General features: G+C 44.4%; 2 protein-coding genes across 4 annotated transcripts; one reads left to right on the top strand and one right to left on the bottom strand.

Annotated features, from left to right (window-relative positions):
• Window positions 1-12,876: 12,876 nt before the first annotated feature.
• Window positions 12,877-13,396, bottom strand: LOC139049273 (uncharacterized). Its single transcript, XM_070524643.1, has 2 exons — window positions 13,278-13,396; window positions 12,877-13,165 (listed from the first exon to the last, which is right to left on the bottom strand). The coding sequence occupies exons 1-2, from the start codon at window positions 13,394-13,396 to the stop codon at window positions 12,877-12,879; spliced, it is 408 nt and encodes a 135-aa protein (XP_070380744.1).
• A 13,079-nt stretch (window positions 13,397-26,475) lies between these two features.
• Window positions 26,476-63,838, top strand: LOC135914280 (uncharacterized). Of its 3 annotated transcripts, none has more exons than XR_010568263.1 (4): window positions 26,485-26,589; window positions 53,696-53,821; window positions 56,680-56,791; window positions 62,985-63,838. XR_010568263.1 is itself a non-coding variant. In XM_065447063.1 (2 exons), exon 2 carries the CDS (start codon window positions 42,244-42,246, stop codon window positions 42,865-42,867), a length of 624 nt encoding a protein of 207 aa, XP_065303135.1. In that variant the 5' UTR covers window positions 26,476-26,589; window positions 42,118-42,243; the 3' UTR covers window positions 42,868-42,900. The 3 variants fall into 3 exon arrangements, 1 of the variants encoding a protein (XP_065303135.1); XR_010568264.1 differs by lacking the exon at window positions 26,485-26,589 and adding an exon at window positions 48,621-48,743; XM_065447063.1 differs by lacking the exons at window positions 53,696-53,821; window positions 56,680-56,791; window positions 62,985-63,838 and adding an exon at window positions 42,118-42,900 and having other exon boundaries at window positions 26,476-26,589.
• Window positions 63,839-72,089: the final 8,251 nt, after the last annotated feature.

Here is a 72,089-nt window from a genome sequence, read left to right as displayed (position 1 = left end):
CTTCATTACATATATATATATATATATATATATATATATATATATATATATATAGTCATATAATGAGAAGCCAACAAACACTGACACCAAGTACAACATAGGGGAAATTGCATGCGCTTAATAAATGAAATAAAGTAATGATTAATTAATGGAAAATAAAGTGGATGAAAAAACAACTTGCCGCAGGTGGGAACCGAACCCACAACCTTCGCATGTCGCGTGCGATGCTCTACCAATTGAGCTACCGCGGCGGCGTTTCCCCATCCACTTTCTTGGGTATTTATGTGTACTAGTAGAACCCTGGGAGTGTTAGCCAGCGCCCCCACTCACAGACCTTGGCGGCGGACGTGGAACGTCTTTTTTGCCGCAGGCGTCACGAGAACGTGATCTTTTCGGGTGAAGGCAACTGGTCAATAAACCCACATATGCTACCTAAAGGCATCAATGTTGCCGGATTCGAGACCCTCGTAATGTAATAAACGAGAAGAAAGGGGGTTAACCGAGGGACCCGATATTTATTAGTCATATAATGAGAAGCCAACAAACACTGACACCAAGTACAACATAGGGGAAATTGCATGCGCTTAATAAATGAAATAAAGTAATGATTAATTAATGGAAAATAAAGTGGATGAAAAAACAACTTGCCGCAGGTGGGAACCGAACCCACAACCTTCGCATGTCGCGTGCGATGCTCTACCGACGCCGCCTCGGTAGCTCAATTGGTAGAGCATCGCACGCGACATGCGAAGGTTGTGGGTTCGGTTCCCACCTGCGGCAAGTTGTTTTTTCATCCACTTTATTTTCCATTAATTAATCATTACTTTATTTCATTTATTAAGCGCATGCAATTTCCCCTATGTTGTACTTGGTGTCAGTGTTTGTTGGCTTCTCATTATATGACTAATAAATATCGGGTCCCTCGGTTAACCCCCTTTCTTCTCGTTTATTACATTACGAGGGTCTCGAATCCGGCAACATTGATGCCTTTAGGTAGCATATGTGGGTTTATTGACCAGTTGCCTTCACCCGAAAAGATCACGTTCTCGTGACGCCTGCGGCAAAAAAGACGTTCCACGTCCGCCGCCAAGGTCTGTGAGTGGGGGCGCTGGCTAACACTCCCAGGGTTCTACTAGTACACATAAATACCCAAGAAAGTGGATGGGGAAACGCCGCCGCGGTAGCTCAATTGGTAGAGCATCGCACGCGACATGCGAAGGTTGTGGGTTCGGTTCCCACCTGCGGCAAGTTGTTTTTTTCATCCACTTTATTTTCCATTAATTAATCATTACTTTATTTCATTTATTAAGCGCATGCAATTTCCCCTATGTTGTACTTGGTGTCAGTGTTTGTTGGCTTCTCATTATATGACTAATAAGTATCGGGTCCCTCGGTTAACCCCCTTTCTTCTCGTTTATATATATATATATATATATATATATATATATATATATGTGTGTGTGTGTGTGTGTGTGTGTGTGTGTGTGTGTGTGTGTGTGTGTGTGTGTGTTTGTGTGTGTGTGTGTTGTCACGACACGAGCTCTGTCATGAACCACGGCTGCCGCGCAGACAACCAGGTTGGAGAACGAAGAAAGACGGTAGGTGGCAGTTCTGCGTTGATTATCGTAGCCTAAACGCCGGTACTAAGAAAGATGTATATCCACTCCCACGAATTGACGACGCCATCGACTGTCTCTTTGCGGCATCTTACTTTTCTTCTATTGATTTACGGTCAGGTTACTGGCAAATTCCTATATACAAGGACGACAGAGAAAGGACAGCATTTGTAACACCCGACGGACTATTCGAGTTTAATGTGATGCCTTTCGGGTTGTGTAACGTGCCCGCAACGTTCGAAAGGTTCATGGACACGATATTACACCGCCTAATATGGGAAGTTTGCATGTGCTTCTTAAACGACGTTGTGATCTTCGGGCGAACGTTTAGTGAGCAAAACAAACGTTTGACTTGGTCTTAAACTGCTTGGAGGAAGCGGGTCTTGTGCTCAATTTAAAAAATGTCGTTTTGGGGAATGACAAACTCTTGTGCTTGGACATCTTGTCGCTAAAGAAGGCAGCTCACCAGATCCACAAAATACTGCATCCGTAGAAGCATTTTGAGGTACCCAACTCTGTCAAGCAGTTAAAATGTTTCTTGGGCTTGTGCTCCTACCTTCGCCGATTCATTCCCCGGTTTGCTGACATGGCTCATTCCCCTACACACCTTCTCCAAAAAGGCGTTCCCTTTGAGTGGACTGCAGATTGCGACTCATAGTTTCGCCAGCTCAAGTTCCTACTGATGTCCCAATCAATTCTTCGCCACTTTGATGCTTCATCACCAACTGAGATACACACCGTTGCCAGTGGCGTGGGCATCGATGCTGTGCTAGTTCAGCGTGTTGGCGACAGTGAGCAAGTGATCTCGTACGCTGGCCGGTCCTTGAGCCGCTCCGAGCGCAACTACACAGTCACTGAACAAGAGTGCAAGGCGGTCATCTTCACAGTGCAACGTTTTTGTTCGTATCTCTTCACTGTGATAACAGATCAACATTCGCTATGCTGGCTTGTGAATCTGCGGGATCCCTCAGGAAGACAAGCGCGCTGGGCCCTCCGTATAGAGCAATACGATTTCGTTATTTGCTACAAAAGTGGCCGGTGACATGCTGACGCTGATTGTCTTTCTCGGATGCCACTTCAAACAACTGAATGTGATGCGGACAACTTTGATGAATACATCGCTTTTCTGACCCCGGAATTTCCGGATATGCGTATTGTCATATCCGAGCAGCAGAAGGACGAGAGCTTACAATCGCTCTTCGCGGCAGCATAGGAGTCACCTGCAGGCAGTCGCTTCCACCTACGTTATAGTGGCGCGCTGTATAAGAAAAGCTAGTCGACCACCGGTGCACGCTACCTTTCAGTTGTCCCCAAGAACCTTCGCCACCATAAGTATTATGCGCCATGCACGATGACCCAACTTCCGGTGATCTTGGTTCCGCATGTACGCTCTTCCGGGATCAAGAACGTTTTTACTGGCCTAAGATGCGGAAGGATATCGAACGGCACGTCGCCAGCTGCTCTCGATGCCAGTGCTACAAGCGTCCGCTACAAGCGGCGCTTGTGCCGGGCGTTCCCTCTTCTAGCGTCCCCTGTGAGCAAGTCCGTATAGACCTTCTGGGCCCTTTCCCGCGATCCTCTAAGGGCGATCGCTGGATTACCGTTTGCCTAGATAACCTTCCCGCTATTGTGAGACCGCCGCGTTGCCGTCGGTCACAGCTACAGAAATTTCTGTCTTCTTGCTGGCTCACGTTATTGGTATGTCGCATAGTAATCAGCGATCGTGGGCGACAGTTTACCACTGGCGTGGTTGAAGAAACCCTGCTTCTGTGTTTATGTAGCTTACGTCATTCTATGCCCTACCATCTACAAGCTAATGGTCTGGTCGAGCGCACAAACACAGCGCTTGCCAACAAGCTGTCCATGTACGTCGATTCAGAACACAATAATTGGGACTTATTTTGCGTTTCATTACCTATGCCTTCAATACCGCGAGACATGATACTGGTTACTCGCCATTTTTCCTTCTTTATGCTCGACCGCCACGCTACACCCTCTACACTGTATTTCCCTACTTTGCTCATGACAACGAATCGATTGATGAGATCCTCTGTCGAGCAGAAGTAGCGCGACGCCTCGCTAGGCTACGCACCCTGGCATCGCAGGACAGGTCCAAGATACGCTATGACGGGCGTCACCGCCAGGTTTACTGCGATCCTGGTAACCTTGTGTGGCTCTGGACGCCGTTGCGGAAGCGTGGCTTGCGCCAGAAGTTTCTCGCCCTCTACGTCAGCCTCTACGTTATTCTGGAGTGCCTCAGTGAAGTGAACTATCGCATTGCGTGTCTCACGAGCAGTGGACGGCGCTCAGCCAAGGCTGAAGTGATACACATCGCGCATCTGAGGCCTTACAACCTGCGAGATGACTGACTCGCCTGGCGGGCTTCGTCTGCCAGCTGGGAAATGTCACGAGCTCTGCCGTAGCGCGCTGAGTCGCGTACCTCAGGACCTTATTAAAGTTTCGCATCCATCCATCCATGTCAGGAACCACGGCTGCCACACAGACAACCAGATGGGAGAAAGAAGAAAACGACGATAGCGAAGCTGCCGCGGGACCGCTCTCTACAACGCGCCTATCACGCAGGTTCATCTGCTGCTGCATTAAACGACTCGTGTGTAAGAATATATATATATATATATATATATATATATATATATATATATATATATATATATATATATATATATATATATACTGGATAGTTTATATATACAGTTGCTAGCGTGAACTCGGCCTCCAGCGTGTGTGTAAACTCAAGCGTGGCGAATTCATCATTCCTGGGGAAATATTTTGGTAAGTCTACACCTAACAGCTGAATGCCACATTTTTCATCACATTGTTTTTCGCTGCCCTGCTCAATTGCATTTCTCTTCTCTTGCGACCTATTCGTCACATATAAAAAATCACCAGTAATCTGGCCTACACCTTACATAACCTGCCAAGGTACATTTACTGCGAGTAGTACTTTACACTAATTCAGCCCTTTTAACCCTATCTGTCTGTCTATTTAACTGTCTATTTATCTACTGATCTGATAGCACATGTACTTGTGGTACTTCTTTCTGGGGACTGCATTCCACTTGATAAAAACTTGAACTTAATTCCGAGCGCAAGATGCCCCTGCATGGATTCTAACTTATTCGAATGTTAACTTTGATTTTTCTTTTGTGCATGCTCTCGCTGAACCTTGTCCAATCAGACGATATTCGTGATGCGAACAGCGCTCTACGTCCTGGAAAGTATGCGAGCACCAGCGTTTAGGTTAGAACCTTCAATCGGTCATCTAACAAAACCACCGCGTTGTTCCCGCAGATCAGATTTCGGATGATAAACGAGTCCGCCCGCCGTTGTGTTTTTGCATGTTGTTTTCCTGGGTTCACGTTCGTGAAATACACAGATAATCTCGTGACTTGCGCTGTACTACTGTGGTTCCTCGCCGCTACTGAAGCGTCACATCTGGTGGAGCTACGCCATTGTTAATGTTCGGGACCCCTCCTGAAATCCGCGCCACCATGTTCAAAGGTGGAGACAACGCCATCGTCAAACCAGACCATCGGGCTAGCTGCAAACTACAATACCTGGGCCAGAGCACAGACTGCAACCCGAGACCACCAAACGAATCTAGGCCTAATCAGACGCCACGATACCGGACGCAGTATCCCCCGCAGCCATCGTCCTCCAGCAACCAGTGGAGCCACTTCTTTTCTGTGCACCCTCGGCGCACGACGCTGAAACCTGGCTTGACACTTTTGAAATGATATCGCCATTCAACAGTTTGAATGCTCAGGAGAAGTTGCGCCATGTATACTGCTACTTGGAACATGCCACGATGCAGTAGTTTCAAAACACAGAATTGATCCTAACAATGTGCGACATGTTTCGCAGTGGCTTCCTACAGACCTTAACAAGCGCCCTGCACAAAGAACGAGCTAAATGTCTCCTGCAAGCCCGAATGCAGCTACCGAATGAGAACGTCACGGTTTTCACCGAGGAAAACACTCGACTGTTCCGTCTCGCTTACCCCTACATGTCTCAAGAAAAGCTGATTCGTTTCTTACGCACAGTACAGATCAAGGGCTCTTTGCCCGACTGATGCGCAACCCACCGATGAGCATAGCCGAATTTCAGGCAGCGGCGTCGTCCAATGGAACAGCGCTAAAACCTCTCCACATTTAATTCAAGCGCCGCTCGATGCCATACTGCGCCGAAACCCACATTCTGTCCTCCATCACCTAAGCGAAATGATAAAGAGCATCGTCCGTGAATAACTACGGATGATGTTTCTGTCGTCGCAGCCTGAAGTGACATCAGTTGTCGACATCTTAGGTAAAGAAATTCAGCAGTTACTAAGACTTCCTGAAATAGTTAAGGTTCAGCTGGAAACCATGACTACGCCCATGTCACCTACGGCGATGTTCCTCCTCCGCCGCAACCAGCCATACCACCCGTGGGCCCGCCCAATGTCTCGAGTATGACCGACATATCGAGCGTACCCGGCAAGCACCCGTGGTTTTATCACTGCGAAGATGTGGGCCTTGTCTACCGCAGGTGTATGTACTGTTAGATGGGACTATGAGAGTTTAACGTGAGCGCGCCGTGCCCGTGACAAGGGAAACGACCACGGGACCCGTCAGCAACTAAAGAGCGACAACAATGATCTTCCCACTCATCATCGCCTGGACGCTACCTTTCGAAGCAGCGTCGACCGTACACTGGCCCTAGCCATGGTTGGCCAGTTAGCTCATGCCTGAAAACTGAAAGATGCAACCGATGAAGATGTGGTTGCTGTTTGCCGAAAAGGCGAACATGCTCCGCCGTCGAAGACGGTGCTTCAAAATCCAACTCGACAACGAACATAGACAAGCAGTCATTATGGCGAAGCCTCAAAACCAAGAATGTGCCGCCTGCGTGACACCTGACTGCGATACGTAACAACAGAAGGAGAATTGTACGAAGCCGTGGCCCGACGTCGCGAACTAAGTGGAGTGCAAGACGGAGAACCAACGATCTCCACGTGCTTCTCGCCTCCTACGAAGTCACAGCTCTTGTAGACGTAGGAGCTCATTACTTCATAAGCACCGGTTCATCTGCTGCGAAGTTGAAGAGAGTAAAGACTGCATGTCATGGCCCTCTAATGTGGACAACTGGAGGACGCCTGGTAGTGCCGACTGAAATCTGCGTGGCCAGAATTTCCATTTACAATTGGACGTACCCTACGACTTTCGTATTTATCTGAGACTGCTCTCAAGGAGTTATTCTCGGCTTGAACTTTGAAAGTCACTAACGCTACTCGAAGACCAAGCAATACTTCGAGAGAGCTATTTGACTCATTTTGCCTAGAGCATGCTCAAAGAGCAAGTCAGCATTCGACATCCCTCCAGTATCATCACTTCTTCGGCACCAACACACCGGCCAACGCAAAAAGCGCTACCGAGGGCGAACAACCTCTACTGCTCGACCACGAGATTTGCTTCGCAAGTGGGATCGCTGGCCTATACGGAAGTAAAGCGATGGCGATGCTGTCAAACTTCACCGAGAAATACAAACACTTCAACAAGGAACTGATGATCGCATAATAACCGAAGTATGCACCCGGCCACTTCAATAGAGCCCGTGTCGATGTTCGACGCGAGCTCTAGAAGACACAAAGAAAGAAATCGGTAAAATTACTACGCGACGAAATCATCCAGCTTTTGAAGAGCCCATAGGCTTCTCTTGTAGTAATGGTGAAGGAAAAAGGACAGTACCCTGCTGCCACGACTCAGTGTCGATGCATTAGCTCTTCCTGAGGCAGTGGCATCATGCAGAGGAGTCAGGTGCCTGTTGCCCCCCCCCCCCTGTAGTTGCGAATGAGGCAAACGCGTCATAAAAACGCACAAAGAAACGTAATTCAACGTTACATCTCAACAACAAGGCAAATTGGCTTTATTTAGTGGTACCTGTGAACTTGGTGTAGACGCAAAGTGTATGAGAGAGGAAGAGAGAGAGAAAGCTTTTATTGTCAATGTTGAGTGGAGTTTTCTTTCCCAGCGGTGTGGGCTAGCGTGTCGTATGCTTCACCGCGACGCTATCAGCCCATTAACCGTATCTGGTCCTGCGGCTTCGAAGTTTTCATCTCCTACTCTTCTTGTGAAGGAGCTCGCCTAAAGATTTCTCTCGGATGAGGGTAATTTCGGCATCCCCACAAGATGTGATCTTGGTCCGCCAGGGGGCAGTTACAATGTTTGCAGTTTGGTGGATATTCACCACCGGTCATTGCAGCCAGCCTTTTCGGACAAAGTACAGGTCTAGACTGTACTCTCCTGAGGTTAGTGGCCTGTATTCTTGACATTGTCTCGTGCGGGGATGGATATATTCGCCTGGATTCACGGCAATAAACGGTCGTTTCGTTAAAGGTGTGGATACCTTCATGTCGGTCAACCCTGTAGGGCAAGCCCACCTCCCGGTTACTAGCTGCTCGAACGGCTAGGTGGGAGGCATCATTGCCAGGGTTGCCCGCATGAGCGGGTACCCATACTAACTGCAATTGATTGAGGTTTTTGTTGATGATTCGGAATGCTCGAGGGGAAATAATTCTGAATGCTCGAGGGGAAATGAAACCTGAGGTGAAGTTACGAATCGCTGTTTTCGAGTCGGATATAATAATCTTGGTGCCCGGGATGGAGGTTCCCATAGCGATGGCGGCCTCTTCCACCTCCACAATGGAAGATGTGTTTACAATCACAGATCTCCGTCGATGGTGTGTCTGTCGCCAGTATTGACGGCTATGGTGGTGTCGACCATCACTGGTGCGAGCAGCATCCACGTATATGGCGGGTTGGTTTTTGTTTGGTGGGACATAATTTTGGTAAACATTTTACATAATACTGGGCGTAAGCTAATAGGCCTATCATTTTTCAGTTCTTTAACGTCTCCCTTCTTGTGAATTCGTATAACGTTCGCATTCTTCCAGTTTTCTGGGACCGTTGCAGTCGATACACACTTCGTATAGAGAGCCGCCAGGTTTCCTAGCATTATGTCTTTTCCATCTTTGATTAAATAGACTGTTATTCCATCCTCTCCTGCCGATTTTCCCCGTTTCATGCCTTGCAAGGCATTTCTGACCTTATCTCTAGTTCTGGGAGGAATTTCTGTATACTGTTCATTATTGTTTCAAATAGCGTACTCGTGAGTCCTCTGGGTACTGTACAGGTCAGTATAGAATTCTTCCGCTGCTGTTATTATACCTTAGAGATTGCTGATTATATTACCCTGCTTATTTTTCAGAGCATACATTTTTGTTTGTCCTATGACAAGTTTCCTTCTCACCCATTTCAGGCTGTGTCTATTTTTACGGCTTCTTTACTCTTTATCACGTTATAACTTCTAATATCACTTATTTTCGTTTTGTTGATCACTTTTGACATTTCTGCGAATACTATTTTATCTCTTCAGTTGGACACTTTCATTTGTCATTTCTTTATTAGGTCATTTGTTACTTGGGAGAGCTTGCCTACTGGTAGCCTTGGTTCCTTGCCTCCCACTTTAATTGCTGCCTCTGAAGCCTGCCTCGTTGCGGTTTCATTTATTACCTCTATGTCGTCATCTCTTCGTTCTAATGCTGTATATTTGTTTGCAAGTACCAGGCTAAATTTGTGAACTATTATCCTTACTTTCTCTAAGTTGACCTATTTTCGTTGACCAATTTTACTGTTCCTCTGTTTAAACTGAGGTGAATCCTAGCCCACACTAAACTATGGTAACTGCTATTTACCCTATTTATCACTTCCACAACCTGCACTGTGCTGGGATCAGCGCAAAGTACGAAATCAATTTCATTTCATGTTTACACATTAGGGCTTTTTCAGGTCTACTTTCTGTTGCTGCGCTTCCAGAAAAAGGTATTCAATATTTGAAGCTTATTCCTTTCTGCAGTATTTACCAGCATCTCTCCTCTAGCGTTCGTAGAATGGACACCGTAGTTGCTAATTGGCTATTCAACCACCTGCTTTTTCCGCACATTAGCATTGAAGTCACCCATTACTACTCCATACCTAGTTTGCACTTTGTGATCGCTAATTAAACATCATCATAAAACTGATCTACTTCCTCATTTTCCTTAGTGGATGTTGAAACGTAGGCTTGTACTACCTTTAATCTATACCTCTTATTAAGCATGATTACGAGTGTTGCTACCCTCTAGTTAATGCTGTAGGATTCGTCAATGTACCGGCTGTGTCCTTATGGATTATTAATGCTACACCATATTGCTTCTTATCAGGAAGACCTCTATAGCAGAGCACATGGCCGTTATTTAGCAGTATCCAAGGCTCACCAGTTCTTCCATCTCTCTAAGGCTGACAATATACCTAACAATGTCTGATAGTTCCTCAAAAAGTCCTGCTCAGCTAGCCTCAATCGAGAGGGTTCAAGTGGTAATGGTTGCAGTGGTCAATTTCCATTGGCGGCCTGTCCGTACTCCGATATTCTAAGCACTTTCTGCTGCGTTACAGGTCAGGCCGCCGCCTTTGTCAGTGCTCCACAGCTGCTGCGGACTGACGGCATTGCTTAACTGTAGATATCATCAGAGAGGCTGTGGCCAAATACTGCACCAGACAGGCCGATTCCTGTTCTGGTGAGGAAGTGTCGTTGTGAAGGGCCTTCCTAACTTGGTTGTACCTGGATTAGTATAGCTCCACTCGCTCTCAGCATCTTTCGCCGGTGTCAGGCGTCACTCCAAGCCTGCAGATGTCGAGAGTGAATTCACTTTTCGACATCTAATGCTAGTACAACGCCTATTCTCGGTGTAGTGGTACTAAGCCGCTCTTTGTGCTTCTCGTCTTTAGTGTTCATAGCAGCTAAAGGAAGGCGATGTTGGCAGGGGACCTGCCGAAGGTAACCAGAGGTTTTGGTTACGTTTAACACGTGTGTCATGCCGTCATACGCGTTGCACAGCCTGTGTCGATGCACAGGCTACACGGCTGCCGATGTGCCTACGACATACAACAGTGGGCTGGAATAGTACGTTGCGCAAATAGGTCGTTCTGCATGGTTGTCGCGTTTAATACTCTGATTTATGTCTTAATAATTTTAGAAGTCATGTCATTCAGAACAAGTAGTAGATCATTCTAAGGCAACCTGGACATCTAGGCTGCTGTCATATGCTTGTTTCTTTTTAGATGCGTAAACATCTCTATGGTTGCCCAACGGAAATATTGTCCCTGCATCCGTACTTCGGTAAGGATGATAGCTTTCAAGATAGAGCCAGCCAACAGTGGAAGAAGCTGACGACGAAGGCACCTGCAGTAGGCCGAGCGCGTCTCTTTGGCCACGTGACGTGTGATCAGGCACGTAATAGACACACTTTCAGTTAGCCAGAAATCTGGTGCAGCCATGGCTTCGTATCGGAACGTCATCAGCGGGGCTTAATACTTCGGTGTTGCAACCACGCTTCTCGGTTTCACGATTCATTCACGGTCGTTCTAGCAAATATACAAAACACACCCGCAGAAGACTACGGAACACCACGTCTTTACTACAAAATGGTTGCGCATCATTCAGATAACTCCCTGAGGTGATGGTACATAATTAGTTTAAAGCATCACAGTATGCTAATGAAATTGCAGAATTACAATGTTGTCATATGCTTTACAGGTTCGTTGACGAATGAGACACTGTCTGAAAATTTTGGATAATATGTCCTCAACAATTTTTTAGCCAATGAGTGTGCAACATTTCAGGTAACAGTAGGAATACTAACAATAACGGTAACAATGCTAACACCCCACTGCGATAGGTAATCTTTTGGTAACAGTACAGGAAACATTGCCTTTGGAAAATAAACGTTGTGAATTTCAACAAGTTCATTACGTTTGGAATTGCGAAATAGCGAGTCTGAGCATTCACATTGCAGTCGTATCACTTTTGAGGAAACTGATCAAGAAACGCACAGTTGTTTGAAATTCAGTTGCACATTACCCGCCATATTGAAATTAGCGTACCTCAAAATTTTAGCTAATGATAAGAAGCATTAATGTTGCGCCTGTTCCAGTGGACGCATAGTTTTCATGCTACGAAGTTAACTTCTGCATCACTTCCTAAGCCTATCGTCAAAGCAGCCGGCAAGTTTCGTTCTGTTGCCGTTATTGCAAAGGAATCACGCATACAATCTATCTTTGTGTTTGCAGGTGTCCCGCGCCACCAGACGCTTGGGATTACATGAATGGTACCGGCAGCATCTGGCCCCAGTGTTGCAAAAGAGCGGCGTCTACGACGAATTAAGAAATCTCATCAAGCTCCCCCTGTCATTCACAAAATATGCGGGAAGATCACTTTCCTAATGTGACTAAAATACAGACTGCTAATAAATAAAATGAATTGAGTTAGTGTTTTCATTGGCGGTAGACTTTTTCAAGGTGTGATAGTATCAGTTCCGGCAAATGTGACGTAGAAGTGATGGAGAATAAAGCACCGGAACTATGACCGAACTTGCGTCTTACTGGGCAAACCTGTGCTCTCAAAAGCAAGCTTGAAGAACAACGCCAGCGGCAAACACAGTCGCCGATCGTCGAAAATCTCATCAGTGAGTCAAGCGCGTTGGCTTTTATACATGGGTCATCGAAAGTTCAGAGTAATTGCTAGTGTCTGCCTGTCCTCCACAAACTACTACACATCTCGCGGTGAACGTACATGTAATATGATTATGTAGGGTTCGGTGACAACAGACGGCGGATAGAACCGTCAATAACATTCGAAAAACTTCCGATACATGCAGGCGTTTCCCGCACTAAGTGATAACATTTCTTAGACGGTGAAAAGCCGTAACCCGATAAAGATGAACGTGTACACGTGTCAGTTGCTCCATCTGAAAAAAAAACATTGTTCCGATGTTACCAACACGAAAGCAAAAACAAAACCACGCGTACTAAAGAAAACAACAATAAGATAAGAGACTAACTTCCTAAGTTTGTCAGCTGGCGTAGGAAAGCTTAGGACGCGCCACATGGATGAATTCAGGGAGTGCGCGGTGCCACTCTGATTGCGAAATGTCTCGCACGACCTTATAGTCCAGTGCACCAATCCGTCGGATAATCTTGTCGGCACCGAAATGGTGGCCTTACCGTTTGTCGCGAAGTGCTCGCCACCGAATCGGAGTTCAGACCCAAACACGGCCGCCGCGCTGGCGTTCGACATTGCCTAGTCAAAGCGTGTAGTGCCGGCTGTCGGTCCTCTGCTGGTTCTTCATCCGCAGGTGGGTGAGCTGTCGCGCTTCTTCAGCGTGTTAGAGATTGTCGAGGACGTCGAGCTTCTCATCGGCGGTGACGTGCCGCAGCTTGGCGTCGACAGTCGTCGTCGAATGTCTTTCGTGGACCAGCTTGAACGGCGTGATCTCAGTTTCTTCTTGCAGCGGCGTGTTGTAAGCGAAGGTTACGTAGGGCAAGACGGTTTCCCACGTGTTGTGTTCGCCGTCGATGTACAATGCATGCATGTTGGCGAAGGTCTTGTTCAGACGCTTCTCAAGACCATTAGCCTGCGGGTGGCAGGCGCTTATCCTCCTAAGGCTGGCCTGGCTGTAATGCAAAGTGGCTTGGGTGAGCTCTGCGCGAAGGCTGTCCTGCCGGTTATCAGGCCTTCTGGGACACCACGTTACAGCAGGATGCCCTCCGTGAACAATTGAGCGACCTCGCCGCACTACCTTTTAGCAGAGCTTTCATTTCGACGTAGCGGTTGAGATATTCAGTGGCCACGACTATCAGCTTGTTTCCAGATGTTGACGTCAGAAAGGGCCCCAACAAATCCATCCGGATCTGCTGAAACTGTCAGCAAGGTGCCTCAATCTGCAGTAGTAATCTCGCCGTCCTTGGTGGTGGTGTCTTGCATCGCAGGCAATCTTGATATATTTTGACGTAACCGGTGACATCGGCGGTCAGGCGCGGCAAATAGTAACTGTCTTTTATTCTTGCGAGTGTACGGGAAAACCCTAGGTGCTCGACCGTCGTATCATCGTGCTGGGCATTCAGGTCTTCTGACCAGGGTGCTGCGGGCAGAACGAGGAGGTAGTTTGCGCGGGATAGCCAAAGAGTTCTTCATAAAAACCTCGTTCACTTGACCTCATGTAATCGGTCGGCATTTTTCTTGCATCAGAGTCCGTGACAGACAGTCGCGCGGCCACGCAAATTATGAATACGTCACTGGTTCGGTGAAGCACCGATCAATGGGCGCCAAAAGGGGGTGGAAATGGGGACCGGCGAGCAAGACGGTTATTGCCGGAAACTCGGGCAAGCGGTAGAAAGAAGTGGAAGGGAGGTTTAGAGATAATTGTCTTTTTGTCGTCGGCGCGACCGTGACGCCCCGACGGCTTTTTGTGGAAACGTTTGTGTATTCTCTGCCCAACAAGTGCATTGAGAAGCTTGCTATGATTCCAGGGTTGCGAATACTCTTAAATAGTTGGTGCCTCTGGGCAATCCTTTGTGTACGAATTGCTGATGGTGTATTTGTGGCGACTGCGTCGCATGGCCGGCTGCCGTCGTTTCCCCTGTGTTTGTGAACGAACAGACGCTCGCCGCGGGCTCATAGGTGTGCGTTTGTGGTGCAATTCAAGTACGGGACGTCTAGCAGCAGGGTCGAATCACCCACTCCGTCGCCCCATGTGTGACTTGAGATAGCAAAAGTGAAACGACATATAAAGAGTCAGCATCAATTTCTATCGGAAAGACAACACTTCTCGGGAAGCGGGCCATGCGCACACTCAGAATGTTTTTGGACGAGCAGTACACGTTCACAACGTGGCTTAATCACTAATTGTCATCATCCAGGCAACACAAAATTTCTGCTGGATTTTGAAACGCACTTGGGCCTACAAAGAAAGATAATTGAGACACTTTGTGCAGACTATCTTGCAATCTCGTACCCTGTATGGCGTCCCTTCTTCTCCGGCTCAATGAAGCACATCTGCACGGCCTGACTCACCTCAACAACGAGGCCAGCAAAGTAAAAGGACTGTAAAACTGCGCACCACTTTCTGCACTCAAAAGCTGTTGTGCTTTACGGGAGATCGCTGACATTATCTTTAAGCACGATTTTACGCAGGTGACATGGCCCAATTCCAAAAAAGTGATGACGGTTCATTGGCATTTTTACATTTTTTGCATAAATCTCCTTAATCTTTTTTTCTTCCTCAACACTTCTCGAGCTTGTAGTCCTACTTTTGCCTGTAATGAATCGCGTCATATCAAATTCAGAGGGCCACCCAGGCTAAAATTTATTACATCTCTAATAAGGTGAATTTGACAGGAATATGTGCACCACGTAATTCGGCGCACATGTTTATCCTATAATGTGGGAATGCGGGATGGGACCTTATGATGACTCCCTGCAACGTTTCAATATTACATAGTCCGTAAATATGGTCAGTAAAACTTAATACTGCATTAGATTACATAGAAATGAGTTGGGTTGGTTTCTATTGAAAATGATGCCTGCCTCGGCAGATTAGGCATGCTTGATCACTTTATACAACCTTCAAGTTGTTTAGAGCGCAGCTCTTAGGCACGAGTTCCAGCGTTGAGCCTCAGTGTGCCTCGTAACCAAGCGAACGAGCACAGCGAAAGATGAAAGAGAACGCGGAACACAGCGGGAGATGAAAGAAGAGGGCGCAAAGATTAAAGCGGAGGATTAGGCTGCAGTGAAAGCATGAGTCCGAAAGTGGAGGAGGGGCGGATTGGAGGCGGCGTGCGCATGCGCCGAGCTTCCAGCGGCCACAGCATCCGCATATTAGCTTCTAAGGAGGAGGGGAGGGGGAGGGCATTGCAGGTTGGCGGCAGGTGGGGAGGGCTAAGCTCGTCCGCGGCGTGAGCTGTTGAGGTCAATCTGCGCTTAGAGCGCATCTGAAGGGAAGCACTGCTCCTGCAAGGGGCAATGGCGAGTGGCTACGTTCAAGACTCGATGCGATTCTTCTTTGGGTGTTGTCGCCGCCGACACAGGTAGCACCATTTCGCCGCAAAGGGCTGCTCTCGTCGTTGGCGGAACGAAAACGTGAGAAGAAAAGCGTATTTCCGCGCAAGACGGGTGGTGCAGCGACGATCGCTACGATATGGTTCCAGAGTTGCGCGAGTCGCCTGAGTGGAAACAAAGTGCTGCATGAGCGGAGGTCTGTCTGCAGAGGCTGCTGGTAATCACGTCCACGCGTCACCGAGGCGTTGCCTCTCGCGATCTCAGGATGAGCGAAGCAGTCGCGTCATACTTCGCTGCCTTTTCGATGTGCCGCACGACACATGTTGTCCGCGCCAGCTACGTTACTCATTGCGTTCTCTTCCTGTTAGAAACCTGGTATCTATATAATCATAATACAAAAATGTTGACACGCGAAACGAAAACACACATAGAGCAGCGCTCAAATATCGCAGTAGGGGAGTACCGGGATCGCAGGTAAATTTAAAAAAAAAAGTTGTTTGAAGTAAACAAACTAAACACAATATCTAATACGAGCAAATAATTTAGAAAAGAGAAATGATGCACGATAAATGTCTAAATCATTTATGTGAGATCGGCCTGTTCCAAAAAGCCTAGACAGGCGTAGGACATGTCGTAATTGCCGCGCGTATGAATAGGAACCAAGACTCTTTAAAAAGGGTAAAAAAGGCCTTGTTAAAGTGCAAGCCAGTGAAACACAAGGATGCATGGAAAAGAATGTACATAGCATGTGCTATTAGGAACCTAAATTTGGTTTTATAAATAACGACATGCTACTAAATATACCATTGCCACTTTGGCAAACGCAGGTTTCCCACTTTAAGACTGAGCATTGTCTCACCATTCTCTGTTCAGACATAAATATTACTTTGTGTACCACTCGTAACCGCGACAGCATGTAGCCCCACAGCCAGTGCTACAAAGCAGAAAATCGGCCACGTACAGTGTATCTCTGTCGAACAAATACCTGCACAACAAAAGTTGTGTTCTTAAGATGTGTTGGGCATCTTTATCAGTTAAAAATGGGTATACGACTGCTACTCATATGCTGTAGGTTAAATTCTTTCGAGTTTAAGTATTGTATTCCACTCAGGTTGTTCAAGGTTAATCTGCTGGCATTGGAATGCTCATACAAATCCCTACGACATTCTGCAAGCAAATAAAACGTTAATCAAGGTGTCCCCCCTTCCGTCCATGCTCAAACCGTCCGTGCTCGTCCTGATTTTATTAAAAAATATTATCGCGTCTGTCGCCGCTTCAGAAGGAAGTTATGCATGCCGAACATGATGATTAAATTTAAGATCACATGAAGAGACATCTCTTCGTGGCACATACGTTCCTCACAAAAGCACGAACAAGAAAATCTGGATCTGACTTAGGCGTTATCGTTCAGAGAACCCGGCTAAACGAGCAACTGGCAAAGAGAGCAATCGCAGTTCCCCTAAAAAGCACAAGCTAAAAATATTGCTCTCTCCGATGTGACGGATAACATGTGTGAGCCCCCTTTGTTCAAATTTCGCAAATTTCCTTTCCAAGTTCTTGCCAACCTACGTTCGCCTATGAAACACCATCTGTAGCGGCAAAGCTAAGGTTAAAATTGAAAACGAGATCAGTTCACACATTCCAGTCATTTGTTAAAGTTAAAGAGACATTGGTATCGCATTTATTAAAGGCGGTAGTGGGAAAACCGCGATCCAATAAATTATAAACAGAAATGTTTCTACCCAATGGGGATTATCTATTTTAGGTTGTGTACTGCGCGATTACCGCGGCCGAGCAAGGGGAAATACGAAAGAAGATTAAACCGAGCAGGCGAGTGTAAGCATACTTTGTCCAAATTGTTTTGCTGCGTAGCGTTCTCATCTAAGTCAACCCAGTTTCTTTAGGAATCTGGCATCTGACCTATTTCCGAAGGAGGCACTAAGCGAAGCAGTGAGTAAAATTAAGAGACCGCTGTTTGGATAGTCTTCGCATGGGACTTCCGTCCCAATAAAGTAATAGTGTTTACAATAAAAACAAGTGCATGCTATGCATATATAAGCGTGACCTCAATGCCCTTCATGAGATGCTGCCCTGCTATTAAGGCTGGACACCCTTGCAGTACTTTTGAGTTCTCAATTCCGGTAGTGCAAGAGTTAGCTAATGTACGGTGTCGCTGCGCCCTATTTGCTCCAAGAACTCCTTAGAGGCTCGCACTGAGCTCTTTCTGCCCTATGTGCGACGGATTTCAAGAGACGTGCATGCCCAATGCCAAGAGGTATCTGCCAATATGCAAAGGCAGTTTCCCCTGACTAGGATTAAAATATCCCCAGATTTGGGCAATATTGTGTGGTTGCTACTTCCGGTAATATAAAAAATTATGGGGTTTTACGTGCGAAAAACACTTTCTGATTATGAGGCACGCCGTAGTGGAGGACTCCGGAAATTTTGACCAGTTCGGGTTATTTAACGTGCACCTGTATCTAAGTACACGGGTGTTTTCGCATTTCGCCCCCATCGAAATGCGGCCGCCATGCCCGGGATTCGATCCCGCGACCTCGTGCTCAGCAGCCTAACACCATAGCCACTGAGCAACCATGGCGGGTACTTTAGGTAATATGATGTCTGTGATGACAAAACGCAAAGAAACTGCAAACTACAGAGTTTGCAGTTTCATTTCTAAGCTCGTTTTAGAATAGCAATAAAATGAGGTGACTGGACTCAAGCTGAACTGGTGTCGCAGTGCAAATTGTGGTAACACAGCCTCCTGCACTAGTCACAAAAGACGTCTGAGCATTCATGATCTCCTTTGTCCAAACTTTCGTTGCACGTAGATCACAGTGCAAAAATAAACCGCGCATGATTTCAAACCCGTAAGGAAGATGGGCACCGGACATTCCTCACAGAATGTAAACGTGCCAAATCATTATGTAATTTCAAAACAATAATTTAAAATGTGTGTATAAGATTTTGTCATGCCGGGCACTAAGGTAGCAGCAGCACACTTACGCGCTTACACGTAATATGCCGGAAATGTACACAGATACGCCAACCACATTTATCTATCCTAGAAAGTAGTACTCGCCCAAACACAAGACTACTAGGGTTATGTTCATGGTCCCTCTATCTTTGAGCGGCTATACGGCCAATAGAAAAGCACGCGTGCATACTCGACTGCTTGGCCCCACGACCGCGATGTCCTGCTCTGCGGTAGCTATATGCTGCATTGTTTGGGGTTGCAACATGCGGTTGTTTTGCCGGTTAGTGAAAAATAGTTCGTTCAAAGTGCGCCCGTCGGCAGCACGGAGAGAGGATAAAAAATTAAAATTGAGTGACACTACTAGTTTAAAGACCATTTTGATTAGCGCCAATTGCGCCAGAATGGCTTCCGCGTCTGTACTCCGGCAGTAGCTGCGAACAGTAAGTGTATTCGTTCTCCGAAAAGCAGTGCAGCCGTTCACATGCGGCACAGTGCGCAACGGCGCCTCCAGCACAGGATTGTAGCGCATATAACGCGGCACTTCTCGATGCTTGCGGCCAGTCGCCGATGCGCGCGGACAACCTGGGCGGCTGTGTTTAGAGTGCACCAGAAGAAGGTTGAGCGGGCCGAGTGGCGCGTCACTTACTATAGCTGAGGCTCCATGCGGACCTAATGGCGGATTTGAAATCAAAACTCTCAGCTTCACCCGAAAGGTGTGAAGCATCCGTTGCGATGTGAAATTAGTAAGAAACTGTACGAAATAAAGATAGTAACTTTATCGGTCTGATAAACATGTAAGCATTGACTTACAAACTGAATTAAAAAACCCGCTGTCACGTAGCGCCCAAGCAAGAATGAACACATCTCACTCGATAGCCGCGGAAACTCGATGTCAAAAGGCTCTCCAGCAATGACAATGGTGTGCCTTTCATGTTTGAATGAAACCAGATTTTTTTTCATTCTTTCGTTATTTATTGTGGCAGTGAACAAAAGTGAAATGCACTCAACACAAGGAATAGTTTTGTAGCATTCCAGCACGTCATTTATAGCTGTTTTCTCATATAAATATATGAAGCAGTCAATATGAATAAGTCGATTGATACGGAATGACTTGCACAGGAACGTTATGGCAAATAACAACTGGATCATGCAACAGCAATGCAACATAATAAACACCTCCCATAGTATCATCTATTGCGATTGCCATGTTTCGAAAGTAGATAAGGCTTACTGAAATTGGCACACGCCATTCAACCAACAAATAAGCGTTGTACAGAGTTATCCTTTTTCAGTTTTACAGATATTTTTAAGGTTGCTTGTGCCGGGGTAGCATACTTCTTGTTCTTGATCTAGATTATTCAAAGGTGGACATTACTGGCACAAGAAAGAGAAACACATTCAACTGATTCTCACAAATTTACTAATCCACTTATAACATTCTGGCACATATTGAAGCTTAAAAGTTGTAGCCAGTGAGTTTGAAAGACGTTTTCACTTGAAAATAATTTCCAGGATGACCAACCAGTTTCGAGGTTTTTGCATAAATGAGACAATATACATGGGCATTCCAGTTACTTTCGTGCTTCAGTGCATTACAGTGCGCTTTGTTAAAGAGAGTAAGTGCAACAAGAGTGCATTTCTACAGTCAGTTTGATGGCATCTGTCTGGTTGCTGGTATCATTCTGGAAATTCATTCTAAGTGCATATCCCTTGTAAAATTACCTCTACAATTTGTAAACAAAAATATTAGGAAGGGAGTTTTTGTTAGCTAAATATGCGTCTTAATTTCTTATACAAGTTATGTTTGGCACTCTGTTTCTAGAATTATGTTAGCTGCAACCGCCACTCTTTAATAAATTCTATGATCCTAAAGATAACCACCCTACATATCGGTGTCCCAGTGAGTGCTGTAGGCTCAAGCGAAAAGAAAGCAAGTACCTTTCTTGAGTGTTGTTATTTACAGTCATGTCGGTCTGCTTGTACATTTATATATTTAGGTATTTATTTTTAAGGTGTACTTCTTTTGGGAGATGTGTTTACTTGAGAGGCATACGGACTACCTCTGTCAGTATTCAATTTTGTTATGGTGCCAAGCTGCAGAAAGTTTGTATTTTGCAATAGCTTTTAAGAAGTTTCTGTTGTTCTCAGACTACAAATGGTTGTATATTTACACAGATGTTTCGTTACACATAAACACTTCACCTAGAAAAATTGTTTTTGTCTGCATCATTTCAGCACTCTTGATTTCGTGAAGGACCATTCACTGTGAGAAATGAAAAAGTGGCATAACAGTACTGCTAGCAGCTATACAATATGGTTTATTACAGGCAATCTAGGAGTGTACTTTTTAGCCCAGGGTGACCGAGACCTGCAATACAAAAGTGACTTTAAATTTTGCCCCTATCTTCCACAGCAAGCATATCAATGTGACATCAAAGGTAAGTATTTGCAACACAACATATCTCAGCAGTATTTTAAGAAAAGTGCAGTTTTAAACACTGCCAAATGCACACAGGGGCATAAAGGGCTTTCAACATAATAGGGGCGTTGACGTTCAACAAAGTTGCAACAATATTTCAAAGGGTTTTCAATGTTGATACCGAACAAACCTGCAAGAATTCTTCAATGAGCTTTCAATTTGACAAACAACAAATTTCAATATTACCTCAATGGGATTTCAATTTTGAGACTCAACACATCTGCAACAATCATTTAATGGGCTTTCAACATTGAAATGCATCATATTTTCAACAATATACCAATCATGTTTTAAATTGAGAAGCCCCAATGGTGTTTCGACAAAATGTCGTGGGCCAATTATCAACACTTGTCAACAACTTCCTCAAAAATGTTTCAATAATTCCCCAATGATCTTTCAAGATCATTTGTTGACGTTGAACAATAACATTTGAACAACCTTTCAACGATTTTCATAAGGGTAACGCCATATTAGGCTTTTTGCAGCGGACTGTGTTGTATATCGCGTGATTTCCTGTGATAATTACATGTCCCTACTAAAGACTGACCTTGGCAATATTTATGATTGGTGTCTTTCACAGAAAAGGAAACGGAACGCGGCGAAGTGCCAACTAAAGGAAATTTCTCGTAAACTTTCCAATAATGTTTGTAAGTATAACATAAACGATTTCCCTGTCAAAGAATTGACTACTCACAAATACTTAGGGGTCCACATTAATTCTAACCTGTCTTGGCAACCACACATATATTCACCACAGCGGCGCCTGCGTCATGAGGCGTTTGGTGTGTTGCGACGCCACGTACCTGAGCACATGAGGGTTGGCCCCTCCCCTCTTTAACATTGCGTGGCTTAGCCGTGCCCGAAGAAAATCGGATCCTGGGGGTTGAGCTGATACTGAGTGTCAGGAACTTTAAGTCCCCTCGGCGGAGGGGACTTTGAGCACGACTTCACATAGAAGGCAACCCGGACTGACCCACCCAGCGAAAATCGGTAGTTGCCTTTTACTGTCTCTCTCTCCCTCCAACTTTCGTCTTTCTCTCACCATCTTTCCTGCCTTCTCCTGGCTTCCCTTTATTTCCCATTTTTCCAGGCAGCAAGGGTTAGCCCTTCGTGAATAGCCAACCTAGGTTATTTCATATTTGCTTATAGTGGTAATCTACAGCTGGCATTTGCTGGCCGTGTTTCACAGGTCCTGCAGCGTCCCATTGTAGAACTCCAGGTTGGGTGGCTAGCGTTACTGCCGAAATTAAACTATTTTATGGCTACTTTCTTGCTGCCACTACCTGATCCCTCCCTGAAAAGGGGCGCACCGATGCTGTCTTGGAGTTTTTTGCCCGCCAAAAAGAAACTTTCCCTCGTTTCCATGTAGTCCACTCCGAACAAACAGATAAACCGATGCGAACAATCTCACCATTCCTCGTGTCTATGTCTGTCGCCCAAGTTTTTGGTAAAGGTTATAAAGCATCCAGGAGGGCAAGCGGTGATCTCCTCTTGGAGCTCCGTAACCAGAAACAGTATGAAAAGCTACCCAATCTAGTATCATTTGGGGGCGCCCAAGTAACAGTAACTCCACATCGTTCTATGAATACAACCCGTGTAGTACTCTCCGATGATGATCTCTTGCAACTGACTGAAGCTGAACTCCTGGAGGGCATGAGTGAGCAGGACGTCATCGACGTCTAATGAATTAAGATGAAGCGTGCCAATAAGGAAAGACAGAACCAAACACCTCATACTTAATTTCGGCACAAGTATTGTGCCCGACTCCATCGAGGCCGGGTACCTCAAGTTTTGTGGTCAACCATACGTTCCTAACCCCCTGCGATGCTTAAAATGCCAGCGTTTCGGCCACAGTTCACAGAGCCACCGAAGCCACCAAATTTGCGCGAAATGCAGCGCCCACAAACACACCTCCGAATCTTATTAGAGCACTCTCCACTGTGTAAACTGTGTCCAGCGTCTCGCAAGAGGCGATGGACACAACGACCAGCCAGATTTCACCACCAGTGCCTAAGGAGCGGCGAGCATCGTTCGACCGCTCTAAAAAAGACAAAACTCCTGTCATGGCGCCTCCACAGTGCCCGTGACCTAATCCTCATCTCTTACACACACCGCCCAACACATATACCATAATGGAGACACAAATACTACAAGGGACCGTTACAGGTGTTCTTCATAACCGTGACGATATTAGAGAACTCCTACACAAACATAATCTAAGGTTGCTGTGTGTTCAAGAGATACTTCTGAAACCTACGAACACAAATTTTCTCCGTCACTACACAATCTATCGTAAAGACCGCGACGCGGTGCACGCCGCTGCTTGTATCATGTCCGTAGCTTGTTAATAGTAGTATCAGTAGTTTATAATAGTTATTAATAGTAGTAGTTAATAATAGTATCATGTCAGTAGCATGTCCGTAGCTTGTATAAGTCAGTAGCTTGTTATCATATCGCCATTCAGACGCCCGTGGAGGCAGTGTCAGTTCGGGCAATTCTTTTTATTAAATTAGTTACAGTATGTTGCATATACATAGCCCCAAATTAACATCTCCGAAAAAGCAATTTTTAGCCCAATTGATCAGCTTCCAGACCCCTACCTAATTGCAGGTGATTTTAATGCCCACAATGCGATGCGCGGAAATTCGCGATGCGACGCGAGAGGACGATTGATTCAAAATTTTCTTCTGACCTCTAGTGCCTGCCTGTTCAACAAGAAGGAGCCGACCTATTATAGCACACAAGTCGTATTCATCGATTGATCTAGCAATAGGCTCTGCTTATCTTCTGCCTCATCTAGAATGGAATGTGACCAATAATCTTTTTGGAAGTGACCACTTCCCAATAATTTTAAACTTAATAACGCAGCATAACAAGCGTCGACGTGTTCCCATTTGGAAATTAGCATCGGCTGACTGGGAGCATTAAAACAAATCTCATTCAGGACCAGATTTTATTAGGAATTTTAGTATAGATGATGCTGCCGCAAATTTTACAGCTTTTATTTGTGATGCTGCTGAACATGTTATGCCGCAAATCAATGGAGGTTCACCTAAAAGACGTGGAATGAAGACTGGTGGAATGAAGACTATAAATATGTGTAAAAGAGGCAGAGGCATATTGCGCATATCGCCGAATGCAGAAAATCTAATTGAATTTAAGCACATAAAATCGCACCGAAGGTGGATACGATGTCAGGCGAAGCGAGAAAGCTGGGAGAGGTTCCTCTCAAGTATAAATTCAATGGCGTAAGGAGGCTAAAAGGGCAGGAAATAAATCCATTGCCTCTGGTGAACGATCAAGGGAATAGCCTACAAGAAAAAGGCAGACTTTCTTGAGGAGCACTTTCAGCGTGTGTAGAGCTCAATCCACTATTTCCAATCCTTCCTTAAGCTTAAAGAAATAGAAGAACCTAAGCCAGTCATATGTAAATGCACGCAGAATTAACCGTATTCTTGGCCTTCTGGTGTTGCCGAGTTGAGAGCTGCTTTGAACACATGCAAAAGCTCTGCACCGGGACCTGACAGAGTCATGTATGGCATGATCGGAAACGTAAATATTGTCACACAAGTTATACTACTCACACTTTTCAACACTATTTGGACTGCGGGATACGTCCCATCCACATGGAAAGAAGTGAGTGTGGTTCCTGTTCTGAAGCAGGGAAAAGACCCTTCCTTCGCAGAAAGTTATCGTTCGATAGCTCTTACAAATTGTCTGTGTAAGCTTTTTGAAAAATAATGATTAACCGCAGACTCATGCATTTCCTTGAACTTAACATATGTTCGATCCCTATCATTGCGGCTTCAGAGAGGGCCGTCGACAACTAATCATCTTGTTCGAAGTAAAAGATATATCCGCGATGCATTTGTGCACAAACCGTTTTTACTATCCATATTCCTCGATATAGAGAAGGCGTGTGACACAGCATGGCGTTATGGGATCTTGCGAGACTTGACGGGAATAGGCATCTGTGGAAATATGCTGAAAATAATTGAAAGCTATTTCTCGAATCGTATCTTCCGCGTGAAAATTGGCAACATATTATCGCGACCTTTTATACAAGAAACTGGCGTACCCCAGGGAGGCGTACTCAGCTGCACACTCTTTATCGTTATGATGAACACACTTCGTGCTTCTCTACCACCGGCCATTTTATATTCCGTCTTCGTAGACAGTATAGAAATAGGTTTCAAATCGTACAACCTTACAGTGTGGAGAGACAGGTACAGCAGGGCTTAAATGAGTCATTTAAAATCAAATGGAGCTAGGTAGATTGCAATTAGGAGGTTCACTGTTATCTGACTGTATAGTCACTCAAGCGCATGGCTTGCACTTCCCTGCGATAGTGTTGGATAGCGCAGCCTGTTCAGGAGAAAGTTCCGAGGCAGCATCGGGATTGCATATACGCTCCTCACATGGTGCGCTTCAGAGGTTGCAATATGTTGTGCCCATAAATTACTTTGAAGCTAATAGCAGGAACATCAAATTTCATTGGGAGATGGGTCCGGCGGGATTTTGTTTTTCGTTGTGTTTTTTGCTCGAGAAATATCTGAACCTTCTAATATAAAAATGAAATTCAGTGCCTCTGCCGTAGGTGGCTGTAGGCCCATTTAAAACACGTTTTTGGTTCACACTGACTAGCACGCACTATAAATTTTCTATTAAGGATACATATTTATTTATCAACGGCTTCGAGCAAATATTTTGATGTGTAATGACTTGTCGTGTTGGACCCGTGTATTGTCTACAATATCTCAGCTTCCTTTCGTTAGGCCCAACTTTCAAACAGAAATGAAATGTCAACGTGGGTCCCCGCAGCTGGCGATAATCGGGGGATAAGCAATCGACGTAGCAAAGGCAACAGTAAGGCAATTCGCGGCTGCAGTTAGATATATGATAGTCTGTTGCTTGCATAAGTCCAGCAACTAGCAATTTTTGGTTCAAGATTTTCTCATTTAAAGTCAAGTTTGCGTTTGATAAAACTCAAATAACTTTCAAACCCAAACCTCAAATAAGTGACCTTGCATGGTACAGAGCGTTTCGTAGAGAAATGTGCGTTTTCTTGTGTTTCTGCTTGGTAGAGAGCCGCCAGCATGCAATGATATGGAGAAAATGTTTTAGAAATTATCCAGTATTTTACACTAACAAGAACAGTGGCTCTCTATTACGGTTTCGTAATTAAAATAGCACATATTTAAAAATCTAGAATAACCTATGTATTATATACTTAAAAGAAAGATCCATCCTGTAGTCCTGCAAAACAAACTTTCTCTTAGCTGTATGGAGAAACAGTTCGATATATCCAAATATAACATATATGAATGTTTTCATCCTCGCATTGGAGATGCATTGTTCTATTTGCCGGAGACCGCAGAAAACGGTGGGAACTGCGAAATCTACTGTTTCATTGTGCTCTGTCTTGTTCGCTTTTAGCAAAAAAATAAACCATAGAAATGACTCCAGGTAAACTGAAACCCCTCGAGCAGGTTTCCATTTTCTTGTGACCTACTTCCTAGTTGCGAAATTTTTGGCTTGCGTCTGCGACATATGGCCTCGTACCGATAAAACAGGAGACCTGCAAGGTATTTATATTTGGCTTAGCATGGCGCGCAACAAGAGCATATTTCTCGCTGTTCCTATTGGGCGGTTTTTTATTGTTGCACGGTAGGACAACATTATATTGACACGTGTACTTATCTTTATGGGGCGACCACGTTTCGCCGCTTAACAACTGTAATCGCACAGCGAGGGACGCGCCTGAATGTATCCGATGTTTCTGGAAAGTTATCGATGCTTCTACCTGGCTGTCTGTTGTCGCCGAACCTTGTGTTATCTGATTTCATCGCGTAACGCGAATGGTGTAGAACTTTGTGGAAGGCACACGGGTCCGAACGATTAGTCTGGAATATTCGACGACTGCTCTATAAAAGCCGACGCACTTGACCCGCTGATCAGATTTTCGACGATCGCCGACCGTGTTCGCCGCTATCGTTGTGCTATAAGTGTAGCCTGTTTTGTGGGCACAGGTTCGCCCAATAAAAGTTAGTTTTGTCTATCACAGTATTACTACTGTGTTCTTAACGTCACGTGACAATATCTTGCTTTACATCTTAAAATACTTTCATGAAGCGTGTTAAGGCAACGATATTACGCAAAGTGCTCCGACACATCTTGCACTTACCTATACGTGACGCATGTTCCCCAGGAAATTGTATTTATTGTTGTTTCATGACACACAGGCACCTTTGCAGCCCTTTCTGCAGCACTGAGAAATCCTATTCTCCTCTGCAGGAAGTGTTTTACGTGAATGTCTTTTGGGGGATTTTTCTGAAATATGCATGACTTGTATCAATCGAGCAAGGTCGCCTTGGAAATAATAATTTTGTCAATACTATATTTCAATTGGAAAAAAAATAACATGCTACACAACGAGGCTGAAAATTATTGGCCAGCGAATGCCATTGCCATACGCAGCTATTGATGTGCGCTGACCACCGAGAAACCAAATAAGAGAACGTTTTGACGTGCTTACCCTTCGCTCGATCAATCGCTAACAATTGTGTCCTGGTAACGAAGAGGTGTCGAGAAGGAATTTAAGAGCCCAGCTGGACCAACATGCATCCATATTTTAGGATGCTTGTGGTTATTGTATATGAAAGGCTTAAAGATAATTTTCCATGAACATGACACGAAAATGCAACACAATATATGTGAACAAAACATTACTACCTAGCAGGTACCATATCTTTTTTTTGATCCAGTAATCAGTAATGCTTTAATTTAACTAACCCTCCGAGGTGGCCCGGTTGCTATCGCATTGCGCTGCTGAACTTAAGGTCGTGAGTTAACTCGCGGCCAGAATAGCTGCAGTTCAGTAAGCGTGAAATAGAGAGAATTTCGTGCGCCAAGCATCGGGTGCATGCTAAAGAAGTCCAGCTACCCGAAATAGATCCAGGCGCCCCTCACCATGGCATGCTTCATAATCAGAATGTGCTTCTTGGATATAAAACTCGGAAAACAAAATAATTTTATGCACATTTTACTTCAGCAAATAGCTTTCGTCGTAGTAATAGGCATTTTACCTACTTAGTGGTAATGCAGGTCACAAAGCCTGGAATGCACACCTGTTCATGTGCAGTACATATTGCAGTAAGTGCATAATAGATTTTATGGTAGCAGCAATACTGCGCAGTTTCTTTTTTTTCAGGCTCATTAGCAAGAACTTTGAAATATACCCACCCAGCCTTATCAATTATATGGTAATTGCGATGAATAGAGAAACAGGCTACTGCTGATTATAACTCGCACCAGGAACCCTGATTCCATTAATTATTTATTGCCTGGAACACATAATTGCATTTCTGCTATACATCGAATAAACACCTAGAGTGTTCTTCAAGACTAGTAGTTTAATCGGGTGCTATCTGGGACACCTGTGATCGCTAAATATGCAGCCTCTTTCATTTATATTTACTGAGATATTCTGTCACACTCAGGACGCTCAATGCATCAAATAATATGGAGCCCTATGCACTGAAAAATTGTACACGAAAAGTTCGGCGGAATGTAACATTCCATTGAACGTACTGTCTAATAAACATGCCACCCTGGCCATTGGAAAGGTACGGTATAAAAAATAAATGGCTTATCAATCTAGCAACATATGAATCATATATTCTACCATGAGCATAATCCGAAGCTTTTTTCTGCACTTATACCCGTTATCAACTTCTTTTAAAAGTTTTCTTGACTTTCAACGCGTACGGTTTCGCCTTCCACTGCCTAATTAACACAATGCTTGCGTGCGACTAAAAACTTATTTTCGATAACAAAATGCTGGGGAAACAACGTTACCATGTGCTGTCAGAATTTACTGTTTCCAATTACCTGTGAAGCGAAGTCGGACTTTCCTTTCAAAAGCTACATAAAAGCTTGTCATCATCATTATAATCAGCCTATCTTTATGTCCACTGCAGGACGAAGGCCTCTCCCTTCGTTCTCCAATTATCCCTGTCTTGCGGTGGAGGATTCTAAATTGCGCCTGCAAATTTTCTAGTTCATTTTTTACCTCCAAGTTTCTGCCGTATATTTTAGCACCAGTAGAATCTGATAATTGTACACTTTTCTTTTTAACAACAATGGTAAGCTGGCAGTCTGAATTTGGTAATGCCCAGTGTATGCACTCCACCTCATTTTCATTCTTCTGTAAATTTTCTTCTCATGATTAGGGTCTCCAGCGAGTATTTGACCTAGCTAAACTTACTCCCCTGCAGACTTCAGAGGCTGACTGCCGATCCTGAAATCTTGTTCCCTTGCCAGGCGATTGAACATTTTTTCTATCCTGCATAGTAATTTTTAACTCCACTGTTACACTCTCTTGGTTAAGGTCTCGAATCATTTTTGTAGTTCGTGCGCAGTGTTCGTAAATAGGACAATTTTATCTGCAAACAAAAGCTTGCGGAGACATTTTCCATTAATCCTATCCATCAGTCTATCAGCTCCAATAATTCTAGACTTGCAGGGACTCGTATGGGAAATATTGTCTTCTTGCCTACACCTTTCTTCTTAGGTAGTGTTCTACTTCTCTTGCGGAGAAGGAAGGCAGCCGCGGAATCTTCGTGGATATCTTCCAAGATATTCCCGTATGCCATCTTTACTTATTTATGATGCAATACCTCTAATTCTGATGGTATCCGTACTGATTTAAATGATTTTTCATAATCTATTAAACCCACATAGAGAGATTCATTCTACTCTCTGGCCAGCTGAGCAGCAGGAAACGAAAGAACGCTTTATTGCGTGAGACATGTATTTATACACAGGCAGACCAGGCTTGCGCATGCATAGTAACAGTATTCTTGATGGCGTTGCCCCTGGTAATATCTTCCTTCCTTTAAAGAGAAAAAGAAAAACAAAGGAACGTACCAGGAAATAATTAAATTGACATAACTGAATTGAAAAAGGGTAGCGCTGCGGCTCTCTCCGCTGTCGTGTGCTTCTACATAGTGCTTCTTGCGGTGCGTGTTGCTTGTTGGTCTACAGTTGAGGGGAAGAGTGAGGAGCCGCTAATGCACTCTCGGTCTACTGGAAGAAAACCTGTCCTTCTCTTGGTCTACTGTGCTCTCTCGTGCGTCGTAGATGCTGTCCATTCTCTCTCGCAACGACATAAGAGCATGGTGTGCTTGCCGGGCCTATGACGACTGCTACTGCCCAAGTCTCGTGCCTCGTATCGGAAACAGTAAAATGGGTGCCAGTGTGAATATCCGATAGATTTCGCATAGTTGAGCAGTGCAAGGTGCGTTGTTTGAGCCGTAATTTGTCGAGTTACCTTCGAACGTTTCTGGTAGGCACAGTTCGCGGTTCGAGGTGGCAGTCTAGTACTGGCGGTTTAGTCCTCTTCTGACGGCCCATGAGCCTCCACGCGGGTTACTTTAAGCAGTCGTTCGTTGGCATGTTCCTCCATTCCAGCAAGGCATTGTACAACGCCAGCGTTCCACACCGGCATTTCTTGACCAGTTTCTTTGCTTTTGGACGACCCTTTCAGCCGTGCCATTACCGTGAGGGTAATGTGGACTGGAAGTCGTGTGGACTATTCGCAGTTGCGTGGGAAAGACGTGACAGCCCACATTATTGAACAGATGTCATTATTGCTGCATATCTTTGCCGGGCTGCCCTGAGTGGCGAACATTTGCATGCACACATTTTCCACTCCTTACCTGTCGTAGTTGTTCAGTGGCTATGGTGTTGGGATGTTGAGCCCGAGGTAGCGGGATTGAGCACGGACGAGGGCTGATCACGACTGCTGAGCACGAGGTCACGATATTGAATGCCGGCCACGGCGGCCGCATTTGTCTTCGCACAGCGAAGACAATCTTGTAGAAGAAAGTGCATTTCCTCTAGACATTCCCTATTCGACCTAATTCCACAGTCGTTCTGAAATCTTCATACAGGAGTCTCGACACTTGTATATTTGAAAGTTACTTGTCAAATAGTAACATATTACCCTCTATAAGCGAATTTTATTTTCACCCAAATACACATGTTCACCTCCGCAAGACTATCAACTTATCCACAGAGACGCAGAAGATTTTTGGCCCGGATGCTGCAGTAAGGAAGATGAAACTGAAGCAACCATAAGTAATAATAATATTTGGGGTTTTACGTGCCAAAACCACTTTCTGATTATGAGGCACGCCGTAGTGGAGGACTCCGGAAATTTTGACCACCTGGGGTTCTTTAACGTGCACCTAAATCTAAGCACACGGGTGTTTTCGCATTTCGCCCCCATCGAAATGCGGCCGCCATGGCCGGGATTCGATCCCGCGACCTCGTGCTCAGCAGCCCAACACCATAGCCACTGAGCAACCACGGCGGGTTCAACCATAAGTAACGGCGAACTACGAGGGACACCTGAAATTCCGTAAGAGTCATCAAATGAATTTACCAAGTCCAAGTAAATAAATTATGCGGCCTTAACTGATCAAGGCAAGCATGAATTAACGCAATGTGCTTATCACGAACTATGAAACCTATGTCTTTTTTTTTGGAAAGATTATTTCCTTCGTAGGCTACGAACGCGTATGTCACGTAGCCGAAGACATTTTTTTTAGTTTGATAAGTGCCATACATAATATCGTGCCTTTCGTCACCACATTTTACCAATTTTATCATCCATACGACGCAATCGCCAAAAAGCGACAGTCTGAAATAAGTAGCTCTTTGTTCGCATCATCCCTGATTCCCACACTAATTATTGACTACTGAGGAAGTAAAGAGACCAAGAAATATTGTATGGCATGGTGGAAAGAATGTAATATATGCTAATACACAACTCCTTTCTGGAGCTTCTCAGACCTTGAAGTGGTTACGAGCGTTCGGCCAGGATTAGAAACGTTCTTTTCTCGTAGACTTAGGCGGCAGCTAAGAAACGTTGCTGTCAGGTTTCAGTGCCTGTCGTATTGACCGTTAGTCACATATTTATTGTTTTTGTGTAATGATGTATTTCGGGCCCTACCTGTGTTGTATTTTGCTTTGCTGTGCAATGTTAAGTACATGATGAAGGTGAAGTTCAACGAAAATGGTCTTGAGTAAGGCGCAGGCCTTGTGTTCAACAATATTTACGAATATAAACTGAGGTGACAGCCTGAGCAAAGAGAAAACTCACTAGGAAGTCATGCTTCCCATTCCCATTTGCGACCCCCTCTTGCAGCAGCGCTGTCTGTCGTTCCGAATGCCGACTTTGATCCGTTAGCACATATTACTCAGATGTTACAGTAAGTTAAACAAGCGCTCTTGGGCGTCTCTGTCTAAGCTTCCATAATTTCCTGGGCACAAGGCGTCGATTGAAAACAAACGCTTTTCCTGGATGTGCAAGCTGGAATTGTGGTGGGAATTATATCTGTTGCTTGCGATGTTTCCTAATACTGTGGCACCACAACTTAAGAAGCAACAATATGTCCCGCATTTGGTCAGAATTCATAGCGCACTCTGCCTCCTACTTAAGGCGGAAGTCTTTCTAGGCTCATGGTGAAGTTTGTGTCAGCACACCTGACCGCCGGAGTGTCCGCCGAAGCGTCATCACGCCATATGCAGACACAATAAAGACAGATAAAAAAATTGAAATGTCTAATTAAGGAGTGTGCCATAGAGGTCTATGGGAACTTCGTTAGACAGGATACCAGACAGCTATCGCAGGAGACGAAAGATCTGATTAAAAAACGCCAATGTATGAAAACCTCTAACCCTACATTAGAATAGAACTTGAAGAACTTTCCAAGTTATTCAACAAGCGTAACACAGCTGACTTAAGGAAATATATTATGAATAGAATTGAACATGCTCTTAGGAACACAGGACGCCTAAAAGCAGCTAAGAAGAAACTAGGAATAGGCAAGAATCAGATGTATGCCTCAAGAGACAAAGCCGGCAATATCATTGCTAATATGGATGAGATGTTTCAAGTGGCAGAGGAGTTTTATAGAGATTTATACAGTACCAGTGGCAGCCACGACAATAACGGAAGAGAGAATAGTCTGGAGGAATTTGACATCCCACAAGTAACGCCGGTAAAGCTTGGGAGCTAAAGTAAAGCTTGGGAGCTATGCAAACGGGGAAGGCAGCTGGGGAGGATCAGGTAACAGCAGATTTGTTGAAGGATGGTGGGCAAATTCTTCTAAAAAAACTGGCCACCCTGCATACGCCATGCCTCATGACCTCGAGCGTACCGGAATTTTAGAAGAACGCCAACAGAATCCTAATGCATAGGAAAGGGGGCGCCAAAGACTTGAAAAATTATAGACCGATCAGCTTAAGGCCTAATACTTTGCCTACAAAGTATTTATTAAGGTAATCGCAAGTAGAATCAAGAACACCTTGGACTTCTGTCAACGAAAGAAACAGACAGGCTTTCGCAAAGCCAACTCAACAGTAGACCGTATTCACACAATCAATCAGGTGATACAGAAATGTGCGGAATATAACCAACGCTTATATATAGCTTTCATTGATTACGAGAAAGCATTTGATTTAGTCGTAACCTAAGAAGTCAAGGAGGCATTACGTAATCAGGGTGTAGACGAACCGTATGTAAAAATACTGAAAAAATATCTATCACCGCTCCACAGTCACCATAGTCCTCCATAAAGAAAGCCACAAAATCCCAATAAAGAAAGGTGTCAGGCCGGGAGAGATCTCTCCAATGCTATTCACAGCGTGTTTACATGAGGTACTCAGAGACCTAGATTGGGAAGTTGGGATAAGTGTTAATGGAGAATAGCTTAGTCACTTGGGATTCGCTGATCATATTGCCTTGCTTAATAACTCAAGGGACCAATTGCAAGGCATGCTCACTGACCTGTAGAGGCAAAGCAGAAGGGTGGGTCTAAAAATTAATCTGCAGAAGACTAAAGAAATGTTTAACAATCTCGGAAAAGAACAGCAGTTTACGATAGGTAACGAGGCACTGGAAGTGGTAAGGGGATAGATCTACTTAGGGCAGGTAGTGACCGTGGATCCGGATCATGAGACAGATACTCAGAAGAATAAGAATGGACTGGGGTGCCTTTGGCAGGCATTTTCAGATCATGAAAAGCAGGCTGCCATTATCCCTTAGGAGAAAGGCGTAAAACAGCTGTGTCTTCCCAGTACTCACCTATGCGGCAGAAACATGGAGGCTTACGAAAAGGGTTCTAGTTAAACTGAGGACGACGCAACGAGCTATGGAAACAAGAATGATGGGTTTAAAGTTAAGGGATAAGAAAAGAGCAGATTGGGTGAGGGAACAAACGCGAGTTGATGACATCTTAGTTGAAATGAAAAAAAAGAAATGGGCATGGGCAGGACATGTAATGAGGAGAGTAGATAACAGATGGTCATTAAGGGTTACGGACTGGATTCCAAAAAAACTAAGCGTAGCAAGGGGCGGCAGAGAGTTAGGTGGGCGCAAGAGATTAAGAAGTTTGCAAGGACATGGCCACAATTAGCACATAACCGAGGTAGTTGAAGAAGTATGGGAGAGGCCTTTGCCCTGCAGTGGGTGTAACCAGGCTGATAATGACGATGATGATAAAAGATTGGAAAATGATTGATAGTGACAGTTAGTGAATCATAACGTTATAATAGAGAGCGGTGGAGGTTCATATTACTAGTAATGACTGATAATGACTACTAATGACTTGTAATGACTACTAATGACTCCGAAATCACGAATATGTCTACCGGCGGCTTGCAATGATCACAATTATTACAAATGACTAAAAAGCTTAGTAGGGAGCAGTAACGACTAATAGTGACTTAAATTACTTGTAATGACTAGTAATGACTATGAAATGAGGCGCGAATAGACGATTTAGAGAGCCATAGCAGATGATCCAATTTAATCATTTATGGTCTTGCGCAATCGGAGAAAGAGGATACAGAATCACTTGAAAAGGCTGTCAATAAAGATATTTTTCAGAAAATTCTTGAAATTAATGACATTGATATAGAGCGCATTCACAGGTTTGGCCGACCAAACACTAAAAAGCTAAGACCAGTGATTCTCAAGTTAACGGACTCGCGGAAAAAATAACAATTCTAAATATAGGTTATAAACTAAGAAATGCTGAATATTCTATTGGCGAAGATTTCTCGCTTAGAGTACGTGAGGTGAGAAGAAAGTTATGGGCAAGTGCAAAAACAAACCGTGGAAAGCATGATAAAGTTTCTTTGGCTTTTTATAAACTGTATATCAATAACGTGGTCTATGTGTGGGATGAGAACAAAAATGATAAAGTACTTCTGCAAAAAAAACGAAAACAACAAACCAAATCGCCCTTTGCGGCGCAGTTCCATGCAAATGCAGTATAAAACTTGAGCAGTAGTATCGAAACCAGCACTTCATCACACTTCTACAACGAAACCGTTAGTCATGTTACTCGTGCTAAGACAAAGAGAAAGTACCTGAGACTTTTAAATATCAATGCCCGGAGCGCATTATTAACAAAAAAGGTAGTAATTAAGTAAAAAGGTAATTGAGCATGACCCACACATTTCAGTCCTTACTGAAACTTGGTTGCACAGCGACATAGCAGACGACTTAGTCTTTCCTTTAGTAAATTTTTTCGCAGAGACAGAGAAACCAGGGGCGGGGAAGTAGCAATCCCTGTTGAATCTTCAATTGAGGTAGTGGTACTCGACTGCTTCCGCTATCTTGAGTGTTTATGCTTAAAAATACCTTGCTAGGGTCATAGCTTTATTCTGATAGCATGCTACAGACCACCGGATTCTATTCCTGATTACGTAATTAAATTGCGACAGTATATGCATCTTGTCGCAATTAGAAAGCTTTTTTTGCACTGTGATCTTAATTTACCCAGCGTCGACTAGGAGCGACTGCAAGGAACTAACAAATTCAACAAAAATATGAATATTGTCTTTGATATTATGCTCACTCATGACCTGGTTCAAATTGTCAAACAGCCCACTCGCAGCCAGGGTTCTCATTGCTCGACATGAGATCTGGCCTTTATAAACCGAGATTTTACAGAACTGTCATAGTTGAAGAAGCTTTATCAGACCACAGTCTTGTATATATATTTGCTTCTCATAAAACTAGCATACGCTATTTTAGATATTACGAAAGAGCTGATGATGCTTCTGTGATTGTGAATACGGAAAATTGCCTGAGTGATTTCGCTGAAGAGCATGATAATGTGTCTTTTCTTGGAAAAACGTATGCTGATATGTCGAATTATTGTTTGAATACATACGTACTAAACAAGCGAAAGAAAGTGCACAAAAGTACACCCTGGGTAACGCGAAAAAATTATTCATTTGAAACGGGAACTAAAACGGGCTAAAAAGTCCAATCCCAATTCTATTATCATAATTGGTATCAAAAACAATCGCACACATGCAATGAACAAGTCTAAGGACTTCTTTTTCACACCAACTTTGCCCAACCTAATGAATAATGAACCAAGAAAATTTAGGGACTACTTGAGCCTTGCTGACAGGCACGTGACGCAGGTTTCGGTTGATGGCATCTCTGTTACAGATCCACAAGTTATCGCTGAGTATTTCAATACTTATCTTACCTCAGCGTTTTCGAAAGCAAGTACAACCGTGAATCTGTGTCACGGGGCATTTTTAGCATCCCAGGTTTGTGTTATTTCATATCACGGTGTAGTCGCAATGCTGTTAAATCTGAAAACAAGATCCACTTGCGGTCCTGATGGTTTGCGCAATATTTTTCTTCGTCGTTATGCCGAAACTATTGCTAAATTTCTTGTTATTTTGTTTCGAGGTTAACTATTAAGTGCAAGGCTACCTGATGAACTGAAGACAGCTCATGTTATACCCGACTATAAAAAAGGTGACTGTTATTAGAAAATTATCGCCCAATATACTTAACATCTTCTTGTTGAAAATTATTCCAACACGTTGTAGCAAAGCGCACCATTCAATTTTTTGAGGAAAACTCTATACTCTCAAGCTTTCAACACGGATTTAGAAAAATTTCTCTACTGAGACACTATTGGTCATGGTCGTTAATTCATTTGCAGCATGCATAGATAATAATGAACAAATTGACGCGATATTCTTATATTTTAGTAAAGCATTTGACATAGTAATTCATGATAAATTGTTCTATAAACTCATAAATATTAACCTTCCCGCCATTTTAGTCTCTTGGGTTTCCGATTACTTACATAACCGAACGCAGTTTGTTTTAGTTGATGGTTTCAATTCCTGCAGTCTTCCTGCAACATCAGGTGTGCCTCAAGGAAGTGTTCTGGGACCCGTGCTGTTTCTTTTATATATAAATGGCATTGCCTTTGAAACAGTTTACCAATTACTAAGTAAAACGTACTAAGTAAAACGTACAAGATAGCCCTGGACCTCCCGGAATCGACGAGCACCGAGCTCCTGGCTCAGCTGGGCATATACTACACCTTAGAAGAAATAGCCGAAGCACAACGCATCTCGCAGCTCGAACGCCTGTCCACCACCAAGACGGGAAGGTACATTATGAACACGCTCGGCATAACCTACCACAACCAGCACGGCCAGAAAATGCACGGCCTCAAGGAAGTGTTCTGGGACCCGTGCTGTTTCTTTTATATATAAATGGCATTGTCTCCGTATTTACTCCTCGAACTCAAATTAGGTTATTTGCAGATGATGTTGTTTTATTTCGTGTAATCAGAGGTGTGCATGATCAGGTTGAGTTGAGTCCTAATCTCAATAAGGCATCTAAGTGGTGCACAGGTTTTGGCATTACTGTTAATGCCGATAAAGCTGTTTAGCGTTGTGTAACGCTTAAAAAAACTCCTAAGTATACTTATAACCTGACATCTCTTGCTTTGAAACAGTTTACCAATCACTAAGTAAAACGTACTAAGTAAAACGTACAAGATACTAAGTAAAACGTACAAGATAGCCCTGGGCCTCCCGGAATCGACGAGCACCGAGCTCCTGGCTCAGCTGGGCATATACACCACCTTAGAAGAAATAGCCGAAGCACAACGCATCTCGCAGCTCGAAAGCCTGTCCACCACCAAGACGGGAAGGTACATTATGAACACGCACGGCCAGAAAATGCAAATACCCAACAAAATCAGAGAGACCATTACGGTGGCAACCATACCAAAAAACGTGCACCCCGATTACAACCAAGGTAGAAGAAAGGCAAGATCCGAGGCTCTGCTCCGTTCATTCGGCAGAGAGAGAAACGCGCGCTTTCTCGATGCAGCCGAATATGCGAACGGCCAAAAATACACCGCCGTAGTGATAGACGCAGAGTGAAAAATCAGAACCACATGCAGTGTATACACCAAACACTCGGAAATAGCAGAGGAAGTAGCGATTGCGCTGGCCCTCACAGAACAGGAATGCGAAGTCGTACTAAGTGACACGCAAACGGCAGTAAAGAATTATGCCAAATGTCGAATTTCTAAGGAAGCCCTGTCCATTCTCGCCAAAGCGGGCAGATCCAAAACCGCGAGTTCGAGGATCATATGGTTCCCCGCGCACGTCACCACGGAAGGCGACGCGATCCCGAACCTAAACCTGACGGCGCACCGGACGGCGCGAGACATGACCCACCGCGCCGAGCCGGGCAACGCCTCTCGCACGATAGCGAACGCTTCTCGAGCAGAACGGGACAGGCTCAACAGATACAACGATATAACCAGTGCATATTTGAACGCCAGAAGGAAATACCCACCGCCGAGTCCCAAATTGAACAGGAGGCAGGCCGTCACCTGGCGACAACTCCAGACGAACACCTTCCCTAATCCATTCCGTCTGAAACGTATCTTCCCAGATAAGCATCAGGACGACACGTGCAAATTGTGCCAGGAAGGACCAGCAACACATGCTGTGGGAGTGCAATGTAGTTATAGGAGGGATGGCAGTTACTCCGGAGACCCTGTCGTCGAGGTGGGCCGCCGCTCTGCGTAGCTCAGACCTCGGAATTCAGATGTGGGCAGTCCAGCAAGCCCGTGAGGTGACGTTGAGGCAGGGCCTTGACGTTCCCCCGTGGGAGACCTGAGCCCGGGTCGCGTTAAACCTTGCCGGACGTACAAGAAAGTTCTATTCATCCATCCATCCATAATACTAATCTTAACGTTAAAAACTTAGAAAGGATTCCGCGTAAAGCTGTCAGGTTTATCTATTCTAAATTTAAGTATACTGATTCTCCTTCTGAGCTTATGAAAGCTAACAACATTGAACTACTTGAATCGACAAGAAAAAAAATGTCGTTTGAATTTTTTTAACTTACTTCTTAATGATAAAATGGCTATTGATCAGACACAGTTGCTTTCCCCTTTAGCCACAAGACCTACGCCACATTACCAAACGCACTTTGTAACCCCTTACTTTGCAATACCAGACATTTATAAGTTTTGGTTTTTCCCACGTTCTGTGCCCGACTGGAATAGCGTAACAGAACCTTATGACGCACTATATGACTAGATGATTGTCGTTTTGGGTTCTTTCCTCTGGTACTATCATGTTTCTTTTCTTGTTGTTCTCTTTTTGTGTAATAGAAATATTTGGTAAATTGTATTGCCCATCCTGCTTGGGCCAGATTGGTCTGCAGTATGTAGTAAATAAATAAAAATGACGAATGTGTTCAACGACAACTTGTAACGACTGCAACTGATTAAAACTGCCTGTAAATGCTTAATAATCGCCAGTAATGACTAATAATTACTGAAAAAAATTGTAATGAATGCTACTGACTACGAAATGACAAATATGTCTAACGACGAATTATAATGACTAAAATGCTTAGTAGTGACCAGTAATGACTAATATGACTGAAATGACTGGTAATGAGTACTGATGGCTGTGATATGACAAACATGTTCAACAAAGGCTTGTAATGACCAGAGTTGATTACAAATGGCTAAAAATGCTAAGTAATGAGTAGTAATGACTAATAATGACTGAAATGACTAGTAATGATTACTAATGACCAACATATCTAATGACGAATCGTACCGGCTACAATTGATTACTAATGACTAAAATACATACTAATGAGGCGAATGATAGGAGGAGGAAGAGTAGCTTCTTGCCGCTCACCTCTTACGAATTTTTATGCCTCTGTAATTTTCACCTGTTCACCTCTGTAATTTTTATAAGAACACTGATCTAGCAGTGCTGCAATTTTAAGGCAAAACCTTTCTACGCTCACGGTAAAGTTGGTGTGAGTACACCTGACCGCCGGAGTGTCCGCCGAAACGCCATCACACCATATGAAGACAGAATAAAGCCAGAATAAAGAATGAAAAAGAATTGATAGTGACAGTTAGTGAATGATAATGCTATTAAAGAGATTGGTAGAAGTTAATAATGAATAGTAATGACTAATAATGGCTTGTAATGACTACTAATGACCCTGAAATGGTCAATATGTCTAACGACGGCTTGTAAAAGCCGCAATTGATTAGAAATTAATACAAATGTCTGGTATTGAGTAGTAAGGACTACAATGACCACTAATGACTTGTCGTGACTACTAATGACTACAACATGACCAATATGTCTGACGACGGCTTGTAATGACCACAATTGATTGCAAATGACTAAAATGCTTACTAGCGACCAGTAACGACCAGTAGTGACTGAAATGACTTGTGATGGCTAGTAATGACAATTAAAGAGCAATATGTCTAACGAAACTTGCAACGACTACAATTGAATAGGAATTACTAAAGGATGCTTAGTAATGATCAGTAATGACTGACATGACTACTAATGACTTGCAAGGAGTACTAATGACCTCGATATGGCCAATATGTCTAACGACAGCTTGTAATGACCACAACTGATTAGAAATGACTAGGAATGACGTCCATGTTACCATATTTTTTCTTCACATTTCCTGTAAAGTGCCTTGACTTATGTTATGTACCTATACCACTCCTGGACACTGTCGAATTGTACCATAGGGGGCCGGGCTTCGTCAAGCTGCAGTAATGCAGCTTTTTCCCGCCACCCCTTTCTCTCTTTGTTAAGAGATGAAATAAAACTTTGATTTGATTTGAATGTCTAGAAATGAGTAGTAATGACTAAAATTATTATTAAAACTTGTAATGACTACAAAGGCCCACGAAATGACAAATATGTCTAACGACGGCTTGTAGTGACCACAACTGATTACAAATGACTAAAGATGCTTAGTAATGACCAGTTGTTACTGATAATGACTGAAATGAAATGTAATTACTATAATGACTACGAAATGACCAATATGTCTAACAACGAATTCTAAAGACTACACTTGATTAGAAATGACTAAACATGCTTAGTAATGACCAGTAATGACTTGTAATGACTACTGATGACTATGATATGACTAAAATGTCCGACGACGGCTTCTAACGAACAAATTCAATTACAAATCACGAAAAATGCCTAATAGTGCGCAGTAGTGACTAATAATGACTCAAATTATTTGTAGTGACTATTAATCACAACGAAATGACTAAGAATGCTTAGTAATGACCAGAATTGACTAATAATGAGTGAAACGATTTGTAAAAGCTGCTAATGACTATGATAGTACCAACATGCCTAACGGCGCCTTGTAATGAGCAAGATTGTTTACAAATGAATAAAATTCTTAGCAGTGAGCAGTAATGACAAAAAAACAAGAGAAACCGAAGAGCTAAAGATACTGAGGTGAATGATAAGAGGAGCAAAAGTAGCCTTCCGCCGTTCACCTCTTAAGAAATCTTACGAGACCATGCAATTTTTTTTTTGAAACAGTGATTCAGGCGACATACACGGACAAGACTGCAATAATCAGCAGCACACGCGTAATACGAAGACATGGGAATGTTCCCCACCTGCAGCAAGTTGTTTTTTCATCCACATTCATTGTCCTTGATTTATTAATTTTAAATTCAAATATTAGGCACTAGTAATTGTCCCTATGTTGTGTCTGGTGTCTTCGTTTGTTGGCTTTTAATTATATATATATATATATATATATATATATATATATATATATATATATATATATATATATATATATATATATATATAGGTAGCATATGGGCATATGTGGGTATCCCGGATCAAACTCGTACGTGGCCACGGTGGTTGACCCCCAGGGCAAGATCCTGAATGCGGCGTCTATACAACGTTCGACGGCGTCCGTCGCAGAGCAAGTCGCAGTGGCGCTGGCTCTGTGCGAACCCGGGCGCACGCATATCTTCACGGACTCCAGGTCGGCGGCGATGGCCTTTCTCGCCGGCTCTGTCTCGGCCGAGGCTGCGGCGGTGCTGAGGACCCGTAAGACAGGCACGGCCGGTCATGTCATCACTTGGTTCCCGGCTCACATGGGCCGGAACGTCTCCCCCGGCTCGATCAACCCTAATGAGCTGGCCCACGACCAGGCGCGAGGTCTCATCAACCGCGCCAGTCCGAGGAGCCCGGCTTCGCAGGGGATCGACCGAACCACGGACCCGCTGCTTACTTTCCACGAGATCACTACTCATTACCAGCTGGGACGCAGACAGTATCCGGCTCCTCACCCGAAGCTGGGCAGACCCCAGGCCTCGGTGCTGAGAATGCTGCAGACGGGCTCCTTTCCGTCTCGCTCGAGGCTGAGCCACTACTCTCCAGGTGTGGATCCCCGCTGCCCAGACTGCGGCGAGGAACGGTCGACCTTGAACCACATGCTGTGGCAATGTTCTGCTTTGCGCCACTCGCCTTTAAACCGGCAAGAAGACTGGGATGAAGCCGTCAAGAGCACCGACCTTCAAGTCCAGCTTCGGGCTGTCCAAAGGGCCTGCGACAGGGCTGAAGATCACGGTCTTCCGCCCCCGGCGCAGGTGCGGCCCGCGACTACGACACGGTAGTTCCTTAGGACCAATTAAAGTTTCTTGTCTGTCTGTCTGTCTGTTGTTTTAAGTCGGAAGGGCAGCTCGTGCAGTCACTTTCATGTGCCTAATATTGTAGGCCGCTTTCCTCTTGACTCCCGTTTACCGACACTGCAGGTAAGAACCGTAACTAAAAGTCATACGATCTATTCCAGACAGCAAAAATGAAAACATTGATTTATCCCTATATATGTTACTATACATATTGTCATCGAGTATATAGCTTTATTGGATGCGCATACTATACAATATTTAGAAACTGTGAAATGTTTTGTCGTATTCCTCCTATCGGAAGCTGAAGAGAAGGCTTATAAAAGCCACAGGTAATCAAATGCTTGTAGGGATCACTCTTATTAATATCTTTACGTTCTAGAACAGCTTTTCGCATGCTTGTAAAGAAGGAATGTAAGGCACCATTGCGTAGAATATGGTAAGGCTAGTACGTGTGGTATAAAATATTGAAGCGTTTTGAAATGCCTAAGCGGTCCACGTAAGTTCTAAGTATATATAAAACACATTACACCCATATTTCAAATTGAGTACGTATGTTTCTAACGATATGAGCTCAGGTCAATGACACTGTGCTTGTTTCCTGCAAATTTTCACAGCCACCTGGAATCTTTCAGGACGTCTCGTGATTACTGCGATAATGCTTATAAAGAAGCTCGAGACATTTACTCACTGTTAGCACCAAGGACATCGTGCTCTCATTATGTCAGCGCGTATGCGCGGTCTTCATGTTGAGTGTGAAGAGGTCTCTGAACACGTGCATTATTGATGCCAACTGGATGCACCGTCACAATCAATCACCTATGCTGTGGGCAGGGCAGTTCGATGGCGTGAGCGTTTGTGAGCAGTTATTGTGAGCCGCTGTGCGCGTACCATTATCTGGCACAGAACAGTATAGGCGGAACAGTCTATGCGAAGCTAAAGCTATTAACTGCTTTTTTCGGGCGGTCACACGTTGTGTGTAACCCATGTGCAATGCCTTCAACACAGCTGCGGACGCTTCCCATCGGGCCCCGTTTCTAAGGTCCTTTATCGAAACGCTAGGGCATAATCTCACTTTCAATGCTTTAGGTTCCGACGACGCTGCGAATTCGTTTGCTCGATCATACCTCATTTTAGTTTGCGCTAAAGTTTGCGAAACGCAACCCTACATCGTGCATTCCTACAGAAGAAAATTGATTAGACGAAAATACCGCTAATGTGAACCTCAGCAGAAAAAAAAAACTAATTGTAACCATAATTTCTCCTATAATTCTTTTCAATGATGCCTCTTAGCAATCTTGCTTCAACACCCGCAACTTTAAGTCTAGTTAGTTTTATGAAGCCATGTTGGGCAATGCGAAGGATAACTGCATACGTCAAAGAAACAGGTTCCTTACTATGTAAAATATTCAAATAGTTCAAACTGTTAAAGTAAACCAGTCAATCATTTATCCCTGGATACCTGTATTTGATGCCATGAATACATGCTCTTTAGGGCTTGCATTCCAAATGCTTCGAATATATCGCGCGTGCTTTGTTTCTATATCCTACCATTTAAGTACTCCGTATCTTGAATGCATGGTATCTTTTTGATGCGAAATTGACAAGTGGCCCATCGAGCAAAAAGGCCGGCGTCTGTTGTCTGTTGCGTCTAAACGGCACATAAACTTGCACTGCAATTGGCTGCCACGTCACGTCCCGAACCTGCACCTCGATGGAGCAGTGAGATAACGCGGCAGGTGTTGCGTGAGGGGAGAGGACATCGCCGCAAGGCTTGTCAGCCTCGCTCTCGCCACGGAAAGGGGGTGTTATGGAAAGCTGGGCAAGTTACGTAAGTTCGAGAATGAGACTTCTCACAGCAAAACACAAGTCATTGACCTGGTGACAGTGAGGAGGAACATCTACTTGTCAGCTTTCTCTACCGTGAAGAGACAAGTGTAGCACAATCAAGGCGCAACGACGTCCAGAGCCTCATGGAGCACACACATGGGCAGGGCTGTGCTCGTGCACATGCGCCTTCTGATGTCCTTGGGTCTGAGCGCTCACCTGTTGTCTTTAGGCAGCCGGAACAACCTTGCAAGGCTTGTTTTTGAGGTATTTGTGCACCACTGCACGATGCAGGAGTGGTACGAGTCGTGAAACGGGTGAAACATCGCGGAGCACAAGCACACAGCTACCGAGGACCACGAAACGGACGAAACTACCCACGCCGATCAACGCACATCAGCGCACGCTTCACGATAAGAGCAGATAACGAAACTTGAAACGTCATGCAGCGGGCTGAGCTGGCGCCGGGCCGGCGGGGCCGCACGGCGTGCGCGCGGAGACAGTTGAAGGTGAGGGACTTGCGAGGGAGTAAGGAGGGAGGGTAATTTGAGAGGAGTGGGGGGGGAAGGGTTCGGCCACCTGGATCGGCGCGCGTGCGCGCGACGATCTACGAGGCCATGCAAGGGAAACGGATTTTCGGGTTCGCCCAATACAGAGATGGTGTCAATTACCTCTGCCACCTAGAGTGCCTCGATGCGCGCGCTCCCGTCCGCCGCCGTGCAGGGGGAAAACAACCGCGTCGTCTGCTACGGCGTCCGCCATTATGATGCCCGCTCCGTAGGCAGTCAACGGGCGTTGCGCAGCTGCATGTACAGTTCGCTTTGATAGCATGTGCTGCTTTAATGATATGTCGAGAACACGAAATTTTCCCATCAGCAGTGTGAAGGTATCAATTTATTATTCTGTCGATTTCGTTTTTAAAGCGGAATTTCCAACTGGACTTGCTGGCAGCCCAAACTGCCATCCACGCCAGTCGAGCAGACCTTAAAAGAACGTCTTGTCGAGCTAGCTGGTGGCTGTTCACCTTGGTGAAAGGCACGAAACATACGCAGGAACGAGTCCCACCGTCTTTCGCTGTGTCTGTGTGTGAGTTTCGTGCCTTTAACCAAAGCCTAAAGACCGTTTGGCTGCCACCTGAAACCCGTATTTGTTTAACAAACCGCGTGCCGCCACGGGACAAAAGAATAATTGTCATCGCACACCCTACTTTCAAATCTTGTTTTCGAATCAGTCATCAGGTAGCCCATTTACAGGCTGAATGCTGCAACGCTGAGTAGAAAGCAATGATCGTAACAGTCGAATAACCACTTTGCGGTTGAAACGAGGCCGTGTGTAAGTGATGTTCTGCCAATATTGAATGGTTGTTTCGGGGTCACGGAAACTGCAGTGAATGTGGCAGCTTTTCATTTGTGTCTGTGTTACCTGCGCTACCATTTCCAAATTTTTTAACGTCACATATTTCAACTAATATCACATCCGAGGTCTTTGTTTGTGATTTCGTAGCATCGGGTGTAATGAATCCGTGGTAAAGGGCATCGGAAATTTCGACCACCTGAGGTTTTATTAACATGCACCGATACCGACCTAGTACACAGCACCATACGTTTATAACCTCTATAGAAACTCGGCCGCTGCGGCTGGGTGGCTCCCACGTCCTGAGGATCAGCAGTCGAGCGCCATAGCTACGGAGCCTATACATCCGGGCCGCTTTTATTGCTTCATTGTAGTTCGAAACGTAATTTATATTTGTTCTGCTGGATATTACACACTAATACTACGAAATGAACCATTTCTGGCGCATCTTCATGTTTAGCTTTAGTACATGGCATGCGCTTTCATTGAAAGTATGATATTATTTTGTGTCCTTATTCTGTTCAGCAGTGCTTCCATAGTTATTCTTAATATTGTTTTGAATTCTTTTACCTTGCTGTAAATATGCAAACGAGGGTAAACAAAATATTCAATGCATACAAGATTATTTGGTGCCTTACATGTGGCTTATATAGCACTAAATCACGACTCTCACGTTGTAATTGACTATAAAGCCTTGTTGAGCATATTTTCTGCACGAATATATTGTCAACTGGTAGTTGCTATGAACCGGTCATCGATGCTGCTAAACTAAAGTGGCCATACGGCTTCTCAACACTGAGAAAAAGTGCATTCAATACATAGCAATTACTGATGTGATAGCTTGTTTATTTGGTCGGGAACGTTAAGGATTTCAAAAAGAACAAGCGCTACAACTCACTGCAAATTAACTGCAGCGCATGTCTTGCTTACATGCCCAATAATTCTTGCAGCTTCGAGTTGGCGCAGGTGAACGCGTAGCCTTAATGTTGCATGTTGCCTTAACGCGTAGCCTTAATGTTGCCTTAATGTTAATGTTGCACGTAGCATGTGTTCCAGAGATTCCTTGTCTCGCTGGCATGCCTCCAGACTGCACTGGGCCCTCGTGATTAACTATTCTGTCACAGCCTTTAGGGGAGACTTCAGGGTGAACAGGTTGTCAGTCCAGGACGTGATTCCTTTAAAGTGCTCTTCGCAGGATGTGAGCAAGCTCATAACTTCAGCGCTCGGATAACCTAAGTTCTTATCATCATGAACATACCATTTTAGTGCAGCTAAATACCCATGCTCATGGCCCATCGAGCCCTGCATTGCAGCCCTGTCCTGCTGGCAGTTTTTCGTTGTTCTTTTTTTAAAATTCCTTTCACAAGATAGCCACCAATATGGTGCAATATGGTGCACTCAACTGAAGTCAGTGCTTCAAGGTTCGATTCTTAAGGAAATTGGAAATCTTCCAGTCACTCCGTGAGTGGTTCGTGCACTGGGGCACGCAACACCCGGGCATTTCGGACCAGAAAACGCCGTGCATGTTTCTCTCTCAACCGACCGTAACGAAATGAGGGAAGCGCAATTGCGGCCCGCAGTCGGAAGGCGGCACTGACCCCTTCACAGAATGACTCCACCCTCCGAGAGGGCGCGTGCATCGAGGCACCCTACTGCCACCGAAACCGGGGAGTTTCCCCCCACTGGTCTTATACGATGTGGTGATCAACGAATGCAGCCATATATCGTTCGGAGGCTGCTTGGAGGCACTTGAGTAGCGGCGCATGAGAGCGCATCTATTTCATGGTTCGGGTATTTCGCGGGTGATTCTCTATTCTTGGAAAAAAAAAACAGGCACACTTCAGCACGAAATAAATGCTTTATTCGGATGTTGTTGAAGGTGCCATACAACTATGTAATTGACACCTGTATGATTCAGGCAATAATTTAAGAGTTCATTAATAAAAGAAATTAATACTTCGTGAAGAAAAGACTAATGGCTGGAAGTGCACACGACAGCCGCTACTCTGCAGGCGGTACGATCTCTCTGGAGATCTTACATTTTTTAAATACCTTGGTCCATGTTAACTGGGAGACCCGGTATATATGTATATATATATATATATATATATATATATATATATATATATATATATATATATCGAGTGTTTTCAAGCTGGACTTATTCAAATAAACAAAATTATCTATATGTTCCAATTCATCGTCCACATATTCGATACCCATGCATATATTCAATCACAACTAAGCTATCGCACTGTGCTAAGCACCAACGTAAACCGAATAACAATGTCATAGTTTGAATTGTAGCGCACTAAAAAGAGCCCCAGTAAAGAACACTGCGTCATGGTTCCAGCCATTCTTATGTAGTTTATTTGCTTTTCTTTTATCTGACCCAGTGCAACTGCACCTGTGTTCGCTGAAGAATGCACAAAAGGCGCTGAGAAAGTGCGTAAAACTTGTGCTGGAATCATCTCAATATAAAATTGCGGCCACGGATACAAAGGTTGCCGAAGCTTTTATATAATATTCTTGCCACAGCAACAACCCTCAAGAAAAAAATACAGAGGCTTGCGTGCTGGTGCAGTTTTTACAGTTTTAATATTAAATGCAGCTTGCGCAGTCTTTTTCGTCTGCATAATATTGTAGGCCGTTTTGCACTACACTGCAGGTTACCGAGACTACTGGTAAGAAACGTAATATATTACGATCTATTCCAGGCGAAAAAAGATGAAAACAGTGATTTATCAGTATACATGTTGTTGAAGCTATATGTATGCACCAGACCCAGAACTGTCTCGGATGATTTTTTCGCCTAATACTATTAGGATTTATTACAATACTCAGTAGCTTTGGCATACGTTTTCGCAATATATGCTCCCACGGAAGCTTAATAGATAGCTGATACAAACCAGAACCAATCAAATTCTTGTAGCGATGAATTCTAATATCTTAATTTTCTAGAGAAGTTTCGAACTATTTGCCATGCTTCTAAATAAGAATGTGAAAAGCCATTGCGTAGAGAAGGGTAAGACCTGTTAGGTATAATATAGATAATTGAAGTGTTTTTACATCATCAAAGGTTCCACGTAACTTCTATAAATTATTACACATGCGCATTTGAAACTATGAATACCTATACATAAAACATGGCGTGATGCCAATGAGATTGCGCTTGCTTCCTGAGCAATTAAATTACCAACGCCACCTTGAATCTCTGGAAATATCATTATTAGTTCGCTATCAATTACAAGGAATCTCGAGACACCTTGCTGCTAACGTCAAGGACATCGTCGTGTCACGCTATCAACAGGTAGAAGGTGAAGAGGTCACTGGCGACTTGAAGCGATGATGCTAAGTGGACACGCTGTCAAGCTTAATTACCTGTGCTCTAGGCAGGGCAGTGTTCTCGACGCCGCTGCGAAGGAATGCGTTGTGCTCACGCAAATTAGCGGTTCTTCTGAGACGCTATCTGCATACCATTTTGGTGTGTACAAGGGTCTAAGCGGAACAACTGTAATTGTGAAGCTAAATCAACCGAATGCTGGTCTCACCTTTTTTTTTGTTGGACGATCGATGCGCGTCACCCGCAAGAACGATACCAGCACCCCTTATCGTCTCATTTTTCTGAGCTCCTTCAACGTAACGCCCCCACAACATGATCTCACTTTCAATGTTTAAGGTTTCTGCGAAACTGCCAGTTTGTTTGCGCAATGTTATCTCATTTTACGCTGCACTGAAGTTCAGCGAACACAATCCTACTGGTGCCCATTGCTGCAGAAGGAGATAACGCTAAAATGCAGCTGATATGAACCGGAACTGAAAAAAAAAATGCTTGTAATGGTTAGGTGTCCTACAGTTTTATTTTTTTTTCAAAGGTGGTTATTAGCAATCTTGCTTCAAAACGTGAACTTTGGGTTTTTTTTTTGTTAAGACATGTAATGTCAATGCAAAGAACAACTGCATACGTGAACGTAACCCCCGTTGTGTACAAGGTAAAATCTTCAAACATATTGAAATGTTAAATTGAAACAGTCGTCCTGTATATCTGTATGCCTGTGTTTGAAGCTTTTAATACATGTTTTTAAAGGCTTGAGTTCGAAATGTTTCAGAAATTTTGTTTCTTCCTTCTTCCTCGTATCTTTCACGTTACCATGTATGTGGTATCTTGAATACGTGGTATCTTTTTGATGTGCAAGCGTGAAATGGCCCACACGCCTGAAAAAGGCGGCATTTGTCATCTGTAGCACACAAATGGCACCTGAACATGCATTACCTTTGGCTGCGACGCCATGTCACAAGCGCGCCTCAACGGAGCAGAAGCGGGAGAAAGAACACCTGTTGCAACGATGGCGCCACAGGTGTTGCATGAGAGGCGAAGGCATCACCGCGACGTGCATCAGCCTCGGTCATGGCATGAGTGCTCGTCAGACGGAGTAGAGCCAACGCCTCCTAGATCGGCAACCTGGGCACGTTGCTTGGTGACGTCATGATACTTGGATCAAAATTCCGACTGTTAAGCCCGGCGTGATGAAAGCAGCCACGTCAAAATCCCCGCAGCTTACTCGGGACCATCCGGATTAGACTGTATGGCATTTGGGCAAGGTAGCATGACGTAATGGATCGAAATTCCCAAGCGTTATGCTATCAAGAACCATTGGTAGGGCGAGTGAAACGGAAGGTCTGTTGCATCCTCAGCGCTCCTACTGCAGCGTGATGCGAGACCACCAAACGAGACGCTTCGCCCTACGGCCATCGCCACGTCGGCTACATGCCGCAGCAAGCACCGAAGGCTGGTGCACTTTGCTCACTCTAGCAACACTTGGGGCTATGACACACCACTCCCAGTGCAAATCTCGGAGAACCGCTCAGCGCCATTCAATCGAACATTAATGCTTTCGCATTGACAACTCATAAGAAAGGCCTAGGATTTCTGGGATTATTTATCAACCTACGTGGATAGACAAGTGGCTATGATCTCCACTCTTAAGCGAGTTTCCATCTGTAGGTAATTTATCACAATTGCGACGATTCCTTAAGCTATATAGCCGCGTTCACAAGATTGTACATATTGTATAGGAGTTCCTTGGTGCATGTCACCCGCAAGGACGGCCGTTCTTTCTCTGTCTTGGTTTTGCCGTTTTGCTGTCTTGGTCGGCAATGCTGCATAACCTCAATATGGAATGACGCTGATGCCCTGGTTGGTCATATCACGCTGCTCTTTTCTTGCAGCTCTGTTTTTTTGTGTGTGTGTGTCTGTGGAATTGGAAGCAAGGATTCGCCGAAATCAGTGATAACTCTCTTGGGAAAGGTTGCTTCATATTTTTGCAGTTGTAAGTTGAAGCTAAGGTCCACTTTGGACCTTAAAAGTGCGGCAGTCGGACAAACGTTTTCTAACCTTCTTTAACCATGGTTTCATTGCGCGGACGTAAAAGGCTTTTTCGATACCAGAAAGAAAAGCGCCAACAAATGTGCACGTCAGATATAGGTTATTTGATCGCTAACTATTTTATATTAGGATTCACATACATTTCTTATGGTAGTTCTAGTTATACTAGCTACACGCAAACAATTCAGAAACCTTGCCAACAAAGGAAAGCACGTCCTTTTGATGAGTTCTAAAAACTCTACAAAGCAATCTACACAACAAAAAAACTGGCTGTGGCTTAGCTAAGGTTAAGCCCAGGATGCGAAGCATACTAGCCTTTATTTTAACGCGACAGCGTTAAGGAGCTCGTGTCGCAAAAAAGCCGGTGTCGTCGGCGTCGGCTCAGGCGTGCGGCGCTTGCTCAGGCGCACATTTCGTTGTCGCGCCGAACGCTGCGTTGCTCGACGCTCACCGCGTCCGATGCGGGGCGCGTAGTCGCTGCGCCATAGCAAAGCCACCTAGAAACAGTCTCTGTAGCACGCCGCAACCTTCGCTTCTCATTCCAACGAGCAGCTCTGTCTCCAGGAGGCATCTCACCTCGTGAGTGTCTAGCAGAGGCAAGCGCAGCTGCTTATATACCGCCGCGATGCCGCGAGCGACGGCGCGAGTTGGAGCCCCGTTTCTCCTCTGTCGTGACGTCACGGTGTCACGTGGTCAGCCTTGAAGGCGACGCCGCGAGCGACGGCGTGAGTCGGAGCATAGATATAGGCGGCTATGGTTGGAGCCCCGTTTCTCCTCTGTCGTGACGTCACGGTGTCACGTGGTATTGAAGGCGACACCACCGCGCCTGAGGAGCTGGGTTGAGCTCTAGTAATATGCTTCGCATAAAACTCATTGCCATTGGCCAGCCATCAATTTAAGCCTTCAGGTTCCTGCTCTATGCTGCTAGAGTATGTCAGTGAGTACCTTTTTAAGGCGCCATCCTATGTAAGTAATTTTCCACTTGACGTATAGGGTATTCTGGACGAAGTGAATTTTCTACGCGTGTAAAAGGAAAATACCTCAAACACATGTTCCACAGTCACCACGATATAGGGCTCGAAACGAGGCCCTGTAGCCCATAGGACATATCCTGCGCTAGGGCGACAGGTAGACGACCTTACAAAATGGAAAATGAGAAAGAATTAAATTTTCATTTTCCAGAGCACGTGTCTCGAGCAGTTGCCCGAGGAGTGCTGAAATTTCGATGATCTGTGTTTGGCGATAGGTTTAATGGTTTGTCCACAGATCAGTTTACAAGGTAGCGAATACTACAAATACTAGTGGTAGGTACTTTGAACATTCATCATACAGGTATTCGGAAACCACTTCAGGCTTGCGAAGCAGGCAAGGACCTTCGAAGTAACAAATAACAACAGTCTTCCACTACGGCGTGCCCCATGATCACATCGTGGTTGTGCCGCGTGAAAGCCTATGCAGTTATTTTAATATAACAAATAACCTCAATACAATGCCACTTAACAGCGTCCCACCCAGTTCAAGAGCGGTGTTTACTCACTCGATCACGTGTTCACTGACTTATTCAAAGAGAATCTTGGTTTGGTTTGGTCCAACATTCAGGCGTAGCTACCATCTCGACAATACCAAGATAAATCCGAACTTGGTGTTCCTTTCGATGGAAGATAGTGTTCCCATAAGCGTTTATGCAGGCATTGACTGGTTTAACCTGCATATGTCGGGCTACATATTGTACGAATATAGTACAAAAAGGCTTTCTTTTAGTAGCTTTTCCTTCGCATAACTTGTAGCAATGAATCTGTCGTAATTGCCCAATTTTTCATTTTGATGATTCGAATTGAACTCTAGGTTTCACGCGCCAAAGCAAAGATTAGATTGTAAACACACCGTATTGGAGGTGTCAGAATTAATTTTGACCCCCAAAGCACCTTTAACATGCCCCCAATGCACGTGACGCGAACGTTTTCCATTTTGCCCCGAACAAAATGCGGTAGCCGCGGCCGACATTTCATCCCCCGACCTCATGTTCAGCTGCGATGGACCACAGCCGCTAAGCCACCGCAGTGGGTATTTTACTGATGTATTGCATCGTACTTCGTGCCGACGAGCGCATGCTGCATAAAGTTGTAAAGCATGCACAAACACTTAGAAAGTTATATGAATTGAAAACCGTTGTCTCTGATAGCCACACATGTCTAAAATATTCAAGAATCTGTCGGAGTACTGATTGGATCCTACTACTTTATTTTGCAGGCACTACAAAGTACAGAATACACCTGAATATGATCTTTCACTCTGCATTGCTGGTAATATTTACGGGCTACTTTATAAGGCACACATCTGCAAGAGTTCGTATATGGCCACTGAAAATTGGTAATGGTTAGTATCTTTTGCTATACAGCCTTTCAAAAATGCATTTTGCCAGACAAACATTAGCACTTATTTCCAATATAGCAATACCTCCAGCTAAAGCAGTGACCAGTTTCACGCCATGCTTCAGCGCCAACCCATTCTCAGGAAACTACCGACTGTTTTCAAGTAGTGGAGTTTCAGGCTGACATGACATGGAGGACGATAATGTCGAGACCTGGCCCCATTCACAGTACTGTGTGCTTCGTCTTACCGTCGGTGGAGTCGCTGACGAGTAGCAGACTTGTGCGGACTTACAAATTTGTGACTTAAAAGTACACCGAACAGTTTTCTCCACAAAGGTGTTTCGGGTCCCAGCAGCCACCTATACATACCAGGGTTCTAACGGCGATGAAGCGTTCCTCTTGTCGCGCAACTGCCCTACCTGCCTGTGTGACAAACAGCTGTTAGCGATGGTACAGACTACATTGAATGCACTACCACTCACAAATTTTGTTCGAATTTTAGTTTTTCTTACAAATACAACTATGATCTTTTGAAGTTGCACGAAGTGACGCCCGAGTTACAGACATCCAGTGCCCAATAGAAGCAATTAGATGCATAATGTAGCTTTATTAGTGACCTCAACCAAACGAGTTTAGCGTACTTACGAGGTACGTTACCGTATGCTGTCAGTAACGCACTTGAGGCATCGAAACTATAGCTTTGGATTACACAGAACCTACACAACGCATTTCACGAGAATTTCTGCAGAGCAAACAATTTGATTCCCATTTGTGTTTGTCATGAACATTTGTCATTGTAGCGTCAATACTGTTGAAGCCTTCACCAACCATATTGTAGTCTGTGGCTTGTAAGAGAACATGTCATGATAAAAATTTTGTTTCATGAGGTAGTATGCGACTGATCATCACTTCCCTTCTGTTAGCATACTCATTCATATTCCAAACCAGGTACCGGACCAGAATAGGAAAGCAGGAAAGACGGTGAACATTTCCGAGAAACAGACAGAATGATTAGAAGAACAAGCACTTACATCAGCAAGAACACCACTGAGAAGAAATAAAATACACACCCCTGTTGGGAGAGGGTAAGAGAAAATGAACAGGCAGAGGGGCGGACGTGGTCTGTACGGCCATTGCTGCGGCCAAGAAAGAGAGAGAGAGGAAAGGCAAGGAGGTTACCCAGAGGCGGGTTTCCGGTTTGCTACCCTGCACTGAAGTGGACAATATAGGGGTTGTATAGAAAACAAAGATCGACAGAAGAAAAAAAAGGAACAAGAGAAAATATAAAAAAGAAGAAAAAAAGAAAAGGTGACAGAAAAGACGTTACAATCACAGGTGTTCACACAGGCCGGTCGCTCTCTACACGGACAGTAGCGCTTAAAAATATAGACGTAATGGGGCGCATAGAAAACCTTGCCACACAGATCATGGTGCTGGATTACAAGCGGTTAGCCTGGCGAGGCACGGCGGCTAAAATAATGGTATCAGTATAGTGCGCCCTCTGTTCTGCGTCCAGAGATGGAGGCTAAGCAAGAGCTTGAATGCCAAGATCCATGTAAGGGTGGTATCATGTAAAATGTAACCACTCAAGTACAGCAGCGTTACCGTATATAGCTCTCAAAAGTGTAACGTGAGAATCCCCTCAGCTTGTTGTCAGTAGCTTCTTATACAGTATGCACCAATGTGCGTTGCGTAAAGTCTGGTTCTTGCTCAACAACTGGTGCCTCCTCTGACATCTGCTACCATCGCTGTCGCTACGAGTCTTCTGTGCTGAAAGATGTGTGTTAGAAATGAACCAAAGCGATCATGTTAAGATACATCAGATCTATAATACTCTGCTTGGAATCCGCTACCGATGGTCTGGTTTCGCATACAGGGAGCCTAATGCTTCCATGAAAACAAAAAGATAATGGAGAACAGTACTTAAGTCATCATTCTTAAGTCCCCCCCCCCCACACACACACAAAGCTATCTTCTATATATTCGTTTGGTATTATTCGTTCCCCTACGAACAAAAAATTTATTAAATTCACTTTCAGTAGTGAAACTAGTTGGTGATGACTATAGTGCATCAACGTAGCGTGGTGCTGACCCGCTCAATTGGTCATTCGCTATGTATTTTATCCATACAAAAAGGTCGTAGTGTCTCCCGAAAGGCGAAGCATTCATTGCGATAGCAAATTAGTGGACAGCTAGCTATATGAAGTAAGGATAGTAGTTTTATGAGCCATATAAGGTTGTATATGTAGGTATACTATTAAATTAACAATGATGGTGTCGTACGCGCAGCAGCAAAGAGCACATATCACTCGATGACTGCGGAAAGTCGCTGTCAAAACGCTGGAGTGAGGAAATACAGCAGCAGCGAGGGAATTGACCGTAGTGCTGCCTCTTGCATCAGCCCGAGCTGGGCCGCAAGAACACCTCGCGCGAGAACATTCTGTACCCCTTCGCAGATGCAGATGGCTTTCCAGATGCAGGAACCTCCCTCCCTTCCGGAGTGAACGGGACGGGGGGGTGGCGAGAGGCCTCGCAGGCCGCCCGGAGTAGAACGCGGTCCCCCTCCCTACCCTCCTCCTGGATCGTTGCGTGCGCGAGAATGAACTGCGATCACCGGCTCACCCTCACCCGCTTTTTCTCGCAAGCTTTTATTCGCCTCTAGAGCACACGGCGACAATTTTATTGCCCTTGGACTTCACGCGGAGCCTCACAGCGTCGTCGACGGCGACGGCAGAAATGCGCATGAAAAGTTTATATTGAATCAAAAGTGATATCTCAAACTGTATCCACTAGAGTCGATATCAAATTGCTGATTCTTGTCAACTGTAACAATGAAACAGAAACTTTCCTGCTTCTTGGCAGACTCATGTTATTTTGGCGGATATTCTTTACCAAATAAGGCATGCCTCGACATGTCCGATCCTTGTTTAAGTTTGTGTTGCCGAACAAAAAAATCCATGCTTCAAATAATTGGGTAAGTTCTTATCATCAAGTTTCTATTAGTTCTTTTTCCAGTTGATGCTTGTAAAACGTATGTGTCTAGCAATGGGAAACATAAAAATATATAATTTCCAATAAGAGCATTGGGAGCGTGAGCTCATTGCGATAAGATAGACTAAAAACTTATTACGAGGACAGAGATGTCGGCATGCTGGTAGTTTACTATGCAGCGCTGTGCTCTTCCTCTTTTGTTTGGACTTGTTTCAGTTCAATTTCTCTCTTTTATCTAGAGCGATTTTTCAGTGTGTGAAGCCGTGATCGGCTTGAAATTGGAAGATAGTTTGTCATCCCATTTGGCTGGTAAGAATGTGAAAGGAAAGTGATGATTTTTTTGTTGAGCGTAAAATGGTTAGCTACGTTCAAATAGAATTTTAATATACAAAGGCGCCGCTAACGTATAGAATAAACTCTTCTTTCAAAGGAGCCCTGTGCGGACACATATCAAAAACTGAAGTAACGGCACATGCATCAAAACCATAACAATTAAGCAGCAATGAATATTGCATGAGTTATCTATATTTAGGTTGAAGTCGGGAATTCCTTCCCCATGCAGATAGTGCAGAAGAAAGTGTAAGCATTCACAAAAAGAAACTCTGAAGAAAGACCTACCCTTTTTTTAATATGATAAGCTTTAGATTTAAACCTAGTGAGATCCTCCTTATGTTTGACCAACTCTGTAATTTCCTCAAGCTTACGGTAGCTCTTGCACAGTAGCCAGCGCGAGGCCAGACACCGTAAATAAATGTTTTCTGTGGCAGACGCATGTTCAGCCAAATGCCTGTTCAGGCATTTGCGAGTCTATGCGATATATGTATTTGGACATATGCCAAAAGTAAGGAATAGTCTAGGCCTGTCGTGCACTTGAAAAAAGGTTTCACATTCTTTTACATTTTTCACCTCACAGCCGCTCCACGCGTCAGTCGCATTCTCTTGAACTTTTCGCCCTGCTGGAAAGTACAAACTATTCACATGCACAGGAGCTCAAACCACAATGTATACGATGCAGCGACTAGCCACTTGTTTGAGGTGACTACTACCTTTATATGCAAGGGACAGCACACCGGCTCGTATTTTCCTCATCCTTTGTGCAACGTTTGTGCACAATAGAGCTCCCAGGATAGCCTGCACGCCTTAACTTAATCAGCTGGCTAGTAAAGCTGCATTTCATCGTGTGCACACATGACTTAGTTAATACAGACCGCATACACGAAAAGCAAATGGTATTGCTCACAGGCTTAGGGCGTTTCAGTGAGAAGACCCTGCCTGCAAAAGATGAATGCATGCGCATAGGATATGCCGAGAGAAAATGAGAGTGTCTCTAGGGGGGGGGGGGGGCGGCGGGAGGGGGGGCGAGTAAATGCAGCACACATTTTTATTACTTAACTTTAGCATCACATTAAGAAATTGCAACTTGTTTTGTCTAGGAAGCTGAAAGTTATACTGCAGTACAAGACCACTGTCCTTAAATGCATTAAACATCTTCAGGGCATAAACGACCCCGGTATTGAATTCACTTTTCAAAAACGCAAAGTAATCACAGACGTAGGAATCATGTGCTGCCCGTGGTCACACAGTTGAACGAGCACAGCGCTCATGCCTATATCACTAGTATCAGTACTTCGTTTTATTCAACGCCTCCTAATCAAAATGCCTCGAAACTGGACTAAAGGTCACCAGAAGCTCCAACTGCTGGAAGGCCAACTGGCACTTAGAGGATCAAGTGTTTGAGAATTCATTCAAAAGCAACGAGATCCGCGGATGAGGTAGCTGTAAATGTCCATGATCAATCGGTAGATGTAGGAAGAAGCAATAACCATGAAAGGCTTTTTGGTCTTTCAGCGCCTTTGACTGAAAGGCTTCACGAATCATAGCAGTATATTGCTGATATGGCCATATGACGTCCTTAGCCACAAAGAAACCGACCGCGAGTGCTTGACGCTGACTAACGTTGCATTTCCTGGAACTTAAAGTAAGGCTTGGCGGCCTAATACAGTCAAGAAGCGAAGAAAGGTGCCGAACATTCTCGTTGAATATTGTTACGCGAACGAAGGATTGAGACTGGAGACTGTTTACAAAGTATATTTACAAGGGTTAACTGCAGTGCTGGATAGTTCAGCCGACAGCTCCAGAGCCAGAGAGCGTTCGTCGTATTCGTCGGAGCGCCTGCATGCATCCGCCACAAGAAACACGCAATGTTCATGTATCATTAGCCCCGGCGGCAGAAGCACCGTCCCGGGGCATCTAAATATCGGTGATAACAGGAGAGTAATATGGCTTGAGGCATGCGACATGCACAACCTCAGTGGAATTTGGGGGAGATGAGGCACTGGTGCTGAGTGGGACGATTTCGTAGGTAACTAGAGTCATGGCCCGCCGCACTCGATATGGGCCTGTGTACCGAGACAGGAGTATTTTTTTTGACAGGCCAACGTGACGAGTCGGGGACCACAGGAGTACCAGAGATCCAGGCGAAAAGTGGACGTCTCTGTGTTGGCGATCATACAAGCGCCGTTGTTTCTCTTGAGAGCTCAGGAGGCGGGCGCGGCCAATTTCGCGTTATTGGGCTGCCCTGTTTATGGCGTCAAATGCATAATCACTGGTCTCTGATGTGGCGGATTTAAGAGATGTGTCCCGTGGCAATGTGGGCTTTCGGACGAACTGCAGAAAGAACGGGCAATAACCGGTAGTGTTGTGACGCGATGAATTATATGCAAAAGTGGCATAGGGTAGCGCAAGGTCCCAATCGGTATGGTCGGACGAGACGTACTTTGCAAGCATGTCTTTTAGGGTGCGATTCAGACGCTCAGTGAGACCATTAGTCTGTGGATGGTACGACATAGTCAGCTTGTGCTTGGTGGAGCACAACTGCAGGATTTCAGCGATGACTTGAGAGAGAAATGTCCGACCACGGTCTGTAAGAAGTTGGTGCGGAGCACTATGCTGCAGAATCACGTCGCGTAAAAAAAAATCGGCGACATCACTGGCGCAGCATGTTGGTAGCGGAAACGCTCTGGTGATGGCGTAACGCGTGGCGTAATCTGTCGCCACAGCGACCCGCTTGTTGCCAGACGTGGCTAGCGGGAAAGAGCCAAGGAAGTCCAAGCCAAAGCCAAAGAACGGCTCCCATGGAATGTCGAGCGATAGGAGGCACCTGGCAGGGAGCGTCGATGGTGTTTTACGGCGCTGGCATATTTCACATGCCGCAACGTATTTCCAGACGGAGCGCGCGCGGCCGGGGCAAAAGAAGCATCGGCGAATCCGATCGTAGGGTGCAGCAGACGCAAAGGTGACTTGCCATTGGTAAATCGTGAATTTCATGGAGAGCAGCTGAAGTTGTATAGGAGTGACGAGGAGTAGGGAGACCGTCGGGGCGTACATTGTGGCGGTATATTACACCATCCCGAAGAGCAAGTGGGTCAAGGGACGAATCAGAAGGCGAAGGTTCCAAGCCATCAATGATGGCGCGCAAAGTGGCATCACGATGTTGCTCGTCGGCAACGTGTAGCAGCTGAGAAACGGAGAAAACGCATGCGTCAGTATCGGGGTCAGGATCGGCGGGTGGGTCGTCCACTGGATATGGTGATAACCAGTCTGCGTTTTCATGTAATCGGCCCAACTTGTACATTAGTGCATAGGAATATTCTTGCACCCTCAGAGCCCAGCGACCAAGCCGGCCGGTAGGATCCTTGAGTGAGGAAAGCCAGCAGAGCGCGTGGTGGTCCGTGATTACAGAGAAGTGCGTGCCATACAAGTACGGGCGGAATTTGGAAACCACCCAGACGAGAGCCAGGCATTCACAATCTGTAATCGAATAGTTGCGCTCAGCTGCTGTGAGGAGGCGGCTAGCGTATGCAATAACGCGATCTTGACCCTGTTGGCACTGCGCTCAGACGGCTGCTATAGCGCGACCACTGTTATGGTTACGTACCTCTGTAGAAGAGGACGGGTCAAAATGGGCCAGTATAGGTGGCTTGGCGAGAATCTTGGTGAGGTGGGCAAACGTGACAGTTTGTTAGAGGCCCCACATACACGGCTAGTCCTTCTTCAGATGATCAGTAAGCGGTCGGGCAATAGCTGCGAAGTCTTCAACGAAGCGTCGGAAGTAGGAGCAGAGACTTACAAAACATCGGACATCTTTGGCAGACTGAGGTACAGGAAAAGACGTGACAGCACAAATTTTCTTCGGGTCAGGCTGAATACCGGAAGCGTCGGTGGGGTGGCTCAGTACTGTAACCTGCCGACGACTAAACTGACACTTCGAGGAATTTAGTTGGAGCCCAGCCCCGCGTAAAACTTGAAGAACAGCTGATAAGCGCTCAAGGTGTGTCTCAAATGTAGGCGAACATAGGAGAACGTCGTCTAGGTCGCAGAGGCATATTGGCCATTTCAACTCTTGAAGCAAATAGTCCATCATGCGTTCGAAAGTGGCTGGCGCATAGACCGAATGGCATAACTTTGTATTGATATGGACCATCAGTAGTAATGAACGCGCCTTGTCTTGGTCTTACCCGCCGTGGTTGCTCAGTGGCTATGGTTTTGGGCTGCTGAGCACGAGGTCGCGGGACCGAATCCCGGCCACGGCGGCCGCATTTCGATGTGGGCGAAAGGCGAAAAACCCGGTGTACTTAGATTTAGGTGCACGTAAAAGAACCCCAGGTAGTCAAAATTTCCGGAGTGCCCCACTATGGCGTGCCTCATAATCAGAAATGGGTTTTGGCCCGCAAAACCTTATAATTTAATTTTAATTTTCTCTTGTTCTTTTTCACCCACGGAAATCTGCCAGTAACTGGCGCCCGCGTGCATCAGCAACAATAAACACGCAATATGCATGTATCAATATCTTACCGTAAATAGTGACGTCGTTTCTATAACAAACGTATATATTCTATGTTAGTACATGCAACACGCGTCCGTAAATATTTCCTATTTCGCTGGAGTATTTCGCAAGCGAAACGACTTGTTGTTAAACTCAGACTGTCAAGCATTATGAAGGGCCACGACTAGTGCCATGACTGCATCGTTTTTTTTACAATACCCGAACCGCAGGCATAATGAGGAGAAGTACCATGCCCCGTAATCACAGTCAAAGGCATCATCTGTTCGTGGGAGTGCACAGACTATTTTTATTTTTTTGGCCTCGGTCTTTAGGCGGCGATAAATCACATAGAATGTTCCTCGGGAGCTCCTATCTCAATGCATGTAAAAGGAAAATTCGTTTTACTCGGCAACGAATGCGCAATATTGGGCGGGGTTGTTTTGCATACCAAAAAAACTTAAAATCTAGTGACTGTTGGTTTGAAATGTTTGGTTTAGGTAGCAACGTTTTTATTAAAAATTGGCAAAAATCGAACATTTTCAGAAAACGATGCCATCAGGTTTACAACTCTGTAACTCAGCAATCAAAAATGATATAAAAATTTTGTGAATTGCATGTAATAGTACATCTAAAGCTGACAAAATTCATGTTACACATGGATTTCAAAAAATAGTAATATAAAACACAGCTTTTGTAGACCCTTTTACGCAACGTAAGAAATTCACGTAATATTCAAGTAATTAGTCCGCTTTGAATGTTCTAATGGGTGCCGTTTACAGAACCGAGATATCTTCTCTTGAGGCAGAGCTATTAATTTGTAAACGTAATGCTTCCATTTTTTTTTCAAACTTTCAATAATCTTTTTAACACTTTTCAGGTCCTAAATCGAAATTCCGGATCCAACAGTCACTACAACATTTTCTCTCGAATGCAACAAATTTCATTAAAATCGGTTGTGGTGTTGTCTCAGAAAAACATTTTCGCCTTTTACATGTATTTGTAGAGGCCGCGTTGTAGCCGGGACCGCGCTAAAGCTCTCTCTTCAGGTGACGGGGCTACTTAGGATCTACAGTACTCCTATATTATTCTTATTTGTGTCATTTCGTCGTCTTACTCGACGTTTACTATTATTTTCAACGACAAAACGTGGTGCTTCACTTTCGCTTTTAATAACGCGGTGAGCTTTAGCGTTTGCATCCTCGGGGACAGAACACCATAAAGAGATAAAAAAAAACTTTTTTCTATACGTGTTCTAAGCATAAAACGAGCTCTAAGACTACTTCATAGATCAGAATTGAAAATCAGGTATTGAAACACTGGCATTGCGTTGTTGTTTTTTTTTTATTTCCAGGTGCCCGCTTCCACAGGGGTTTAGGGTACCAGCAAATCCAGAGGATTCATTCTGGCCCTCATGCTGCAGTATAACGGCCGCCTCGCGGCGTCCGAAGCGCAGGGGACGGTCTTCAAATGGTTCAACTACTCCACCGAGAAGATCCAGACTGCGTCGAGAACTGTCTTGAATTTTGTAAAGCTGACTTTCGCGACCTGATACACAAAGGTGTTTCTTCGTTTACTTTCACAGAAGGAAATGCGAGTAGAAAAATAAAGCAAGTAGCGACAACAGAGCTATAAGCCATGCTACATGAAGAACGTGTGGGAAATCAATCTTTTCGATAGTTCTGTTGCTTGTTGTAATGCGAAATATTTTTATGTGTACTCACAAAAGCCATGATAATAATCATAAATTTATTATAAGAAAAGAAATTGAGTGTGATGAATTTAGTCTTATACCTCAAGAAACAGCAATCCTGTGCCCCTCTTGTATTTCTCAAGATACCTTACAGTACTAAGGTATGCGTCGCAGATAGTGTAAGTTTTTTAACGGAATATTCTTTTTTTCTCAAAGCCTACAAAAGTTTGCGAAATACATGGCTATAGATGAGATGTGTCTTCAGAAATACAGAATTTACAAAAAAGAACAGTAAAACAGATATTCCTTAGCTCATCAACTACTACCATTATATATTACCTTGCTACCAACCTCAAAGCCCGAGTTTATATTGGAAAGATGAAGGAAATCTGCCTGTATACAGAAATACGTGGTGCCACTCTACTCTTTCCATTTTCCTGATTACGTACGCGCCATATGACACGCGTCTTGATGTCAAGAACCTGTATGGTGTATAAGAGTGGTGTATAATAAAGCTGCCGTCATCCTTTCCTCAGTCTACGAGCTTAATTCATGGTGCTGAATTCCCGTTTCGTTGCACAGTCATTTCCTCAGAGGGGTAAATACGGTCCGCTTTAATACGTCGTAAAGACAAACTATACTTTACGCTGCCCTATTAAGCCACAAGGGGGTTTTACTATTAACTGCACTCCACAGTGAAGCTTGCCTAATGAGTTACAGTGGTAAGCAATAGAACTGCAATTATTGCACCGCATCATTGCCTGGTCTTTTTGGACCAACACCAAACTCTGTGTTTCCGCTAGACAAATAAGTGCAATCCGCTGGACAATAAATGCCACACCTTTCACTTTCACTCTATATCAAATTGCCTTAGCTTTGTGCCCCGCCGCCTATAGGTGGGGTAAAAAGTGCTGGCAGCCCTGGGCTCCTAGCATTACTTTTCCCTCACTGATGACAGTACAGAAGGAATAATTTGACAGCAGTTATTCCGGTTTACATGGTCATTGCTTTGAATTGACGTCTGCGGTCGCTTATATTAACACAAGGCGGTCCATGTCAAAGGATATTAACGGAAATTAGGATGAGCGACACTTCAGTGGCAGTGGTGTATGCTATGAAAGCTGTCTCGCAGTAGCGTGTGAAGTATTACTGAGGAAAAGGGCCTAGGAGATCAACTCCAACTTCCCAGAAGGGTAAGCTGGGAGGAAGGTTGAAGGAGACCAGATGGGGAAGTGGTTGGTCGTTTTTGTGACTGTAACGGCCCGAGGACTTGAGGACTCTCGTATTACTACATTTTTCAACATGTGACTCACTTGTTAACCGGTTATCTTGCGCTCGTTAGGCGAGACGCGCTAATTCTTTTGTCTTATCGAGGGCGCAGGTCCCCTATGTGTAGTATGACGTGTTCCAGACAAGAACTCGAGAACCTTTTGTCCGGCTGCGCAAAGTCGAACTCTGACAGATGCTTAGAAAGTGTATCCATCAGGATATGGCATTCCATTCTGCTTAGCGAATTTTTTTATAATGAGCAGAAGACAGGGACAAAAACGTTCATCTGCACACAGTTTAGACGCAGTGGCTGGACTGAGGCATCAAAACTGTCTGAAACTTCACTTCGACATACAACCCGAAGGCCCAGAGCGGTGGACGCAGGCAGAACAGTATGTGTACGAAGACAAAGTTCGTCTTAACTACACGCCTCCTCTAAGAGCCAGGCGAATTATGGCCATCGATGAAAACTTCTCCCGTACAGCAGTCCACGGTGTCACCACGCTGTCGCAAAACGTCAATGCCAAAAATACCTTCGTACGTCTATCAGCGTATATCTGCAAACTCTGTCGCCAACAATCCCCCGCCCAAGGATACTTCGACTGCGCACAGACAAACAGGACGCAACGACTAACCACTGACTCCACAAAACGTTGTGGCCCGGTCCCGCCGAAATACAACTTTGCGCCCTAAGAGATCTTTAACAGTGAGAAACATAACAATACAGTTGTTCTGGTATCCGCTAAAGCCCTTGCAGAAACACCAACTACGTGCACTTTGTCCTTAATCACAAGAACTGCAGGAACATTTCTGTCGATAGCGTCTTTCTAATGACCTCACCCCCCATCCACCATGCTGGTTAGTTTTTCAATTGCGAAGGCGAGGCGGAGCGACGCAGTGGCGATGGAGATCGAGGTAAACGGGGTGAACGAGAGGATGTTGGTGGCCTTCAAACTACTGGCGGCGAACAATTCCGAAAGCTTGTCTCCCAGTAATAATTGCCAGCAGGAGCGCAAGCTGACCACGACGTTGTGTGCTGCAGTTGAGTTGTCCTCATTGGATATATGGTTATCGTTGAAAACCTGGATCGACCATTCCACGTTGTTGGGCGTCCATTGCAAGACCTCACTCTATGACCCGAGACACCACATTGAAAGCGCATCGGCAGAGATAAAAAATTGCGATGCTCCTCAATGTAGTCAGGCACGTTGGTGTTGACCGCATACTGGCAGGTCGGTCAGATACATCATGGCTAGGCATTGGCCGCCAGAAAGACTGTGTACAGTGAGGGTAGTGGTGGTAGTCAAGATTTTGATAGTTCTTGGTCCTCCTGCTCTGTGGGGCAGACCTATACACAACAGTTGATACTTTTACCATCAGGTGACATGCGATCGAAGCAGCCGTGCTTGTCGTCTCGTGTGGCGAGAACGCACCAGTGATGCCGTGTGATCGCCGGCACATCTCTCCTCGGGGGACCAACTCCTCGCGATGAAGAATGTACAGTGTGGTTGGCGCAAGGTCTATAGTTGAGCTCCTATCCACATCCACAGCCAAGCAACCAAACTTTGGTGCTATCTTTCGCATCTTCAGTGTCTCAAAGGTTCTGCAATGACGAAAGAGGTCACACACTTACTACAAGCTTTACTTACTGATCAAAAATTTGTACATATCTCAGCTACTCGTTTCAAAAAATATCCAACTATGTCATCTTGATACATTCAAGAGTTGAATATTTTGTACAGTTTATCACTTAATTTTTGTTTATTATGAGTAGTACAGATCTCACCGAGAACCTGAGCCCGTTGCGAGAGCGTCTGTTGAGCGCATTTCTTTTTTGCACTAAAATACCCAAAAGATGGTTCGAGCTCCTGGACGAAAAGCTCCCACGAAGTGAGCGTGTCTTCATGGTTCTTGTACCAAGAAAAAGAGATTTATTTGGGCGTTGAAGGAATGGGCGCTGTGCAATCGTCATTTTCTTTTCTTTAATATTTCCTGGTTATTTATCTTACTTAGACGCAAAAATATCTTAATTGATTGTTTTGCTTTAAATGCGATTATCAGTCATGGAATACTTCGCGCAATTTTCAGTAGGTATCTTACGATTTGTCTACCCGCATGGGTCACTAGTTAGTCAATGGGCCAATTAGGAGAGCATCGGGCTGTTGGGCTGATCCAACCATGTTCGAAACGAACCACTGTATTAACTTACGTCTCTCCGTATGTGACACGTGTATGTGTCAGTAATCTATGAAACATTATTGAAACAATATTGAATAAAGATTCTCTCAACTGTAGATGCACAAGTAATAAATGTTCACTTTTACTAGGGCTGAACCCCCCCGGTGATTTGTAATTATTCCTAAACATCCACTACGACCACCCGGGCGGCTCTGCGTGCAGCTGTAAGACATTGAACCTTAATTTCATAGCGGTCTAATGTGCACCGACCAGAACATAGGATAGATAGAAACGCAAACGGTGCTCTTGCATAAGATGAATCCAGTGCTCTTGCATAAGATGTTCCCAACAGAGCATGACACTTCATGCCCTTTTTGCAGACGGTCAAAAGGCACTCTAGCACACATCCTTGCAGAGTGCACTAAGCTCAAGAACCCCCCACCATCCCTACCCCCCACCCTCCCCAGCCCCAACCCCCCCGAGCGATGGGAGACCTTGTTGTCCAGCCCCGACCTACCCACCCAGCTAGCGCTGGCGGCTAGGGGCCAGGAACTGCTGGACACATATGGGACCTGAGAAGAAGGTTCCACCCCATCTGGTGCCAGCGCGCACCAACCGTCACTAAGGGCTCAGCACAAAAGTTGATTCTCTCTCTCTCTCTCATGCACCTGAAACATTCAACTAAAAGGTACAAAACGATATATCAGAACAGTCCCCACGTATGCTAAAGAAAAGCAGACCCGAGTGACTAAGGGGCTACAGAGGGCAACAGTAATCATGTGCCTTGAAAAAGATGGCTCTGCTTGTCGTACAAAAAAGCAGAAGGAAAATTAACACAATCGCTAGCGTTCGGGAAGCCATGGTGAGCTTCCATATCTTCTAGATTACTCTTTCTTTTGTCCGGAAAATGACGCCTACCTGTCAAGCAGCGGCTAAGATACACTGGCCGCGTTTTATTGAGAGAGTTTTGTTGTGAATAGCGACAGTGTCCGTTCACTTTTTTTGTTAGTTAGGTTTGACACATATTACGTGATGATTGATCTGTAGCAACAAAGTCAAATTTCACTTCTTTTTCATGAAATCGCAACATTCATTTCTCCCTTCCTAACTAACATCTACAAGTGTACGGTATGAGGTTACGTCACATGCTTCGAAGGCCAGGTTTTAAGGCTGCAGGAATATGACTGTTCCTCAATATCTACTTCGCAAATGCTTATGGACTAGCTGGAAATGGCAACGAACCAAAATACAGGCAATATTGAACACTCAATAAAATACAGTGCTTTTCCTTTACTGGTTATTATGGGTGTCGACATGACAGCTTCGGACACTCGCTTAAATACTGAAGTCTATTGTTCACTCACATGGCCACATGTCATTTTGAATAATTTTATAGTAGTCCATGCGGCCGCTAGACTTTTCCTTGACGTACCTTCCGTTTTAGAGTGTGAAAACTATGTACATTTCTTAATTCTACTATGCTTCCCAAATAAAACATGGTCTATATGGGCTGTAGGCCGATAATTTAGGCAGCACAAAATCAATCGAAATAATATGTCGACAAATGCAAAATGAAGGAAAATAGGCCGCTTTTACATGCTGACTCAGCGTGGTACGAAAATCCATAACGACGCAAAACGTCGCTCTCGGCGCAAGTTCTCTTTACTCTGCTCGACCACGTTCGTTCCGAATGATAGAAGGCACTCCCATTTATCCCTCCGCTAGAACATGTACACGCGTATGTTGTTACAAACGTTGCCAGGTGGTGTCTGCAACACATGACTCGTGCTGTCAAGCCTCGCGTAGCTTCCCGCTAGGCCTCACGTTCGGGTTCCATCTAGGTGGAACGTACTCGCGTGTATTGCTTCGGAATAATATGAACGCCTGTGCAAGGTCAGACTCTTCTTTTTTTCTCATTCCAACAGGCTCTGTGATTTTTATGCTCATTTATAATTCGATGCACGTTTGTTGGAGCGTTTAAATGTCATTATAACTGGGCTTATGATAACAATGTAAATAAATACAAAGAATACCACAAAGGTTGCAGAGTGGGCGTGTAGGTACAGCATACTACATGTTGGATTGCGCAGCAATTTGGCGGGACGCACAGGCGAGAAACACACAACGGAGCGCTACTTGCAACTACTGATTTATTCAAGGGCCAGGCCAATAAATACAAGAATTATCTTGTATTTATAAATACAAGAATTATAAATACAAGAATTATCTTGTAATTATTCCGCATACCAGGGAATAAATAGATAGTTGCCGTAGTGATCTATTTTGTGTGTTCCTCCCCTCCGCCGCAAAATTGTAGCGTAATCCAACATTTAATAGCAATGCTGCCTTTTCTATCAGGTCAACATTTCTGAATTTCTGCATTTTGTGTAATGCACTTTAAATTATATTGCGTCATTCTCAGTTACTTTCGGACTTCTAAACGAAAACTGGCGAAGCGACAATAGGGAAGCTAAAATGCTTTGCGAAAGATCTCAGTGTGGTACGAGGGTCTGATCACCACTGGAGGTCTGCTTCAGAAATATGCAACAAAAAGTTAACTTATATGCATGTGTATGATTTGGTGGATGGCCATTACAACTATCACATTCATGCGCAAGGCTTGAGGAAAAAAATATCAAATGAACCTTCATACCTTGCCACTGTTAAAGCCCATATGCATCTTGCTAATCATATCTTTTCATTTTTCATCAGATGGACGAGTCCCAATAGTATGTACGTGAATTGTCTCAGGAAAATTACCCATATTTTTGGGCTCTTCAACTTTATCTCGGTCGCAATCGGTAGGTGGTTTTTCCATTTTTTTTATTATTGAGTAAATGCTCATGGTGCTCAAAAGCTCTCGTAGTCGGCACTGGGGTTCGTCAAAGTAGTAATCGCAGTGGCTCTATACCCAGAGGTGGGCTCCATCACGTTCTATTGCTTTGCACACACTAGAGGTTTCAATTGCTGGACTATTGTCAGCGTTTCGATGAGGGCAAAGTGAAAAAAGAAACGCTCGTGTAGTTCAGTTAATCTGTGCGTTGAAGAACCTCCGCTGTTCAAACTTTTTTTGGAACCCTTTACGAAGGCTACCCTCACAATCCTAATGTTTCTTTGCTAACATAAATCTAATTACCTAGATATAGCTATTGATCTGTGTGATCATGCACGAATCTGGAGACCCACAATATTTTTTACAATCCAGCTTTGTTGTTGTTTTTCGAAACACGCACTATGGAGTGGAATTTTTTCAAATAAATATATTTCTAGATATTTTCTCTACACAATAACGCAATTGACTTCAGTAGTTAGAACACGCGTGATAGCTAACCTTCTACAAACCGGCTTAGATAGGAGGGCGCCTCAGAATATGCCTGCCCGCAAAAAATTTACAGTTTACAATACAATACAAATTTACAATACCGTTACCGGGGCCGCGTCACACACTATCGGTTGCGACAAGTTTTGCGTTAAAAAAATTATATTTAGAGTGTACAAATGTGCGTAGGAATTGCCACAAAAGTTATGTTACAAATACATTTACGATACGTAAAAATATTCTTAGCCTATACTTTTCAGTCCTACATGTAATAATGTCATTGCGCCTAAATAAAGACTCCTTATTGGAATTGCTAGAACGGAAGCATAACATGTCGACCCGTTTTTTCATTCATTCGCAGCAATATTCTTCATCGCCTCGCGACTGCTGGGAGAAGAGGTATGCAATGCAGCTCCATTTAGCAGTGTCGACGTTCCAGGTTCCCAGGTAGAAAGCTACGCTCCTGTAGACTGGGATGAAGTTGACCCCTACCTCCAATAATGAAAATTAGCGTGCGAAACTTCACCTGAATCTTTTTTTAGTCTATCGTTATAAAGGCTATACAATTAAGTGAAAGATACATAAACGTTAAAGGAAGCACATATGGGCTGTTGTTCTTGGCGTATTTATGGAGCTGATTGCAATATTGCTAACAGCTGCAGTGAAGCAGACCAAATTCGTGCGCGCACGAAGAATAACAATTCGTACATCAGTGTGTAAAGTAGTTGTGAGAAACAAATTGCCGCTTATCAGTAGTTGACACGAAAACAACAACACAAATAAACTACTTAACTATTTCATTGCTTGTGGACTCGAAATACGAAAGGTTTTCTTCATTTCTTAGTGAAAATACCTGTAAGTAACTTTCGCGCAACTAATCCCCAATTAGGTCCTAGCGCTATGTTTGAGGTTTGAGAGACCAGACTAAGTTCAGACTGCAGAACAAGTTCAAGCTTCATGATCCCAAGCGCAGCTTCCAATTTCTGTTGCGAGGTATGTATTTTTCTTTGCTAAGCTAACATCCCCATTTACCAATTCGCTCGCATGGCAGGCCACGAATCGGGCGCAAGTGTAGCTGCTCTTGAGGTCATTGATCTCAGCATCTGTGGCGCAGTTGCCTGTCCGGCTATTGTTGCGGTACGTTGGAAATTCGCAGCTTTCCTTTTATCCATTACGCTGAAGCAACTGTTCTCTCCTCGCTGGAAAAATCACGGAACCAGACAACAGCAGCTGCAGCACAATTGACGCAGAATTGAACAAGAATTGAATCTATAGCACCACTGCAGCAAAGCAATTAGCTATCCAGCCGTGTTACGGAGATGATAGATTATTCAAGAGCATGGATAAACACTCACCAGTACATATACTGTGAATGGATATTTTGAGTACGGTTAAGAGTATTGCGCCATATTAGCACAAACTAACTCTCTCAGTGGAGGCGCATTGAACTCGTCTGGCATACAACCTGTCTGACTATGTAACAATACACGGCAAATCAACATCAAAATTTTCAATGCTGGATGCCATTGGTGCAAATAAGTTTTACTCACTCGCCCAACCAAAGTAAACAGAACTTACTATTCTCGAATGTAAAAAAATACTATTTGACTTGCTATTGTCCAACGTCAAATCATTAACAACATATTTATGTTTTCAGATGTGTTAAACGGCTAATAGAGGACTGAAGAACTTGAAAAACAATCGCTTATACATACAATGCCAGTGATTATACACACCAAGGCATATATATTGCTAACACTATTAAAGCTCCCATATAACCAAACTTCCGTGCCATTAAGTCGACATCTGTGGTACCAATAGCAATCAGAATAGGAGCACTTCTTTCAGTAGGACAACTTCCAGTGAGCCTGTTTCTGTCATGCTCTTGAAATAAAAATTTACGTTGTGTGTGAGTAAATTATATACGATAAACGTTGCGCATATATAACTGGATCACCACGAAACCTTGCACACATGTAGCGCTTTCGACCATTTATTCA

The sequence above is a fragment of the Dermacentor albipictus genome, chromosome 8 (genome assembly GCF_038994185.2).
Source record: "Dermacentor albipictus isolate Rhodes 1998 colony chromosome 8, USDA_Dalb.pri_finalv2, whole genome shotgun sequence".
Lineage (NCBI taxonomy): Eukaryota > Metazoa > Arthropoda > Arachnida > Ixodida > Ixodidae > Dermacentor > Dermacentor albipictus.
This window is presented reverse-complemented; position numbering and strand designations above follow the sequence as displayed.

What these genes read in the sequence shown, in the direction of transcription:
- LOC139049273 (XM_070524643.1), bottom strand. Translation starts at nt 13,396, where the DNA reads ATGGATTTGTTGGGGCCCTTTCTGACGTCAACATCTGGAAACAAGCTG. An exon ending in CTAAAAGGTAGTGCGGCGAG is followed by an intron (nt 13,166 to 13,277) that starts GTCGCTCAATTG and finishes TTTGCATTACAG; the next exon opens with CCAGGCCAGCCTTAGGAGGA.
- LOC135914280 (XM_065447063.1), top strand. Translation starts at nt 42,244, where the DNA reads ATGGCCTTTCTCGCCGGCTCTGTCTCGGCCGAGGCTGCGGCGGTGCTG.